At 36.1% G+C, this 72,089-nt stretch overlaps 2 non-coding genes across 2 annotated transcripts; one reads left to right on the top strand and one right to left on the bottom strand.

Annotated features, from left to right (window-relative positions):
• The first annotated feature begins 29,882 nt into the window (after nucleotides 1–29,882).
• Nucleotides 29,883–29,989, top strand: LOC131822313 (U6 spliceosomal RNA). The gene has a single exon (XR_009350191.1). It is a non-coding gene; the product is annotated as a U6 spliceosomal RNA (small nuclear RNA).
• A 25,760-nt stretch (nucleotides 29,990–55,749) lies between these two features.
• Nucleotides 55,750–55,856, bottom strand: LOC131822312 (U6 spliceosomal RNA). The gene has a single exon (XR_009350190.1). It is a non-coding gene; the product is annotated as a U6 spliceosomal RNA (small nuclear RNA).
• Nucleotides 55,857–72,089: the final 16,233 nt, after the last annotated feature.

The following is a 72,089-nucleotide window of genomic DNA, read 5'->3' as shown; positions in this document are numbered from 1 at the left end:
ACTTTCTGCCTAGAGATGACCTAATAGTGGGTCTGGCATTGTTTGTTTGTTTGTTTTTGAAAATACTTTCCTGGGCGTTATTCAGAAAATGCAGAGTTTGGCAATCTATATAAATTAAGGATGATCTTTTTGAATGTTTGTCTTTCACTACATCAAATTAACATAATTGGACAGAAATTTCACTAAATTAAGCATTGTTAGGAAACGTGTAAATTGGAGCTGCTCAAATTAGTTGCTCTTTGAACTATGTGCTGTTGGTTCAGGATTAGATAAGGAGTTTGAAGGAAAACCTAAATCATTGCTTTCTTTTTTGAGAGAGTCTTAGCATATTTTCTTAAAATTAGCTGAAATAAACAATGTGTTTAGTCGCAAAGTGATTTGCATTTTTGCACAAACTCCCTATCTCCTTGAGAGTTATAACAAATATTACATGAAACATCATTGATCTTTACTTTGTTACACTGCTGTAAAGCACATTCAGATTTGCCAGTTAAAAGTGTTAGTGTTGAGATGAAATGTCGTGCCTTTTACTTCACTTCCATGCAAATGAACACAGTAATTTATTAAGACACAATGAAGAAAAAAAATTGACAATGAGTTCCAGATTTTAAAAATCACTTGCCATTCAGTCCAAATTGTGAGTTTGATCGGTTACCGAACACTTTATAATGCACCCCTGGTAATTTTACAGAGATTATTTTTTTCTTACCAATTCTTGATTATTCTGTCCAGCAATGCAGAGAAAGCTAACTAATTTAAAATAAACTTCCGTTAATTTTGATTGTTATAAACTTAAAATTGATTAATTTCCATATACAGAGTTTAAAATGTTCACAATTTATATTAAATATATATTCTTTATATACCTTGGAAAAATTATACTGAAAATTGAAATTAAAATGATGTTGCATATAGCTGCAAGAAGCCACCTGTCCCATTTCATCTTACTATATAAGTTGTGTCAGGTAATTTATAAAATACCTACTGCATAACAAATCTATTTTGTGTTGGAATGGGTAGTAATGTTTCTTCTTCTTTTTTTTTTTTGTAATGTTTCTTCTTATTTCTAAATAAGTGTTGGTCTATGAGTGCATCTGCAACTGTATTTTTCCTAAGTGGCTTCATGGTCTTGAACTGAAGAAGCTCAGAACATTAAACATCAAAATGATATATTTTGACATAATTACACATCAAAGAAATGCAATTAAAATGACATTGAGATATCACTACACACTTATAAGAATGGCTAAAATAAAATATAATGACAAGACCAAAAGAAAAAAAATATACCATTTGATGATACACAATGGCAAGTTGTACCATAACTTAACCATCTCAGACTAGTGTAGTGTTAAATTTGGTTTTCTAAGCAATGTTTTGGGTCACTTACCACTTTTCAAGGATAAAAAGTGCTATCATTTTACTTAAAACTGTGAAATTTGGTCAGATTTAAATTTCAATTTATGTTAAAACATTCTGTAAACTGTGTTAAACTTTGACATTTGTTCCCTCTGTTCAGTGAATAACACTATATCATATTCTGAAAAATACCCTAATTTTCATTTTGAAAAATATCCTTTTTTCCTCTTTTGGTAATTATTAATATGAATGAATATTAGAATTTGATATGGTTCCATATGACCATAAATACTTTATTGTATATTATCAAATTTAATAATGAATATAATATACTTCTTTGGACTATTTTTAAAGACCAGTCTACTCTTAAAAAAAAAAAAAAATGGAGACGCACTTCTTTAGTTCACACAAATTTCATTTTATTATATATAACTTCAGATAAATTTCAACAAATCATAATTTATTAAAATTATGTCTACTTAAAAATCTCATAGAAGAGTAAAACCATCTAAAATAAAAATAAACACACACAACACACAAATCACCCATGTATTGGCAAATCACAATTGCTGTAACAATACATTAGGCATTCCACAGTTAAGGGCTATCAAAATTTCCATCAGTGACAAAAAGATCTGTATCCAAATGGACTTATTTTCCAGAATCTAAGAAAAAGTCTTCTAGGGTTTATTTAAAGATAAATATTTGAACAAATACTTCTTAAATTTAGGAAATTCAGAACATAAGGATTAAAGAATATTTGCAGTGCAGACTATATACAATCCTTCCTTCAAATATGCCTTTGAGTACATAATTCTGTTTTCTCTATCTAAATTGAGCTGTCCTCCAAGGAAGTTTTCTAAAATGTGTGTCTCTGTGTGATAAATGTTCTAAGACCTAACATGCTTCATTGTATTTTTACTGTGCTCTCAAATGTAATCAATAATTTGGCTTGATGTATAATATCTAGTTTCAAATATCTTTTCCATCTATACAAACACCCAGCTGTCTCCTTTATATGCTATTACTCTTGAGAATTCTGCTGTCAGTATTATTCTTGTACATTTTAGGTGATCTTTTTTTCTCTTGGGCATCATTTATGCTCTTCTCTGTTTTTGATATTCTTAAAACCCACCATAATATATATGAGTGGTTTTTTGTGTGTGTGGTTTTTGTTTTGTTTTGTTTCTGATTTCTCATGGTTGGCATTCTTTTAAGTCTGGTATCTTTCATCTTTCTTTAATTCTCCAAAATTTATCTCAGTACTTATTTAAATATTTTCTTTATTTTTTTTCTCTTCTGCTGCATTTGGGCAGAAGTCATTAATATGTTTGTTTGTTTGTTTGTTTGTCCCAACTCATTTATTCATTTTACATTTATTGTATTCTTTATTTCAACAATTTTCACTTAATTTATATTCACAGTATAGTATCTTTCTTTTCTTTGTATATGTATATCATTATTATATCATATACTTTTAAGCTATTTTTTAAAAGTACAGTTATTCTTTTTTTTAAGATTTTATTTATTTATTTATTTGACAGAGAGAGAGATCACAAGTAGAGGGAGAGGCAGGCAGAGAGAGAGAGAGAGAGAGAGAAAGAGAGAGAGAGAGAAGCAGACTCCCTGCTGAGCAGAGAGCCTGATGCAGGACTTGATCCCAGGACCCTGAGATCATGACCTGAGCTGAAGGCAGTGGCTTAATCCACTGAGCCACCTAGGCACCCCTAAGCTATTTTTTTTAATTCCTGTTCCAATAACACTTGGATTGCCATATCAAGTTAACCACATCATCTTTTTTAGGTAAGTGTTTGTGCTTTTTATGTGCATAGTTATTTTGGTCTATGAGTTCAGCTCCTCTTAGGATCATCAAATCTCTGTAAAGTCTGGGTATGCTAGGATTTTCTAAGCAACAATAAAATACATTGAAACCTGGTAGCTTAATTATAATAATGTTTTCTTTCTCAATCATTCACAATAGCATTACATTCTGAGTAGCTTCCTTCTATTTTGCAGCTATAGTGTTTGGAAAAACTTGAATTGTGATATCACTGTGATAATGTGAATTAGTCAAGGTTTTTCAGAGAATCAGGAAGAGAAAAAAAGGAAGATATTCTCCAGGGCCAACTCTAGAAGTGACTCTTAAAACATCTGTCCAAATCCAATTGAACAAAACTCAGCAATGCCATCTCCAATGAAATACAAAGAAGATTATATATAGTTCTGGGTACACACATCTCATTTGACCCAATGATGTGCATCAATGAAAGACTGAAGGCCAATCACCACTCCATGGAAGAATTTAAAAATAAATTTACTAATGAGGCGAAGAATTCAGAATCACAAATACTTCAGAACTAATAATAACTGCCTTCACTTGATGTTATTCTATAAGGTAAATCCTACGATCAAGTTTCAATTTTAAATTCTTACAATTTTAAATTCTTAAATCCTTATGAAGAAGCATCATTTGGAGGGAGCAGTTTTCATAATTTATCATCCATCAGCCTTTTTTAAAAGATTTTATTTATTTATTGGACACACACACACACACACACAGAGAGAGAGAGAGAGAGAGAGAGAGAGATCACAAGTAAGCAGAGAGGCAGGCAAGCGGGGAGGGAAGCAGGCTTCCTTTTGAGCAGAGCCCAATGTGGGGCTGGATCCCAGGACCCTGAGACCATGACTTGAGATGAAGGCAGAGGCTTAACCCATTACCCACGTGATGAGAGAGCCACTCAGGTGCCCCTCATCCATCAGCCTTAATTGTTTGGAGGAAAATGTGTGGAGGAATAATGCCTTAGGGAGCCAATCTCTCTAAAGAATTTTCAAGTCTTTACCCCTTCAAGGTTTTTGCATAGTTCTGATAGCCTCTAAACATCCAGCTGATTTCTACAGTGACAGGCCTGTTAAAACCTGTCCTCAAACCAGGAATAGAGCTTGAAACATACCAGTCAAGAGCAACTTTGAGTCTTTTAAGGAATTTATCATCATTTCTTTGTTTTTGGTTAATATCTGAAATAGTTCTATATTACACTTGCATAATTTCTCCAGAGCTGACTTTGAAGGAGGCATTCAGTTCCAGCTAGTTCCATATTTTGGCAAGAACTATAATTCTATATAAAAAAACATATTTTAGGGCGCCTGGGTGGCTCAGTGGGTTAAAATCTCTGCCTTCAGCTCAGGTCATGATTCCAGGTTCCTGGGATTGAGTCCCACAATGGGCTCTCTTCTCAGCAGGGAGCCTGCTTCCATTCCTCTCTCTCTGCCTGCCTTTCTGCCTACCTGTGATCTCTGTCAAATAAATAAATAAAATTTAAAAAAACATATTTTATACCCGTTATTCATGTTTATTAACTAAGATATCACAATACAAATAATACAAACAGTTGCTCTTTATTAATACCTTCAACAAAGATAAAAAAAAATATGTCGTATTTTCTCCAAAAATTTTATATCATCTGATAGGTCAGATTTATATAAAATTACATTTAAAGTTTTAAAAATATCAGCAAATATTTTCATTTAAGTGCAAATTTGAAAAATATCTACCTTTCCAAACACGACTTTTTATCCTATTTTTTTTAATTTTGTCGACAACTGATAAAATGTTTAGAGAGACTATAAATGTTAGATCGAAAAAATGATTAATAGATGTAGGTTCAAATTATTATTTCCATTAAAAATGATTTAGTCTTTGATGAACATCTGTTTGGTAATATGTTGTATCCAGATATAGTAAATTAATGACATATATAAAATTATAGGGAAATGACACCTTCTGTTCCATTCTGAGTAGAGCTTTTTTTTTTTTTTTTTTATACTTTTTTTATTTTTTATAAACATATATTTTTATCCCCAGGGGTACAGGTCTGTGAATCACCAGGTTTACACACTTCACAGCACTGAGTAGAGCTTTTAAAATACTATTTGTCACAACCTGTCATCTTGTCATTATGTAGCATTATGTAGCATTTAAAAAATGTATACTCTTCACTTCGAAGTCTTTTAGAAATCTAAAATATGACTTTCTATGGTTTGTGTTTCCATATTCCTTTATTGCCAGTTTGAACAAATCCACATGCTTTGATTCAAAGGTAATAAATTCCTCTTATTTGGAAAAGTGATGATTATTTTTGTTCTCTCACCCTTAGCAGGTGGTTTCATTTTAGAACACTTCAGAGTTATAATTTCATGCTTATTAAAAACATTTATTATGATCTACATAGATGAATGAAACTTTTATTTTATTAAATTATTTGCCAAAAAATCTGTTATTTTTAAAAATGTATTTCCTTTGAAGGGTTATTTTAGAGCGTTCAGAGAGGATCTAGGAGTGTGGCATTATGCAATTTTTAAGTAGGTATGAAATGGTTATTTATATGATTGTTTCTTTAAGGCTTATGTATATTGTCCATTATATGCTATAAAATATTTTGAAAGTAAATTTAAGGTATGTTTTACATAGTTTACTTTTTGGAAAAAAATATTGAAATGACTTATGAAATTCAGTACACTCTCAACATTAATTTATTCTGAAATTTACCAATTGTCTATTGAACCTATTATATGGCAGATATTACTTCAGACTACACTGGTAAATGAAATACTTGGCTTTGTAGAACTTTTATTTTAATGGGTGAGACAATTAAAAGCTATAAACCTTAATAAAAATTGCATAGTGCATTCAAAAATGATGAGTACAATGGGGAAAAAGAAAAATTAGATCAGGGTGAGAAAAATCAAGGTTGCTAGGCAGGGGATTGGGAGTTAAAAATTTTAATAGGAAGATCAGGGTAGTTACAATGAAGCTGACAATTGAACAAAGGTATGGAAAGGTGATGAATTTGCCCAGAACTATCAGCAATAAGGTCACTCCAGACAAAGGAATTGGCTACCTTGAAGGCCATAAGGTTGGATCATGCCTGGCATATCTGAGGAATAGCAAGGAGACCACAGTGAGTGACTGAAGAGTAGCAGGGACAGAGGTTAAATGAGTGGCTAGATCATGTAAAAGCTTAGAAGTCATTGTAAAACTCTGGCTTTTATATTTGGAAACTTACTGTGTGATAGATTTTCTGCTAATAACTGAGAGTTCAAATGTCCATAAAATTTCAAGGATTCTTATTCTAGTAAGACAGAATAAAGAAAAAGAGCTCATATTTTCACATGGTGTAACAAATGCTCGGAGATCCAAGTGTAGGAAGCTATGGGAGCACAGAAGAAGGCACTAAAATCACACCAATATATTTGATGACTGTGACTATATATAAATTTGTATTTTCTAGATTTTTTATAGTCATGGAATCACACAGTATATACTATTCATTGCCTGACTTTTCTTTTCTCAGCATCATTACTTTGAGAACCTCCAATTGTAAATAGTTCATTTTGATGTTGAATAGTAATCTCTTTAATGAATATATCATAATTTGTCTTTGCTCTATTGATGGACATTGATGAACATTTCCACTGTTTTCAATTCTTAAAAATAAAGCTGCTATGAAATTCATATACAAGTCCTTGTATGAACATAGGGTTTGTTTCTCTTGGTTAAATGCCTAGAAGTAAAATGGTTATTTGTGTAACTGCAACATATTTTGCATTTAAAAAAAATTTTCAAACTATTTTCCAAAGTGGTTGTATCATGATATATGCCAACAACAGTTTAAATTTTTTGTTGCTTCTCAATCTAGCTCAGACGAAGTACAATTAGCCTTTATAATTTTAGCCATTCTAATAGATATGTAAGCATGTCTCATTATGATTTTAATTTGTATTTCTTTAATGTCTAAATGTTGACAAATTTGTCATGTGCTTATAAGCCATCCATATACTTTTGGTGACATGTCTCTTCAATTATCTTCTTCACATGTAAAATTGGATACTCTGTTTGGTTAATTAGTAAGGTTTTTAAATATTTATTCATTTTTTAATAATCTGAGTAGATGTCCATTATCAGATATATAATTTGCAAATCCCTTCTCCATCTTTACGGTTTCTCAATGGAACTTTGATAGCTGTGTCTTTCAAGAAATATGCTACTTCTTTCCTGGTACACGGAGGTATGACTAGAACATTATCAATGTTGACCTTTGCAAAGAAAATCATGGCTTAAGATATATGTAGTCTGCGGTTGTTGGGAGTGTTCTGTAATATCAAGCATATCTAGTTAGTTGATAATTTTGCTCAAGTCTTATATATCTTACCAATTTGATGACCATTTGTCTATAAAATCTTAAAATAAAGGTGTTGAAAGTTTTTTCCATTTCTCTTCTAAGGTAGGAGTTATGATTTTTGTTCTTAGTTTTTCCCTATATATCCCCAAATCTGTTATTAAGTATTAAAAGTCAAGAATTATTATACACCCCGATGAATTCATCCTTTTACTCTTCTGTAATTTTGACTTGATCTTTATGTCTGACAATGAAATTTGCTTTAAAATCACTTTTCATTATCTTGATATAACCACCAAAGTTACAGTGTGATTAGTGTTAATATAGCATATTTTTTTCTTTTACTTTTTAAAGCACTTCTATATTTAATCCTGACAAAGAAACAAAACAGCTTTTTAACTCTGGAAGCAACTTTCTAAATTATCTTTTTTTTTAAAATGAAGCAGTAGCAATTTTTGTTAAGGGACCTAAACTGAAAGTAGGTTTAGAACTTAATTTATTTATTTATTTAGTAAAAGATTTTATTTTGTTTATTTGACAGCAGGAGAGAGAGAGAGAGAGAGAGAGAGAGAGAGGAAGCGCACAAGCAGGGGGAATCACGTGCAAAGGGAGAGGAAGAAGCAAGCTCCTTGGGGTGCAAGTAGTCCCATGCAGGGCTGGATCCCTTTACACTGGGATCATGACCTCAGCCAAAGGCAAACATCTGCTTAAACAACTGAGTCATCCAGGCACCCCTAGAAAATTTAAAAAAAAAAAAGACTTTTTAAAAACATTTTTTCTTTCTTTTTTTTAAAAATATTTTATTTATTTGACAGACAGAGAGACAGGAAGAGGAACTATAAGCAGGGCAGAGGGAAAGGGAGAAGCAGGTTTCCAACTGAGCAGAGAGCCTAATGTGGGGCTCCATCCCAGGACCCTGGGATCGTGACCTGAAAAGAAGGGACACTTATGGAGGAAGCCACCCAGACACCTCTTTTCTTTGTTTTTAATATATGGCAATGGATGCTTCCCAGCCACGAGGAGCATATTACCCATTGATTAAATCTTTGATAACAACCTATTCAAAAAGGTGTGTAAATATATACTTACTCAGATTTATACACTTTGTGTTTTCTTCATAGTTTGGGACTGGACCCCATGGTCACAACACTGCTTCCAGTCTTTGCCTTCCCATCTTTTGATACCAGGTACTTGGTCAGCAAAGGAAATTAGTATCGAAATTAATAAGCCCTTGGCACCATATCTCTGGAGCAGGGGTTGCTCTTAGCCAAGGCCCAGAGCAGTTGACCTCCCCTCGCTAGTGCTATAGCCCCAAGGACTAGGACCCTGCCACCAGAACTCAGTCTTACATGTTATGTTAAGCAGACAAAACCAAAACAGGAGAGCTCCGACAGCTTTCACTGGCATGACTCACCCCCACTCCCTCGACGTCCAGGCAGTACCAGATGACAGGGAGGGGCCTTGGTCCAACATATGGGAGGGAAGGAAGTAGCCACGAGCAAGTACCTGCCTCTCTGTTCCTTTCTTTCATGAGCAGGTTGTAAGGAGGAGGAAGAGGAAAGGGAAGAGAGGTGAAATTCAAGGGGTTAAGGCGTCAGGTAGGCAGCTGGCTCCTGCCAGTAGGAAAAGGACAAATGAGAAGGCAGTGAGTCTTGCATGGAGGGTGGGGGGTAAGGGTTACGGCTTATGACGGAATCTGGACAGGAGTAATAGGGATACTAGTCATTTGAGTCGACCATTGGCAAGCTGGGCTGGGTGTCAGGGCAGATAGGCCTCCCTGGACAACGGCTCATGAGAGAAGGTGGAATTCTTCCCTGAGGATCAGGTGGAGCTTTGGGTGTTGGGAAAGCATAGACAATATTGTTCCAGGGCCAAGGACAGGTCCAGGTACTCCTGGTTGGAGGTCAAGGCCACAGGATGATCCAGGTCTTCTACCAGCAGCTTGAAGGTACCACATGCCAGCCACCCCTCATTATTGTGTATAACTCTCTGGTGCAGTTATTGGCTTATCCATCAAATGACTCCTTCAGCAGCTTGAAAACCACCTCCACAGGTACTCCAGGATATGGGAGGCTTCCAGAGTGAAGATTTCGCACAAGATCACACCAAAAGACCAGACGTCACTCTGGTGGATGTAGATCTGGTCAAACATGGCCTTAGGGACCATCCACTTCACAGGCAGTCCACTTTTGGTTGTCTTTTTATAGTAATTGATGTGGTGATATCTCTGGCAAGGCTGAAGTCTGAGATCTTCATCATGTTGTCCTTTGTCACCAGCACTTCCCTGGTGGCCAGGTCTTGGTGTATGCACTTCTTGGAGGCAAGGTACTCCGTGCCTCAGGCTACCTGATAGGCACAGGATACCAGGTCCTTGGAGGAGAGTTGCTCTGCTGCATTGTGGCTGATATTGTAACAGTACTCCAGGTCAGGAGGCCTCTGGGTCTGCAGGTACTCCTGTATGTTGTCTTTGGAGGCATACTCCATGATAGTGTACAAAGGACCATCCTGTGTGCAGGACTCAGCAGGTTGATGGTGTCCTTGTGCTTTCCAATCATCTTCATCTTCTCCATTTCTGAGATTAGGTTTGACAGGTCTTTCTCTGTTGCATCTGACTTCAACATCTTCACAGACACTTTAGTCAAATGGTTGGATTTGTCCTTGTCCAGCCCAATGGCCTCCTCCAACACCACCTGCCCAAAGTAGGCCTGTCTTAGGGGTCTGCCTAAACTGCCTACAACCAGCCTGTCTAAAGGCAGTTATGAACTCTAGATTATCCTCAAAAACATTAAACCACAAGCTAAAAATTCTCTTCACTAGGTCTCTGTCACAGGTCTAATTTTCTTATCTTTCATCATTTATCTTTTTCCTAATTCTTATTTTCAGTATAGTTTATTTTGCTTCCAGGTGTTTCCCCTGTTTTCTGTATGCTGTTTCATAGGGAAGAATTATCCTGTCATAAAATTATTTCTTGAGAATTCATTACGTCTCTCAGTTAGAATGGGTTCTTTTATGGTATTGATTCATTTGAGTTTTCTCAAAATGGGAAGAATTTTCAAAATGGTGTTTTCCTCAAGGTTCAGAGTATGTCTTAGCCTCATCTTTACTCTTTTTGAAATTCACTTTTCAAATTCTTGTCCCTCTTTTTATCTTTTTAAATTAAAATGTTTTATTTTTACTATTTTTTTATTTGAGTATAGTTGATATTCAGTGTTACATTGGTTTCAGGTTTTCAATATCTCCATATATTATTCTATGATCACTACAAATATAGCCACCATCTGTCACCATATAACACTATTATAATATCATTGACTATATTTTCTACACTGTCCCATATCTCTTTTTAAAATCTCTGATTTTTATGTTTTCTGTTATTCCAATTTTCGACCATCATTTTACTTGGTTCCTTTAATAAAATATGCCTGATTACACAGTCTTGGCTGAAAACGATAGCATTGGATTTATAGTAGTCTTTTCTTCTTCTTCTTCTTCTTCTTCTTCTTCTTCTTCTTCTTCTTCTTCTTCTTCTTCTTTTTAAATTAACATATAATGTGTTATTAGCCCCAAGGGTACAGGTCTGTGAATCGTCAGGTTTACACACTTCACAGCACTCACCACAGCACATACCCTCCTCAATGTTCATAACCCCACCACCCTCTCCCTACCCTCCTCACCACCCCGGCAACTCTCAATTTGTTTTATGAGAATAAGAGTCTCTTATGGTTTGTCTCCCTCCCGATCCCATCTTGTTTCATTTACTCTTTTCCTGTCCCCCAAACCCCCCACATTGCACCTCCATTTCCTCATATCAGAGAGATCATATGATAGTGTCTTTCTCTGATTGACTTATGTTGCTAAGCATAATACCCTCTAGATTTCATTTCTTTTGATGGCTGCATAGTATTCCATTGTATGTATATATATATATATATATATATATATATATATATATATTGTATATATATATAACATATATATATACAATATATATATATACCATTCATTTGTTGATGGACATCTATATTACAAAAATAATATATCAGAGTAAGTATATTGATAGCTTTGAAGGTATGCTCTGGTTGGGCACTGTTTACTACTTAAAGGGGAATCAAATATGTGATGCTTATGGTGTGACTATATTAAAATTCAACAAGTTCAGAAGCATACGACGAGTAGAATAAAGATAAAAGATGACCCTTACTTATCCTAAATATAGACAATGGTATATATGTGCTAGTTGGGGAGAGAATCCAGTCAGTAGATGGAGGATGTGGTAGTGGAAAAAAAAAAGACACAACGTTTTGGTTGAAACTTTAGCACTATATTTAACAAAGTGAAATTGTGTGTTAATAGCCTTCAATAAAATCCCCCAAATATTTTCAATTCATTGAAGATTATTTAGGAAAATCTTGAAAAATACAACTTGATAAGGATTCCAATAAAAGATTCATAAGCAATACAAGTTTCAGAATTTTCGGTATATTTTCCCTAAAAAGCCATTTCATTTAAATTAAAAAGAATTCTATTTTCCTGCCACTTAAATAAGAGGAAATTATTGGGTTTTGTAATAAGTCAATAGAATAAATTAACATATCTTTAGAAAACAGACATGCACACTAATTTAAAAATAATAGTGCTTAATCTGTTCAGCAAACATTTGTAAAATTCCTTGCCGACAGCTAGCTCTGGAGTTCTGCTAGGTGAGTAAGGCCATGTATGTTACTGCTCAGAGTACTGACGCAAAGCAATTGTCCCCTTCACATCCATTTTTTGCTGTTGATATGTCATGCTATGTTGTTTAGAGATACATAGATGGCCCTACATGAAGGCCTTTTTTTTGTGTGTATATGGGTGACTGTGATTTAACTTTCAAATAAGATGGCTCCTGATTTACAATGATGCAACTTATGATATATTTTGCAATGATGTGAAAGTGAAAGTGATTCAGTAGAAACTGTACTTTGAATTTTGAATTTGGGTCTTTTTATGGGCCAGTGGCATGTGGTATGGTGCCGTCTTGTGATGCTGGGCAGGGGCAGTGAGCCACAGCTCCCAGTCAGCTAGAAGATTACAGGGGTGAACACCTGATATACTTACAACCATTCTATATATAAACATTCTTCTTTTCTTAAGTGTAATATTTAATAAATTGCATGTGATATTTGATACCTTGTTATAAAGTAGGCTTTGCTTAAGATGATTTTGCCCAAATGCAGGGAAATGTAAGTGTTCTGAGTATGTTTAAATAAGGTTAAGGTAAGCTATGATATTTCATAGTTTAGGGGTATTAAAAGCATTTTCAATTTTTTACGTGTTTCTCTGTACATAGCCCCCTTGTAAGCTGAGGAACATCTCTATATGAATATGTAGCCTTGGTATGGCTTACATATTATTGGCATGAAGCATCTAGAACAGTACATGTGCCATATAATTGTCTACAACATCAAACAAGTTTCTTGAAAACTTGTGCCAAGGGGGTTATATCTTTAAGGATTCTTATTTCAGAAGGGTTCTCTCTTTTCAGAAGTTAAGTGAAAATCTGACCAAACTAAACATTTTTCCGTTTCCCTTAGTGAGCAAAGAGTGCTAAAATCTATCTGCCATTTTCAACACTGTACTCAACGATTGTAATTCTAATTTAAGAACAGATTATTTATATCAAAACCACATGTTGGCCTAATCTTATACAATATTCATAAATCTCACTCAGAGCCTTGGATACTTTTATTTGTTGAGTCTATATGGTACTACGGACATTCATCTTTTTTGACCTCATAGCTTCATGTATGTCTATACTTTTGAAAATATATGCATCATAGTTCCATTGTAAAATGTCTATGCTATCAAAATGTGCTATGCTATCAAAATGGTAATAAGAACATACAAATGACCTGATGTAATGAACTGGACCAGATTGCCAGATATCACATTTCATACCAGAAAGATGCAGTGGTAAGTTTTAAAATGGCCAGCTATACTTCGAATGAATTATAACTCATTTAACTTCTTTCTTTGTGTACAGTATTATACATTAGTCAGTGTTATAGTAAATAAGTACTTTGGACAGATGTAAATATGCTGTAATGAAAAATGTTTTTCTTCTTTCTTTTAGTCCTTTTAACTTGTAAAACTAGCCACAAATACCATGCCTCCCCCAAAATAATTTGCAATCCAAATTTATCTCTAAATGAATTTATTGCACAGAAAAAAATATATATATACACATTTACAGTAGACATGTTCAAAAATAGTTACACAACAGCGGGGCCCTAAATGTAAGCAGTATAGTTGTTTTGTTTTTTTCTTTAAAAAAAAAAAGAGGTTATGTGAAATATTGGAATTTTATTTCCAGGCCTAGTATTTCAAGAAAGTTAACTACACTTATGGTGTCAACAGCCTCTTGTTGGCAGTATGATTTTATTGGCTCCATGGAATAACAGCAAGAATTTACTATTGCTTCTTTCTTTTATGACACACACAGAAAAAAAAATTGACACATTTACTCAAGACCAACCAGAATCATTTTAACCTATCAAAATTGATGGGAGGCCTTCACTGCCAAAGTCACTGCTGGCTTTTCACAACTCATTGCAGACAATCTGCTACTCCCATTCTAATAAAGGAGAGAAGAGTCATAATCAGGGAAGAAAGCTAGATTAATACTTGTAATTATCATTGAATTATTTAGCCTGCTCTAGGATTATTATTATTAGAGTCATTTGATAATTTTCTCTCATTTTATTAAACACAACTGTGAGTAATTACCCTACCTAATATTTCTCTGTATTGGCTGACTAGCTAGCAAACATTCATGAAAATATCCATTAGCCACACATATAAAATGCAGCATTATGATGCTGTTGAATCAGAACATACCACTACCTGAATCTGTAGCTCTTTGAGGATTTGCAAATCAACTAATTATATTTTTCTTGGATTCTTCCCATACAATTAGAAAATTTATAATAGAGTCCATGAACATTATTAGTTTTACCATTTTAAACCAGCAATCACACTTTGATTTTTACAACAAAAGCAGAAATATAAACACACACATTTGGATCAGTTTTCTGTTAGTCTGTCCGGACTTCAAAATCCTATTCCTCAACATAATGCACACCAAAGTTCTGGATTAAACAAGAAATTAGATGGCACCTGAACACTTGGTTTAATATTCTCTAAAGGACTATGCAACTTATTTCTTACATTATGACATTGTTTTACAAATATCCACACTTTTTAATGTTAATATTTTAATCATGATTAAAAAATCAAACATAAAAATTTCTACTTTTTGCTTTTGCCCCCTCCATTTGGAACTTATTTATAGCCTGATAATTCAAAGGTCTCCATGTTTATGAAAATCTGGACAGAAATAGCTCTAAGATCCCATTCAGAACTTGATATTAATCTAAGTCTTTTGGCTCCATTTATCCTGAGAGCAAAGAGTAGGACAAAGGATTTGAGTACTGTTAGTTTATCTGGGGGATTATCCAAGGTAGAAAAGAATGGGAAAGTGAGACAGTGAAGAAGCAACTTTGTCAAAAAGGTACATTGTTGATATAATTGTTGTGGATAGAAAATGAAGGCTTGCTTTTACTGAAAGTTCCTGAGAAACTTCTTTAAGTTGTCCTCATGAAGACCTGAAAACTGACAATTTTATCTATGGTTCTTATTTCCACTTCACTGAGAGCTGTCCTCGGAGGACATTAATTCTCCTACACTTTTGGGTTGTGTTGGAGACATTCTAAAATGAGAGAGAGAACATGAGATGCTATCCGTGTTACATAACTGTGATTTCCCATGGAACTATCCACCACAGGTGTGGCTATAATCAGGTGTTGGGCCTTGATATCAGAGGTATTTGAGGCAGTATCATTTTAGGTTAATCACTATATCTGAAATTTCCAAAAACTTAAACTGATGAAAATTTGATTATAAATCTACAAATATAACAATAAATCTACTGTATTCAAATTATTTTCATAGAAATTCACAGAAAAGCATCAATTGATTAATATTTAAATGTTACAAAATACTGAACTGAAAGAGTTTGGTCATATAACAACGTGTAAGAAGTAGAACTTAGGTTTAGGTTAGAACTCAGGATGCATTTGAGACTCAGTTAAGAAATTGAATGGAGGGACGCCTGGGTGCCTCAGTGGGTTAAGCCGCTGTCTTCCACTCAGGTCATGATCCCAGGGTCCTGGGATCGAGCCCCAAATCGGGCTCTCTGCTCAGCAGGGAGCCTGCTTCCTCCTCTCTCTCTGCCTGCCTCTTTGCCTGCTTGTCATCTCTCTGTGTCAAATAAATAAAAAAAATCTTAAAAAAAAAGAAATTGAATGGATGTCTGACTATCTTATAGGTTTGCTAAAAATCAGTGACTTTGTGTTCACTTGTGGCTATGCAGGAATTTTTAACTTTCTCTAAGAAGCTATTAGATTTGATTATATAATGGCAGTAAAGGATGGGGAAAAGCAAAGTACAAACCCCATAAAGACAAAGACACAGAGTATGAGAAACGAGTAATAGATAAGAAGAATCAATGCATTTGAGGAAAATGGGAATTGAAATACACAATGATTGTTGATTTTTTCAGATGGAGAAAACAAATCTAGCTTGCAAGAAGGAAATAACAGAAGACATGTTGTGATGTGATACAGAATCCTGGAAAAGGCAGTAACGTGGAATAAAGGAGTAGGGAGAGCATATCAGGTAATTTGGATAGGAAGGAGTTAGGAGATAATTGCTTGATAAATTTTATATGGCCCACTTAAATGCACAGATTTCTCTTCTTTAATTTATATGGAGAACAGGGCGTCCTTTCTCTTCCCTTTCAGAGCACCAGAGGTGTACTCTTTCAGACTGAAAACCTGAAAAGCTCAGGACTCAGTTGCTTAAGCACAGCTGAGAGAACATATTTCAATTAAGATTTACATTTTGCTTTATGTAGTAGACTGTCAAAAGTGGTTTAACCATAGTTTTTCATTTAACAAGAGGACTACAGAGAGTGTTTTCGGGTGTTGGTTCAGAGTCTTAAGAAAGTCCAGTGAACTATCTTAAAGGTTTTCATGGCTTTTTATTCACGGTTGCAAAAATTGCTGTTGGAGTTCTCACTATTAAGCCCACATTTCTGGCAGAAAGATAGAGGTAAAAGAGAATGATATCTTGTAAGACTGATACTTTGTCATATGGTTACAATGTAACTAGAAAAGAGACAATAAAATATTTGATGTTGTTTTAAGTTTCCTGTTGTCAGTCCCTCAGTGCTTTCTGATATTAAAGGAAAAAGTAGATGGATATTGACCTGGCAACTATCAACACCTGTCAGTCTCTCTTGGATAACCAATATCTCTATAATCTCTTCTTCCCAGTAAAAAAAATATATATATTCATAACCCACACTGTGCCATCTCAAGTTACTGCACCAAGATAAAATTACAATGATTTTCAGTCATTCCAAATGGACAGAATACCCTTCCTTATGATATCATGTCTTATAAGATGGATATTGCTACCAATATACCCAGATGTGACTGTGGAAGATACAGGAAAAAAATAATAATCTTTATACATTCCTTGGGTTGACCCTGTTTACACAGATGCATTACTATTAGAAAAGGTTGGTTTGGGACATTGGAATGAATTTACTTAATGGGTCTGTATGTAATTGGGTTGGAGGAAATTTTTAATTTCTACAAAAATTATTAGAATTCTACCTTATTCTCTTTTGTTAATTTTCACATGTTAACAAAGCCAACGTTTTTGTCTAGCAGACAAGATCTTAAATCCTAACAAAACTCAATTTTTTCCTTTTTTTTAAAGTTTGAGAGCCTCATGTTCTCTCATGCTGCTTTAAATACAACTCAAAAAAAGGGAGCTAAATGGGGCAGTAAGACCAGACTTTTTATTTTATTTTATTTATCTTATTTTTAATTAAAAAGTTAAAGATTGTATTTATTTATTTGAGAGAGAGAGAGAGCATGAGTGGGGCAGGGGGAGGTAGCTGCAGAGAGAGACTGAGAAGTATACTCCCTAATGAGCAGGAAGCCCAATATGGGGCTTGATCCCAGGATCCTGACTGAGATCATGACCAGAGACAAAGGCAGGTACATGTGCAAAATCCCTTTTTTCTGGGAAACAATACTTTACAAGAGATGTTTGAAAAAGTACTGGGGAATCAACTTTAATCGGAGATACAAAAATTTAATTGACTTTTGTAAAGCTACAGGGATCCAAATGATGGGAATCCCAGCCCGTTTAGGTTGTGGACCACAGAGTATTCTTCTCTGTAATATTTTATTTTCTTCCATGTCTACTAACTCCAGTCCAAGTTCACTGATCTCATTTTAGATAGTGCAAAACCTGGCAAAGAATACCAAACAAGTGCCCAATATTCTACATTTATTATATCATTTCTAACATATAGAAGTGTGTTATCAAGGCTGGTTCTGTGAATGAACATAGTTATGCTAAAGTGTGTTTTTTTCTCCAAGAAATTAAATGCATGATTATCACACAATTATAAAATACTTGTGTCAAGAATTTTTATTCAAAAATTAATAAGAGAAGCAGATATTAAAACTAGTTCACATGGTACTTTGGGATATAAGTAGAGTTGTGTAGCAGAAGTGCTCTGGGCCCATAATTTGGGTTATAGAATTTATGTTTTCTAATGAAAAATCATTAACTTGCATTATTGTTAACAAGAATCTTGTGCATTACCATCAGTTTTCTATATTATAACCTGTTGCTCTACAGTTTGTAAATAACTTTGTCAATAGCAAGCTAATAAACGGTGTGACTCCAAAGGATTGAGATAATCTCCAGAGTTTCTGCTACATAATGCCCAGGACTCCATTGAAAGGACACCTAAGAATTAATTTTGCCCAAAAATTTGATCATTGTTTTCACTGTCCTTACCTATTTTCCAAACCTAGTCCTTTTGATCACCTTTCACTCTGTGGACAACCCTGTATTTGATTGACTTGTTAATTCTGGGAATGTTTTGCAGATTAATTTGCTTGCCAGAGGTGGTTCCTCTAATTGATGTCTAAGAACCCTAATTAGTTAAGAATACTTTTTTTTTAACATTTTCATTGCTATTTGTTATTATTATTATTGCTAATATCTCTATTATAAATAATTCACAATGGCATCTATCTGACAAAAGACAAAGAGCTGGCTACTAGTAGAAAAAGTACATTTGACTCTGTCAGTGAAAATGGTAAAGGGATTTGAGAAAATAAGGCAAAGCACTGGAATCATGTGTTAAAACTTGAAATATTATAGACACATTTACTTAATTTCTAATACTGTTGTTGCTTATAATTAAATAAGATGTTTTCCATGAACCACGCATTACAGCAAATATGTTGTTTATACAGATTAAATTTTCATCAAAATGGATGCCTGGGTGGCTCAGTTGGTTAAGCAGCTGCCTTTGGCTCAGGTCATGATCCCAGCGTCCTGGGATTGAGTCCCGCATCGGGCTCCTTGCTCGGCCGGGAGCCTGCTTCTCCCTCTGCCTCTGCCTGCCATTCTGTCTGCCTGTGCTTGCGCTCTCGCCCACTCCCTCTGATAAATAATTTAAATCTTAAAATAAATAAATAAATAAATAAATAAATAAATAAATTCTCATAAAAAAATTGTAAGTGTATTTTATTGTAGGATCATGATCAGCATTTTGCAGATGAGAAAAATGAAATTTGGAAATGTCTCTTCAAATCCCTCATACAATATCTGGCCTAGATAGAAGGATATACTATCACAATTGAGGAAGATAATTGAGATTACTTAAAATGATAAACTTTATTGTTTAGGGTTTTTTAAAAGTTTGCCACAGATTCAGATTCTTTTAAAATATGTATCTATTTTGTGTACAGAGAATGAACTGAGAAGTAAAAAGAAAGTGATATATCAGTGCTACCAACTAATGGCTATACTATCATCACCTTATTTATGAACAATGAAACAGCGTGCAATATTTAAATCAATTTAAATAAATTCCTATTCATTTTATATATTTATAAATTTAAATAAATTCTTATTTATTTATTATTAAAGAAATTCCTCTAACAAACAGTATATGTTGAAGGTTCCTAGCAGAAAAGTGTTGTACTTCATGGAAGTAATCAGAAAATATGATCTAAAATTCTGCTTTCAAGGGCGCCTGGGTGGCTCAGTGGGTTAAAATTCTGCTTTCAAGAAGCTATAACAGTAAGTACTGAGCTTTAGCTATTATATGCTATGGATGAATAACTGAAATCTACATTTGAAACTAATGGTACACTATATGTTAACTAATTGAATTTTTAAAAGATAGTAGAAAAAATACCACTATTTCATAAAACAATATTCCCAACAGGCTCTTTTGCTTTAAAATACTCACTTTGTAATGAGGGTCATTACTTTTGTCTAGCCAATTCTTACATCACTGTTTATCCCTTCTCTGCTTTATTCCTTCCCAGTATCAATAAAGGCTCACTTGGGGTACCTAGAAGCCATGAGAAAGCTTGTAATAGATCTGGCTGGCTTTCACCAGCAATTTGACCACCATGTGCACAGGGAAGTCTATTGATAAAGGCTTTATTGCAATAAATTGCAAATACATGGATGATTTTTAATTCTCTTTCTTGAGGTCTTGTTTCATGATAATAAATTTAGGGTGGCTTATTGGAATGGATGTTATTAACATATTTTCATAGTTCTAAGTACATAGAATTGTAAAATAGATTAATGAATGTGGCATTACTGACAACTGTCCTCATTTTGAAATCAAATTACAGTGTACTGAGCTGAGGAGGCAAAGCAGATTTGGGATTATGAGTGAACTAATTGAAAAAAGTCTTAGGGGTGTGATCAGACTATTGGGTAATTCAGTAGAAAAATGTCAACTGATTGAGATTCTGTGTTCCCTGATTTCAGAGAGAAGTTAAGATAAATAAGTAACACGAGGAGACTAGGAAGCCAAACATAAGTGAAAATTTTGTGCCAGGGTGTGTATACATCTGTTTATCTTCTTGCTTTACCATTAAGGTTGTTCCTAGAGGAGAGTTTAAATATGTGTTGGAGCTAATCTCTGTGGATTACACAAGAAACCACATCCTACAGCTCTCCCTGAAACACCCCTTATGATTTCAATGTAACTTGGTTTTTGCATTTTTAGAAATAACAAAATACTTTGCAAACTCATCTACTTTATTATTTCTACAAGTTACCACCACAAGTGAGTCAGCTGGCTCCACATTTTAACACAGTGACAGTCACAGAGGAATGGAGGAATGAGTCGAGTTATCAATATATGTGCTTTTAAGAAGTATGACAGGGTAGCAGCTATTTCCAGGAACCAAAACATGGGTCAGCAGCTGTGCAGGAAAAGTGGTGGAATAAATGACTCATTTCAGAGTTCTATAACATATTAGTTCTATAATGTATCTTCAGCACCCAATTACCCGCTTTGATCTAAAGATAAGGATTTACAGTTAAGGTCCCATTTATGATTTGACTGGTAGGGTCTGAAGAATTTTTACTATTCTTTTGACTATTACTTGAAACCTATAGTAGTACTTGGGATATGTGTTGTGTAATCTGTGAACATGTGCTAATTTTAGATTAGATAATTCCTGTCTCAAACCCCTGTTAATTTGTTTGTTTTTGATTACTTGTTAGTGGTTTCAGTAAATGGATATATCTGAACAATAGCAAAGCCACTATTAAAATAAGTTATTATTATATAGAGCATGGAATTGCACATTCCTCCTTTGAATCCGACAGAGTTTCACCATATCCTTAACAATTTGGGGAAAACATGCTATTATTTTTCTTTATAAAATTTCTCCTGTTAGGCTGTGATGATTGTCATCAGCAGTAACTCCTCTGAAGGCTTTGTCAAAAGAGTTGAAAAAATTGGAAAGGTGTGAAGGTAGCTGTTTGCTGAATATAAAGAGAAGAGCATTGAAGTACAATTCACATTCTTACTTCTCTTTCTATGCTTTCAGATGTTTGACATTTGAAAATTTTGCTTCTAGAAGAGATGCCCTATATAATTCTTTTTTTAAATTTTTTTATTTTTTATAAACATATATTTTTATCCCACGGGGTACATGTCAAGGAATCGCCAGGTTTACACACTTCAAAGAAACCCTAAGCCCAGCAGGAGAAGAGAAATCGTAATGATCAGAGCAGAAATCAATGAAATAGAAACCAAAAAAACAATAGAGCAAATCAACGAAACGAGGAGCTGGTTCTTTGAAAGAATTAATAAAGTTGATAAGCCCCTGGCCAGACTTATCAAAAAGAAAAGAGAAAGGACTCGAATAAATAAAATCATGAATGAAAGAGGATAGATCACAACTAACACCAAAGAAATACAAACTATTATAATAGCACACTATGAGCAACTCTATGCCAACAAATTTGACAAACTGGAAGAAATGGATGCATTCCTAGAAACATATAAACTACCACAACTGAACCAGGAAGAAATAGAAATCCTGAACTGACCCATAACCAGTACGGAGATTAAAACAGTCATTAAAAATCTCCAAACAAACAAAAGCCCAGGGCCAGACGGCTTCCCAGGGGAATTCTACCAATCATTTAAAGAAGAAATAATTCCTATTCTCCTGAAACTGTTCCAAAAAATAGAAATGGAAGGAAAACTTCCAAACTCATTTTATGAGGCCAGCATCACCTTGATCACCAAACCAGACAAGGATCCCATCAAAAAAGAGAGCTATAGACCAATATCCTTGATGGACACAGATGCAAAAATTCTCACCAAAATACTAGCCAATCGGATTCAACAGTACATTAAAAGGATTATTCACCACGACCAAGTGGGATTTATTCCAGGGCTGCAAGGTTGGTTCAACATCCGCAAATCAGTCAATGTGATACAACACATCAATAAAAGAAAGAACCAGAACCATATGATACTCTCAATAGATGCTGAAAAAGCATTTGACAAAGTACAGCACCCCTTCCTGATCAAAACTCTTCAAAGTGTAGGGATAGAGGGCACATACCTCAATATCATCAAAGCCATCTACGAAAAACCCACTGCAAATATCATTCTCAATGGAGAAAAGGTGAAAGCTTTTCCACTAAGGTCAGGAACACACCAGGGATGTCCATTATCACCACTGCTATTCAACATAGTACTAGAAGTCCTAGCCTCAGCAATCAGACAACAAAAGGAAATTAAAGGCATTCAAATCAGCAAAGAAGAAGTCAAATTATCATTCTTTGCAGATGATATGATACTATATGTGGAAAACCCAAAAGACTCCACTCCAAAACTGCTAGAACTTGACAGGAATTCAGTAAAGTGTCAGGATATAAAATCAATGCAAAGAAATCAGTTGCATTTCTCTACACCAACAACAAGACAGAAGAAAGAGAAATTAAGAAGTCCATCCCATTTACAATTGCACCCCAAACCATAAGATACCTAGGAATAAACCTAACCAAAGAGGCTAAGAATCTATACTCAGAAAACTATAACGTACTCATGAAAGAAATTGAGGAAGACACAAAGAAATGGAAAAATGTTCCATGCTCCTGGATTGGAAGAATAAATATTTTGAAACTGTCTATGCTACCTAAAGCAAGCCCTATATAATTCTTACTTTAAGGAACAAGTTGCTTTTATAATTTTTAAATTATTCTACCATTCAAGTATTTTCATTTAAATTAAATTCAATATCATTTAAAAAATAATCAAAAGTGCAGCCAGTATTCAATTCCTGGGCTAAATAATTTTAGAAAGCTTTGTGTTATTGAACCTACAGAGTTTTTCTGTAGTTTTAACTCTTTCTTTCTGTGATTTTTCCCATTAGTCACGTAAGTGACTGCAATATAACAGACATTGAGGATAAAGAAGTACTGAATAGAACAAACCTTGGCCTCATGAAGTTGAGAATCTAGCAAGGGAGTCAAACAATTCAATCATTCAGAGACAATTTATTGAGTGCCTGGCCTAAGATGAGCACAACAAAACCCCAGCTCAGAGGAATCATTTTAATGGGAGAGATAGATAATAGGTAAGCCAACTTAAAAAAAATTGTACTGGTTTTTCTTTAATAGTGATGCATATTTGAACTAAATAAGCACATTTTAAAAAGAGCAGTGATTGAGAAGAAGAGGTTTTTTAACTGAGTGGTCCGAAAAGGACTCCCTTAAAAAGTCTGTTTTGAACAGATTTCTGAATAATATCAGCTATGAAGCTGTGTAAAGATCTCAGGGGTGGGTGATTTTTCCAGTCAAAAAACTGTAAAGGCTCCAAAGTCACAATACAGCTGTAAGTTTCTCTAATAAAGTAACTTCTGACAAAGGATGAGTAGAAATAACTAACCCAGGTTTGAAAGAAAAGGGACAGACTTTCTATGGAATTAATATTTAATTAAAGCTCTAAAGGACAAAAATACACTAGAGCAAAATCCTGGTGATGCTGATATACCTAATGAAAGATCATAAACAAGGTGTGGGTAGCAAAGAGTGTGTGGGAATGTTGGTAAGAACAGTGGGGAAGAGTCATCCCTGAACATGTTCTTAAATGAAGCAATTCTTGTGTTGTTTTAAAAGGTAAATTGGAGTTTGTCTAAGTGATTAGAGAAGGATGCCTCAGCTTATGGAACTTCGAAGCCATAAAGATGTGATAAACTACTGCAGATATTTTCATGTATATTTGTTGTTGCTTCTAGTACTGGTGATCTAAAAACTCCTACTTAAGACAACTAAAAATCCAGACAAAATAGCTTTTAAAGTTAAAAATATCAGAATGATTATAAAAATAAGTGAGGGATTACTGGGCCAATATACGAAATACAATGAGAGCCTAGAGATATATGCCCTGAAGCCATTTTAGCTATGAGAGCATTTGAAACTGCTAAAACACACTGAGCTGTGTTTTTAATAGACTCTTGATACTAGAGAAACAAAATTCAAAATCCAGCAACAATCAAGTTTGAGGACTTTGGTACAACCCAAATTTAAGTTGAGATCCCCAAAGCACAAGGAGAAGCAGAAATAAGACTATAGCCTGCCTTGCCTTCTGTGTAAACTGAGAAAGTCAGTCACTGAATTTGGAGTATGATTGTCTTGTAGAGTCTCAGATATAATAGAAAATCCTGCCAAGGAGGACCATACCATTATTATAGCTCTTAATTATCCCTACTCAATAAGAGTTTCAAATATAATGTCTTGAACATAGCAAAATGTAACAAAGCACGCAAAGAAAAACCATTAACAAGATTTGATAGACAAAATGGGATTAAGTATGATATTAAAATGATCAATAAAGATTGTAAAATGGCTTGATTACTCTGCTCAAAGAAATGAGAGGGGAAGCAAATTGAACAAAAAACTGACACTAAAAATGATATTGAGAAAGATTTTATAAATGAACCAAATGGATACTCTAGAACTTTAAAGATATGACAGCTAATTTAAGATACCACAGGGGTGCCTGGGTGGCTCACTTAATTAAACCTCCAATTCTTTTCCTTTTATTTAACACCTTAATTTTATTTTATTTCTTTCATTTTGGCTCAGGTCATGATGTCAGGGTTGTGAAATAGAGCCCAGAGTTGGGCTCTGTGCTGAGCCTGGAGCCTGCTTAAGATTCTTTTCTCTTCTTTTTCTATCCCTCCCTGCACTCTTGCTCGCTCGCTCTCTCTTGCTTGCTAATAAATAAATAAATATATAAATATATAGATAATAGACAAAGCAAAATAAAAGCAGATTATGGAAATAAATATAAAGATTTTGAAATGAAAACAAGTTCAAAATAAAATAGAGAAGACCTACACAGCTAAAAGTTCATTCAAAAATCTACTATTAAAGAATTCAGTATGACACAATGTTAAGATATCAAAAGATTTGAGCATGTACTTTACAGAAAGGGTAATCCAAATGGCCACTCATATATAAAAACTGTTTATCTTTATTATGAATCTGGAATTAAATTAAAATTAAAATTAAATTAAAACCTAGAATGGCATACTATTACACACTTACCATATTGGGCAACAGTAAAAATGTCTTGCAAGAATGTGAAAGAATGACAGTGCCCATAATAAAAACATTTGAGGTAAGTTGTACAATATTTAGAAAACTTAACAATAAAAATAAAAAAAAATTGGTCCATTCCTAGAAACACAACATGGAACTAAATGAATATTTTCACCAGGATATGCAAACAGATGATTATAGTTATTTCATTCATAACAGCAGATCAGCAGTGGTATATTTGCACAATGTTACATTAAATAAGAGAGAATATTAACAACCTGGGAGGAGGGGCTAGGTTGTTATCATAAAGAGATCTTCTATGGTGCTGATTATGTTCTATTTCTCAAAATCTTTAAGTTAAAAAAGTTTTCCAGTTTATATCTAGATAGATAGAGAGATAGATAGATAGATGATAGATAGACAGATATCCCAGAAGCTGCAATGCTAGGCTAGGACCAGGCTTTAAAGGGCTTTTCTATACTCTACTAAATACTTTAAACCTTTCATTATATCATAGCTCAGTGTTCAAATCTCCATTGGTTTCCTCAGTTTCCTAATATTTCTCTTAAGGTGACCTGATCTAGACTTTTGATCACCTTTGTCTAAATATTTCTATTTTAACAAAGTCCTTTTTAACACTCAGAGACTGAAACTTAGAAAAATACTCTGTTATCTCACTAGAGTGGAAAATATATAGTTACCCATTAACTAATGATATCCATGTCTACATTAGATCCATGACATTTTTAATTCTTGGGAGCTTTTGGTTAAATGAATTTTTTAAGCTTCCTTTAAATGAAGCTTTAAGCCACCACCACATGAATAAAATTGAAGAACTAAATGAAAACAAGCCAAGTATTTACAGAGTAATAGAATGTGCAGTGGAAAGAGTACAATTCTGAAATCATAAAGCCTAAATTAGTGTGATGCATCTTTACTAGCCATGTAATCATAAACCAGTTATCTAAATTGTGTTTCCTCGGTTTTTTCACCCATGAAATGGTGATGATAATACTTATTATGCAGAGTTGTTGTGTGGCTGTAATGAAGCATGGAGCATGAGAGTCTCATATTCCATGCTAAAATGATAGCTATTTTTATACTTATAATAATTCTAATAATAGTAATTAAATTGTTCAAAATGATAATATTCATTTATATTGAGGCATTGTATTGACTATTCATAGACACATTTACCAAAATAAATTTCATTTTACTTTACCCCCCCTGAGGATATATATTTTCTAATTCAATATGAATCTCATTATGAATAATAATTATCATGATAAATATGCTGATTTTTCTTCTATTTATTTTTAGGGAAGTATCCTAAACTGTTGAACATAAAGAAACTTAAGCAAGTCTGTCTTATTCAAAATTTGCATGCTGCTTTCTTATGAAACTAGATTATAGAGTTGTATGAAATAAATTCATGCAGTTAAGATATTTATGTTTGGAAAACTGGGTGGTCAGTTTAGTATCTCAAAAGAAGATTTTAAATTTAAACCTTAAAAATGAGCTCTTTCAGCCTTATTTATAGACCATCCTTCATGCTTCATAAGTATTCCTTCATTGTAAACTAAGTAATAGTTTTTGTCACAGTGTATATAACTAAAATGGATTTTATATTCTATTATTTCAGAGTTAGTTGCAGTTTCTACTTCCTTACTTCCTTTTTTGAAAAATAGATTAATTCTACAAAAAGTTTTTTCCAGCTTTATTGAAAAATAATCGACATATTATAATTTGTAAATTTAAGAAATGATTTCTTATAACATTGCAAACTTTTAACATTGTGTAAATTTTGTACAATTTGATAAATTGGTATACATCTGTATTGCAATATAATCTACATAAAAATGTTAATACATCTACTATCTCATATAGTTGCCACTGTTTTTATGCATGTATCGTAAGGAATTTTAAGATCTACTCTCTTAGCAACTTTTATGTATATAGTACAGTAGAGATAAACTTCAGAGTTCTTGTGGGTTTTGTTCCAGACCACCTCAATAAAGAGATTATCTCAATAAACTAAGTCAAATTATTATTGTTTTTTTGGTTTCCCAGTGCATATAAAAAAATAAACACTATACTGTACTGTTCAAAAGCATTATGTCTTTAAAGAAAAACAATGTATATACCTTAAGTAAACTAGTTCTGAGTTTTTAGTGGGTCGTAATTACTGATCACAGATCACCATAACAAATACAATAATAATGAAAAAACTTGAAATATTGCAAGAATTACCAACATGTGACAGAGAGACACAAAATGAACAAATGTTGTTAGAAAAATGGAGGCAGCAGACCTTTTTTATACAAGAATCCTATAAAATTTCAACTTGTAAGAATGTGATATATGCAAAGTTTAATAAAGGGAAGCACAATAAAAAAGTATGTATATATTATTAACTATGATCATCATGCTGTACATTAGATCCCCAGAACTTTTTCATATTATAGTTGCAAGTTTGTACCCTTTGACCACCTTACTCCACCCCAGGTTCACCCCTTGTCAACTCAACTCTAAGTTTCTATTAGTTTGCCTTTTCTTCAGATTCTGTATGTAAGGGATATCATAATACATAAATTTAAAAAATATATAAAATCTTTGAAATATTTCACTTAGTATAATACCTTCAAGATCCATCCATGCTGTTGTAAATGGCAGTATTTCTTAATTTTTCATGGTTAAGTAGTAGTATTCCATAGTATATATTTACCATACTTATTTTATTCATTCATCCATTAATGGATACTGAAGCTATTTCCATCTCTTGCTTAGAGTTAATAATTTTATAATGAACATAAGAGTGCAGATATGTCTTCGAATAGTGACTCCGTTTCCTTTAGATATATACCTAGAAGTGGGATTACTGAATCATATGGTAATTTTACTTTTAATAATATGAATCATCTCCATACTGTTTTCCATACAAATTTATATCCCTATCACAGTGCATAAGTTCCCCATTTTCCCCAATATTTAACAAAATTTTTAGTTTTAATTTTTTGGTAGTATATATTCTAATAGGTAGTAATATCTTGCTGTGTTTTCCAGAAGTAAACAACAACAACAACAACATAATGACTTTGCCCTGAGTTTTTACATTGAGCACTTTTTAATGCTCCTGTTGGTCATTTATATAACTTTTTGAAAAAAAAAGTCTATTGAGATCCTTTTGCTATTTTTTAAATTATATATTTTTTTCTATTTGTATCTGTTGGTTATTAACCTCTTTTCAGATATAAGATTTGTAAGTATTTTCTTCCATTCTGTGGATTGTGTTTTTATTCTCTCTCTCTCTGTCTCTCTTTTTCGGCAATTCAGAAACTTTAGTTTGATGTAATACCATTTATTTATTTTTGGTTTTTTACTTGTGTTTTTGGTCTGGTATCCAAAAAACTATTGGCAAGACCAATGTCAAGGAGAATTTTTCCTATATTTTCCTTTAGGAAATTTAGTTTCATGCATCACATTTAAGTCTTTAATCTATTTCAAGTTAAGATTTATGAGTGATATAAGGCTCCAGTTTCATACTGTTTTATGTGACTATTCAGTTTTAAATATCATCTATTGAACAGACTATCCTTACCCATTACATATGTTGGCCCCTGTCAAATATTAGGTGACTGCATGAAAGGATTTATTTCTGGACTCTCAATTCTGTTCTACTTGTTTATTGGTCTGTTTTTATGCCAGTATACTTTATTGTTTTGAGCTTGAGGGCTTTGTAGTATAATTTCAAATCAAGAAGTGTAATTTCTCTTCTTCATTCTTTCTCAGAACTGCTTTGATTATTTGTTGTCTTTTATGGTCTCATATAAATTTTAGGATTCTTTACTTACTTCTGTCAAAAAATAATATTGGATTTTTTTTTAAAGATTTTTTATTTATTTATTTGACAGAGAGAGATGACAAGCAGGCAGAGAGGCAGGCAGAGAGAGAGGAGGAAGCAGGCTCCCTGCTGAGCAGAGAGCCTGATGCAGGGCACGATCCCAGGACCCTGGGATCATGACCTGAGCCGAAGGCAGCGGCTTAACCCACTGAGCCACCCAGGCGCCCCTAACTTTGGATTTTTGATAGGAATAGAATTTACAGATGGTTTCCGGTAGTATGGACTTTTTAACAATGTTAATTCTTACCGTTCATAAATATGGGCTATCTTTCCATTTGTATCTCCTTCAATTTCTTTATCAATGTCATAGTTTATGGGGTACAGATCTTTCATCTTCTTAGTTAAAACTTTTCCTAAGTATTTTATTATTTTTGATGCTATTGTGAATTAGATTGTTTTTCATCATTAGAGTGTAAAAATGCTCCTGTCTTGTGCTTACTTTGGCAGCACATATACTAAAATTGGAATGATGCAGAGAAGATTAGCGTGATCACTGAACAAGGATGACATGAAAAACTGGGAAGCATTCCACATTAAAAACAAAACAAAACAAAACAAAATTCTTGTCTTTTATATATTGATCTTGTATTTGGCAGCTTTACTAAATTTGTTTATTCAAATATTTTTGTGACGTTTTTAGGATTTTTTTACATGTAAGTTCATGTTATCCAAAAAAGGAAAATTTTATTTCTCCTTTTTTTTTTTGGAGTCTTTTATTTCTTTGTGCTCCTTGTTTCTCTGGCTAGGACATCCAGTACTATGTCAAATGAGAGTAGTGAAAGTGGACACACTTGTCTTGTTTCTGATCTTTAAGGTGAAAACTTTCAAACTTTTTTGATTGAATATGAGATTAGCTCTGGGCTTGCAAAATGTGTTTTTTAATTGATTTTTTAAAATTTTTTATAAACATATAATGTGTTTTTATCCCTAGGAGTACAGGTCTGTGAATCACCAGGTTTACACATTTCACAGCACTCACCATAGCACATACCGTCCCCAATGTCCATACCCCCACCCTCCTCTCCCAACACACCTCCCCCCAGCAACCCTCAGTCTGTTTTGTGAGATTCAGTGTTTTATGGTTTGTGTCCCTCCCAATCCCATCTTCTTTTATTTTTCTTTTCGTACCCCCCAAACTGCCTATGTTGCATCTCCACTTCATCGTATCAGGGAGATCATATGATAGTTGTCTTTCTCAGATTGGTTTATTTCGCCAAGCATAATACCCTCTAGTTCCATCCACGTCATCACAAATAGCAAGATTTCATTTCTTTTGATGGCTGCATAGTATTCCATTGTACATATATACCACATCTTATTTATTGATTCATCTGTGGAAGGACGCTTAGGTTCTTTCCATAGTTTAACTATTGTGGACATTGCTGCTATAAACATTTGGGTGCATGTCCCCCTTCAGAATGCCACGTTTGTATATTTAGGGTATATACCCAGTAATACAATCACTGGGTCATAGGGTAGTTCTATTTTCAGCTTTTTGAGGAACCTCCACGCTGTTTTCCAGAGTGGTTGCACCAGCTTGCATTCCCACGTACAGTGTAGGAGGGTTCCCCTTTCTCCACATCCTCGCCAGCATCTGCCATTGACTGACTTGTTCATTTTAGCCATTCTGAAAGGTGTGAGGTGGTATCTTATTGTGGTTTTGATTAGTATTTCCCTGATGCCGAGTGATGTGGAGCATATTTTCATGTGTCTGTTGGCCATTTGGATTTATTCTTTGCAGAAATGTCTGTTCATGTCTTCTGTCCATTTCTTCATTGGATTATTTGTTCTGAGGGTGCTGAGTTTGATAAGCTCTTTATAGATTTGGGATACTGGCCAAATCCACGGAATATGTGGTTTTCATTGTATTGATGTGTATTCTTTCTGTACCCAGTTTGGTGAGTATTTTTATTATGAAAGGGTGTTGAATTTTGCCAAATGCCTTTTCTGCATATATTGAATTGATCATATGAGATTTCATTGATCATTCTATTAATATAATGCATCACATTTACTGATATGTGCTGGTGAATTCAGTTTTGTAGCATTTTGTAGAGAATTTTTACATTTTTTATTTATCAGGGATATGATCCAGTAGTTCTTTTTGTTGCTGATTTGTAAAGTGCCTCGGAGTATTTCAACCACTTCAACTTTTGGGAAGGGTTTTACAAGTGTTTGTATTATTTCTTCTTAAAATGTTTGGTAGAATTCACTGTGGACATCATCTGATTCTGGACTTTTATTTGTTAGAAGGTTTTTATTACGGATTCAATCTCCTTATTCCTAATTGGTCTGTTCACATTTTTTATGTCCTTATGATTCAGTCTTGATAGGTTGTATGTGCCTAGGAATTTGTCCATTTCCTCTAGGCTTTTGATTTGCTGGCATTTAACTGTCTGTTATCTTTTATATTTCTGTGGTATCTGTTATAATGTCTCCTTTTACATTTCTGATTTTATTGAGTCTTCTCTCTTTTTTCTGAGTTAGTCTAGCTGTCTTTTTTTATTTATCATTACCAAGTCTAATTTTATTTACCATTTTAAAAAACTTTCTAATTTTGTAATTCTATATTTCATTTATTTCTGCCCTAATTTTTATTTTTTTCATTGCTTTTGCTGCTTTTAAGTTTACTTTGTTCTTTCTGTACTTTTTTGAGCTGTTATATTGTTCTTTATTTGAAATCTTTTTTTAATACATTTATAGCTATAAAATTTCCTTTTATAACTGCTTTGCTGCTTCTCATAATTTTTTGGTATATATTTTTTTATTTTCCTCAAGATGTATTTTTATTCCCACTTTGTCTTCTTTTTTTGATTTTTTGTTTGTTTAAAAATGTGTATGTCTGTGTATTTTTAAATTTTCCAAATTTCCTTCTGTATTGATTTCTAGCTTCATATTATTTTGGCTGGAAATATACTCGATATGCTTTCGATATTATTGATTTTGGGGGGACTCTTGTTTTGTGGTTTAAAATGTGATCTATCCTAGACAATTTTCCACGTGTGTTTGAGAAGAATATTTATTATGATATTATTGGATGGAATATCCTGTAAATATGTTAGGTTCATTTGACATAGTTCTTGTTTTTTTGTTTTGTTTTGTTTTGTTTGTTTGTTTGTTCGAGAGAGAGCAGGGCAGAGAGAATGAGCAAGGGGTAAGGGCAGAGACAGAGGGAGAAGATCCCCTCCTGAGCAGGGAGCCCAATGTGGGATTCTATCTCAGGATCCTTGGATCACGACCTGAGCCAAAGGCAAAGGCTTAACTGACTGAGCCACCCAGTTGTCCATGCATAGTGTTTAAATTCACTATTTTCTTACTGATTTTCTGTCTGAATGATCTATCCATATGTAAGAGTGGGGTATTATTGTCCCCAGATACTATTGTATTGCTATTTATTTCTCCTTTTTGTTTTGTTAGTATTTGTTTTATATATTTATGTGGCTCAATATTAGGTACATGATATTTACAATTACTGTATGGATGAATTGATGGCACTTTTCTTATTGTATAATGACTGTGGTGATTTTTAGCTTATATAAACCCTATTTTGTCTGTTATAGTTATTGCTACCCTTGTTTTCTTTTGTTATCATTAGCTTGGAATATCTTTTTCCATCCCTTTACTCTCTGCCCATGTGTGTCCTTAAAGCTATAGTGATTCTTTTATATGCAACATATTGTTGGATCTTGTGTTTTTTGTTTGTTTTTTAAATCTATTCTAGCCTTTCTATGATTTCCAACTGGATGATTCCATTCACTTACAGTTAAAGTAATTATTGATAGGTAAAGACTTAACTATTGCCTTTGATTCTTTTTATATTTCCTGATTTATTTAAATTTTAGTTAATATATAGTGTAATATTAGTTTCAGGAGTAGAATTTAGTAATTTGTCATTTACATATAACATTCAATGCTCATCACAAGTGACCTCCTAATAATTTTTACTGACTTAGCCCATTCCCCTGCCCATCTCCGCTCCAGAAACAATCAGTTTGTTACTTATGGTTAAGTGTATTATGGCTTGCCTTCCCTCCCTTTTTTTTTTTTAAATTTTTTTCTTTCCCCAGTGTTTATCTGTTTTGTTTTTCTGTTAATTGTTTGCTCTTTTGTAGATACTCTGCTCTTTATTTCCTGTATTGTTCTCTTTGTAATCTGATGACTTTTTGTGGCAGTATGTTTTAACTTCATTATCAAAATCTTTTGTGTATCTACTACATATTTTTTTATATTATATTATATTATTATAAATAAAATATGTTAGTTATAACATTCCATTATATGTTGAAAACAACTGAACTTCAATAGTGTACAGAAAATTTATACTTCTATAACAAGAGGTTATTGATGTTTTTACATTTAGATCATTTTTATATTGTACTTTTAATAACATATGATTGCATTTATAGTTATTTTTAATAAGCTTGTTTTTTATCTTTTAAACTAGACTAGTAAATGATTTTTATATCACCATTACAATATTGGAGAATCTGGATTTGACTATACATTTACCTTTAGCAATAAATAAGGAGCCATCCATGCATCCATGTTGCCATCTTGATGATATCACCGTCCCCAAATCTTCAGTAAGTGTTACTTTATATTTATCATTTTTTTAAGATTTTCTTTATTTGACAGAGAGAGAGAGAGCTCAAGTTGGCAGAGTGGCAGGCAGAGGAAGATCTAGAGGCAGGCTTATTACCCAGCAGTGAGCCTGATGCAGGTCTTAATCCCAGGACCCTGGGATCACGACCTGAGCCAAAGGCAGCTGCTGAACCGATTGAGTCACCCAGGGTCCCCTAAATTTTACTTTAGTTAATATATGACCATTTTTTATTTCTACTAATAGACACATCAATTTTATTGCTTTTAATATTAAGGTCTTCTCTTTAACATCATTATCATCTATTCATCTATTTCTTTTTCATTTTAAAAGTGTTGTTTACATTTGTGGTGGTAAGTATGTAATTCATGTATGTGGTGGTATGTAAGTAATTCAAATATGAATTTTAAACTCTAGATCATATGCTCCATTGTGGCAGATATTTGTCTTATTCATCCCACCCACAAAAAATTAGTACTCAATAGGTCTTTGTTGATTGAATGAATGAATTAAGTGTTCTGACACTAGAATAGCTGACCAAACCAGAGATCAAGGAGAAAATATAATGATAGTCAAATGGATGAACCTGAGATAAAAAGACATTTCAGCTTCGTTAGTTTGATATACACTCTGGATAATATTCCAACTTTGCATGGATTTTTGGAAAGCAAACAACTCCTCTCCTAAATAATAAATGTATTGTGGCTCCTGGGTGCCTCAGTGGGTTAAGCCGCAGCCTTCGGCTCAGGTCATGATCTCAGAGTCCTGGGATCGAGTCCTGCATCGGGCTCTCTGCTCAGTGGAGAGCCTGCTTCCCCTATCTCTCTGCCTGCCTCACCATCTACTTGTGATTTCTCTCTGTCAAATAAATAAATAAAATCTTTAAAAAAAATAATAAATGTATTAATTGCCTTCCTTATGAGTCCTGACAGCAGTCAGCTTTGTGGGTTTCTGATTCCATTCCAAGAGGTAGAATGTCTGTTTGATTTATGTCATAAGCAACAGTGTCATGAGGAAAGACTTGTAGGATAAAATTTCTTAAAGATGGGAACACAGATGGCTGCCTATGGACTGTGAGGTGGGTGTTAATGAAAATGCATTGAGCAGTCAGGGAAGGGCAGCTCACAACCATAGGAAAGGTGCCTGTGTTTTTGTTTTGTTTTGTTTTGTTTTACAAACAGATACCATTTCCCCTCCCCATGGAAATTTTCAAATTTACTTTTCTCTAACAACCACAAATACTTGGGACATTATGAACACAATATGGGCCTTAAAGGATAAAAATAAACAAAAATTTAAGTAAATGTTAAGTGTTTATCATTATTTCAGCCATGTTTTTCTATGTTTAACTTCTCAAAGAAATTACAGAGTCTGGTTTCTAAATATTATACCAGGCTGTATTAAACCAATGCAAAGGGTTTTATGGAATTTTCTATAACACCATCTAGATTTTCTACATTGGCTGTCACTCCTGAAAATTCTCAGTTTATAAATGTGCATGAATTGAAACAGCATATATTTACATTATAGTAAATATTCACTGGTTATTTACCTGGTTTATTACTGTATTTTGATCCTTTCTAATTGTTCACTTTCTTCCATATTTCCCCCTTATTTCTACAAATGTCAATCCATCACATGTTATGTAAAGTGAAACAAAGAGGAACAGCTGTTAGTAGAAAGGATTAATAGGTGATTTGATGTTATTCTGTGAGATATTAAGTAATAGGCAAGGTCTTTCCATATCATCATTTTAATATATTTCAGTAATACAACATAGTTTTTATGCTTTAATTAAAATATCTCTGTGAGATATTAATAGGCAAGGTATTTCCATATCATCATTTTAATATATTTCAGTAATACAACATAGTTTTTATGCTTTAATTAAACCTTCATTAAGTCTTTATATATATATATATATTTCCAAACTCACAAGTCCGCCCTTCATGTCCCATTCAAAACCCACTCATTTTATGGAATAACTATTTTATCTTCCCAGTACAATCTTCATTTAACTTATTGCTCTGGTGTGCTCCGTTGGCAGCACATATATTAACTTATTGTTCTGGGTATACAAAAGGATAGGAATAGAATATTTTGTAATATGATATTTTGTCCTGTCTGCACTACAGAGTCTGTGTAAGCATTCTTAGATCAGAGACCTAGGAGGAGGTCCAAATTGAAGAAAAACAAACAAAAAAAAGAAAATGTTCTCAGCCCTTTCTTGTAGTTTCATTTGCAGGAACCACAAAAGCAAAGATATTAAAAAATTTTTTTCTTATATTTTAAAATTAAGTTTAAAATTTTTATTGGATTATGCTCCCTTAAACTCATCTGATACCATGAATAGAAAACCCAAGCAATCCACCAAACATTCTTTCATGATGTTGCCTTTAAACATGTTGCCTTTAAAATTTTTACAGTGTAGTCTCATCTGTAGAGTACATGAGCCTTGATTCAAAAATGTCATCAAAGACTGTGGTGACACTTGTCTTGCCACCCGCCCGCTGTTCCTGCCATGCCAGGCTCTCCTGCTTCACGACCGTTTCCCGACAGCAAGGCCAAGGGCTCCTTCTCTCCTCCCAGGACGGTGTGCTGTGCCTTCCCCAGATATGCTACTGGGGAGTGCAGTCACAGACGTGTCCCTTTCCTTAAGGCTCTTTCCACGGGCTTAACCACGTTTCTCTCCCAGGCAGAGGGAATGCCCGGGCTAAGAGGATTTCGCTCCATACGGGTTTCTCCCACCATGCTTCGGAGACTATGTTCAGGCAAGCAGCATCAGCATCCCACAGAACCAACACTGTTTTCCCAGCGAATGCTGTGCTTTCCCAGAGGGGATGCAGGATCAAAGAGGCTTTTGCTCTATGCGGGTTTCTCCCACTGTGCTGTGAATACAAGGTTAAGGTAAGCAGCAACAGCAGCCCGCAGAACCGACTCTGATTTCGCAGAGCCTGCTATGCACGCGCAGAGGCTTTGGGCTTGGCGCGATCCGCACTTTGCCACTCCTTTCTCAGGAAGGCTTTGGGCGTTCGCTCTGTCGCATCAGGGAAGAAGAGCTGCGGGAGAGCTGGTGCCTCTTGGGCCTTGCTTTCGCGGGCTCTATGTTCGCACCCTGGGTTCAACCTGCCAGGCCGAACTAAGCAGACACAGCCACAACCTGCAGCAGCGTGCGTGGCCTAGGATGGCACTCTATGCACACTACCATCTCCCGGTGTATGCAACGCTTGGCCTTTTGCTCTGGTGCTCAGGCGGACTCGGGGACTAGGCCAGTGCCTTCCCCACAGGAGAGAAGAGGCGACAGGATCCCTGCACACCGCCAGTGCCCTGGGATGGGGAGCTGTGCGGGACTTACCTCACTCTTTCCCCGGACACCCCGTGCCTCCGCGAACGCTTCCACATCCTGGAGGAAGATGGCATCTGACGGCCCGTTCATTCAGGGATCTACTTCTGCGAGTTCAGGGTAGGGGCCTGGTGGCAAGCACATGTCTGAACCAGGGACTGGTGGCCAAGGAGCGACTTGCCCCTTGGGCCCAGAGGCTCAGGACAGGCATGCCTTCTGCCCAGACTCCTTCCTCAGAGTGGAGCACATGCCCCTGCCCTAGTCATTCCCTCCACTCTCCTTAGCAGCCAGGCTTCCGTCTCTCTGCACAGGGCGCGGGTGACACTTGTCTTGCCACTGCCCGCTGTTCCTGACAGACCGGCTCTGCTGTATGGAGACCGTTTCCGAAAACAAGGCCAACGGCTCCTTCTCTTCTCCCGGGGCAGCGTGCTGCACCTCCCCAGTCATGCTCCTGGGGAGCGCAGTGACAGACGTGTCCCTGTTTCCTTAAGGGTCTTTCCACAGGAGCAACCACGCTTCTCTCTCAGGCAGATGGGATACCCGGGCAAAGAAGATTTCGCTCCATGCGGGTTTATTACACGGTGCTGTGGAGACTAGCTCAGGCGAGTAGCAGCAGCATCCCACAGACCCGACTCTGATTTCCCAAAGAATGCTGTGCTGAGGCGGACTCGCGGACTAGGCCAGTGCTTTCTCCACAGGAGAGGAGAGCTGACAGGATCTCGACACACCGCCCGTGCACTCGGTTGAGGAGCAGTGACGGACTGACCCCACTCCTTCCACGGACACCGCGTGTTCCGCGAACGCTTCCACTTCCTGGTGGAAGAAGACATCTGACGGCCCGTTCTTTCAGGGAGCTACTTCTGCGAGTTCAGGGTACGCGCCTGGTGTCAAGCACATGTCTGCACCAGGGACAGGTGGCCAAGGAGCTGCTTTCGCCTTGGGCTCAGGGGCCCAGGACAGGCAGGCCTTCTGCCCAGACTTCTGCCTCACAGTGGAGCACGAACCCCTGCCCTAGTCGTCCCCTCCTGCCTCCTTAACAGCCAGGCATACCTCTCTCTGCACAGGGAGTGGGTGACACTTGTCTTGTAACTGCCCACTTTTCCTGACAGGACCGGCTCTCCTACTTGGAGACCGTTTCCGAAAACAAGGCCCACGGCTCCTACTCTTCTCCCGGGGAAGCGTGCTGCACCTCCCCAGTTATGCTCCTGGGAAGCGTAGTGACAGACGTGTCCCTTTCCTTAAGGCTCTTTCCACAGGCATAACCACGCTTCTCTCTCAGGCAGAGGTTATCCCCGGGCAAAGAAGATTTTGCTCCTTGCGGGTTTATTACACCGTGCTGTGGAGACTAGCTCAGGTAAGCAGCAGCAGCATCCCACAGACCCGACTCTGATTTCCCAAAGAATGCGGTGCTTTCCCAGAGGGGATGCCTGGGCAAAGAGGCTTTTGCTGTATGCGGGTTTCTCCCACCGTGCTGCGAATACTAGGCTATGGCAAGCAGCAAGAGCAGCCCACAGAACCGACTCTGATTTCCCAGCGACTGCTATGCTTTCACAGTACTATTCAGCTTGGCGCAAACCGCACTTCGCTGCTGCTTCCTTAGCAAGAATTCAGTCGCGTCAGGGAAGAAGAGCTGCAGGAGAGCTGGTGCCTCTTAAGCCTTGCTTTCCCGGGCTCCATGTTCACGTCCTGGGTTCACCCTGCCAAGCCAAAATAAGCAGACACAGCCTCGACCCTGCAGCAGCATGTGTGGCCTAGGATGGCACACTGCTCACAATGCCATCTCCTGGTGTAGGCAAGGTCTGCCCTTTTGCTCTGGCGTTCATGTGGACAGGGGACTAGGCCAGTGCCTTCCCGAGCCGAGAAGAGATGCGACAGGATCGATGTACACCGCCCGTGTCCTGGGATGGTGAGTAATGGGTAACTGTCCCTCCTTCCCCGGTACACCCGCTGCCTCCGCCAACGCTGCGACATCCTGAAGGAAGACGGCTTCTCACTCTCCGTTCCTCCAGGAGCTGTTTCTGCGAGTTCAGGACCAGGCGCCTGGTTGCAAGCCCATTTCTGCCTTATGGACCGGTGGCCGACGTGGCCCAGAGGCACAGGACAGGCCTGCCTTCTGCCAGACTCCTTCCTTAGAGTGGAGCACACACGTCTGCTCTAGTCATTCACTCATGTCTTCTTAGCAGCCAGGCTTCCTTCTCTCCATACAGGGAGCGGGTGATACCTGTCTTGCCACCCGCCTGCTGATCCTGACAGTGCCGACTCTCTCCTGCTTCGCGACCTTTTCCCGACTATAAGGCCAAGGGCTCCTTCTCTTCTCCCGAGGCGTCATGCTGCACCTTCCCAAGACAAGCTCCTGGGGAGTGCAGTGACAGATGTGTCCCTTTCCTTAAGGCTGTTTCCTCAGGCGCAACCAAGCTTCTCTTTCAGACAGAAGGGATCCCCGAGCAAAGAGGATTTCGCTCCATGAGGGTTTATTACAACGTGCTATGGAGAATGCTGTGCTTTTCGCAGCACGGTGGGAGAAACCCGCATAGAGCGAAAGCATCTTTGCCCGGGCATCCCCTCTGGGAAAGCACAGCATTCTTTGAGAAATCAGAGTCGGGTATGTGGGATGCTGCTACTGCTTGCCTGAGCTGGTCTCGACAGCACGGTGTAATAAACCCGTATGGAGCGAAATCCTCTTTGTCCCGGCATCCCCTCTGCCTGAGAGAGAAGCGTGGTTGCGCCTTTAGAAAGAGCCTTAAGGAAAGGGACACGTCTGTCACTGCGCTCCCCAGGAGCGTGTCTGGGGAAGGTGCAGAAGGCTGCACCGGGACAAGAGAAGGAGCCGTTGGTGATATTGTCCGGAAACGGTCGAGAAGCAGGAGAGCCGGACCTGTGAGGAACAGCGTGTCGGTGGAAAGACAAGTTTCACCCGCTACCTGTGCGGAGAGATGTGAGCCTGGCTGCTAAGGTGACACGAGAGGACGACTAGGGCAGGAGCGCGTGCTCCACTCTGAAGAAGGAGTCTCCGCAGAAGGGAGGCCTGTCCTGGGCCCCTGGGCCCAAGGGGACAGCAGCTCCTTGGCCACCTGTCCCTGGTGCAGACATGTGCTTGCCACCAGGCGCCTATGCTGAACTCGCAGTTGTAGCTCCCTGAAAGAAAGGACCATCAGAAGCCGTTCTCTCCATGATGTGGAAGCTTTCGTATGGCACGTGTTGTCCGGAGGAGTGAGGACAGTCCACCACTGCTCCCCATCCCAGGGCACGGCGGTCTGTAGGGATCCTGTCGCCTCTCCTCTACTGTGAGGAAGGCACTGGACTAGTCCCCCAGTCCACCTGAGCACCAGAGCAAATTGCCAAACCTCGCCTACGCCAGGAGATGGTAGTGTGCATAGAGTGCCATGCTAGGCCACGCACGCTGCTGCAGGGTTGTGCCTCTGTTTGCTTAGTTCGGTTTGGCAGTTTGAACCGACGACTCCAAAATGGAACCCTGGAAAGCAAAGCCAAAGAGGAATTAGCTCTCCCGCAGCACTTCTTCCCTGACGCGACAGAGGGAAAACCCAAAGCCTAGCTGAGGAAGCGGCGGCGAAGTGCTGTTGGCTCCAAGCCTAAAGCCTCTCGAAAGCACAGCATTTGCTGAGAAATCAGAGTCAGTTCTGCTGGCTGCTGTTGCTGCTTGCCTTAGCCTAGTATTCGCAGCACGGTGGGAGAAACCCTCGTAGAGCGAAAGCCTCTTTGCCCGGGCATCCCCTCTGGGAAAGCACAGCATTCTTTGGGAAATCAGAGTCGGGGCTGTGGGATGCGGCTGCTGCTTGCCTGAGCTAATCTCCACAGCACGATGTAATAAACCCGCATGGAGAGAAATCCTCGTTGCCCCGTCATTCTCTTTGCCTGAGAGACACTTTGGCTGCGAAGGAGACACGAGAGAACGAGAAGGGCAGGGGCGCGTGCTCCACTCTGAAGGAGTCTGGGCAGAAGACATGCCTGTCCTGGGCCCCTGGGCCAAAGGGGACAGCAGCTCTTTGGCCACCTGACGATAGGGCAGACGTGGGCTTGCCACCAGGCGCCCAGCCCTGAACTCGCAGAAACAGCTCCTGGAGGAACGGGCAGGATGTAGCAGCATTGGCAGAGGCAGCGAGTGTCCCGGGGAAGAGGGACAGTTACCCATTACTCCCCATTCCAGGGCGCGGCGGTGTGCAATGATCGTGTCGCATCTCCTCTCGGCTGGAAAGGCACTGGCCTAGTCCCAGTCCACCTGAAAACCACAGCAAAAGGGCTGGTCTTGCCTACGGCGGGAGATGAAATTGTGAGCAGAGTGCCATCCTAGGCCACACACGCTGCTGCAGGGTCGAGGCTGTGTCTGCTTATTTCGGCTTGGCAGGGTGAACCCAGGACTAGAACATGGAGCCCAGAAAAGCAAGGCCCAAGAGGCACCAGCTCTGCCGCAGCTCTTTATCCCTGACGCGACAGAGCGAACGACCAAAGCCTTGCTGAGGAAGCCGCAGAGAAGTACCATTCTCGCCAAGCTGAACACCTCTGCGATAGCATAGCAGTCACTGGGAAATCAGAGTCGGTTCTGTGGGCTGCTCTTGCTGGGTGCCTTGGCAGCAAGGTGGGATAAACCCGCATACAGCGAAAGCCTCTTTGCCAGGGCATCCCCTCTGGAAAAGCACAGGATTCTTTAGGAAATCAGAATCGGGTCTGTGGGATGCGGCTGCTCCTTGCCTGAGCGTGTCTCCACAGCTCAGTGTTACATACCCGCATGGAGCGAAATCGGCTTTGCCCGGGCATCCCCTCTGCCTGAGGGAGATGCTTGGTTGCGCCTGTGGGAAGAGCCTTAAGGAAAGGGACTCGTCTGTCACTGCGCTCCCCAGCAGCATGTCTGGGGAAGGTGCAGCACGCTGCCCCGGAGAAGAGAAGGAGTCGTTGGCCCTGTTTTCAGAAACAGTCTCCACGCAGGAGAGCAGGTCCTGTCAGGAACAGCGGGCGGTGGCAAGACAAGTGTCACCCTCGCCCTGCGCGGAGAGACGGAAGCCTGGCTGGTCGGTGGTAAGACAAGTGTCACCCTCTCTCTGTGTGGAGAGACGGAAACATGGCTGAGAAGGAGACCCGAGGGGACGACTAGGGCAGGGGCGCGTGCTCCACTGTGAGGAAGGAGTCTGGGCAGAAGGCATGCCTGTCCTGGGCCCCTGAGCCCAAGGGGAAAGCAGCTCCTTGGCCACATGTCCCTGGTTCAGACATGTGCTTGCCACCAGGACCATAACCTGAACACACAGAAGTAGCTCCCTAAAGGAACGGGTCGTCAGATAAGATCTTCCTCCAGGATGTGGAAGCATTCGCGGTGTCCGGGCTGGCTGGGGAAGGAGTGAGATAAGTCCCCCACAGCTCTCCATCCCAGTGCACAGGCAGTGTGCAGGGATCCTGTCGCCTCTCCTCTCCTGTGGGGAAGGCACTGGCCTAGTCCCCTAGTCCGCCTGAGCACCAGAGCAAAAGGCCAAGTGTTGCCTATACCGGGAGATGGTAGTGTGCATAGAGTGCCATCCTAGGCCACGCATGCTGCTGCAGGTTGTGGCTATGTCTGCTTAGTTCGGCCTGGCAGGTTGAACCCAGGGCGCCAACATAGAGCCAATGAAAGCAAGGCCCAAGAGGCACCAGCTCTCCCCCAGATTTTCTTCCCTGATGCGAAAGAGCGAACACCCAAAGCCTTCCTGAGGAAGCAGCGGCGAAGTGCGGTTCGCGCCAAGCCCAAAGCCTCTGCGTGCGCAAGGCAGTCTCTCTGAAATCAGAGTCGGTTCTGCGGGCTGCTGTTGCTGCTTGCCTAAACCTAGTGTTCACAGCACAGTGGGAGAAACCCGCATAGAGCAAATGCCTCTTTGTTCCTGCATCCCCTCTGCGAAAGCACAGCATTCACTGGGAAATCAGTGTCGGTTCTGGGGGATGCTGATGCTGCTTGCCTGAACATAGTCTCTGGAGCATCGTGGGAGAAACCTGTATGGAGCGAAATCATCTTAGCCCGGGCATCCCCTCTGCCTGGGAGTGAAGCGTGGTTAAGCCCGTGGAAAGAGCCTTAAGGAAAGGGACACGTCTGTGACTGCACTCCCCACTAGCATGTCTGGGGAAGGCACAGCACGCCGCCCCGGGAGAAGAGAAGGAGCCATTGGCTTTGCAGTCGGGAAACAGTTGTGAAGCAGGAGAGCCTGGCATGGCAGGAACAGGGGGCGGATGGCAAGGCAAGTGTCACCACAGTCCTTGATGACACTTTTGAGTCAAGGCTCATCTACTCTACAGATGAGACTACTCTGTAAACTTTGTAAAGGCAACATGTTTAAAGGCAACATCATGAAAGAATGTTTGGTGGATTGCTTTGGTTTTCTATTCATGGTATCAGATGAGTTTAAGGGAGCATAATCCAATAAAAAATTTAAACTTAATTTTAAAATATAAGAAAAAAATTTTTTAATATCTTTGCTTTTGTGGTTCCTGCAAATGAAACTGCAAGAAATGGCTGAGAACATTTTCTTTTTTTCTGTTTGTTTTTCTTCAATTTGGACCTCCTCCTTAGATCTCTGAACTAAGAATGCTTACACAGACTCTGTAGTGCAGAAAGGAAAAAATATCATATTATAAAATATTCTATTCCTATCCTTTTGTATACCCAGAGCAATAACTTAATATATGTGCTGACAAAGGAGCACACCAGAGCAATAAGTTAAATGAAGATTGTATGGGGAAGACAAAACAATTATTCCATAAATTGAGTGGGTTTTGAATGGGACATGAAGGGCGGATTTGTGAGTTAGGAAAAAAAAAAATATATATAAAGACTTAATGAAGGTTTAATTAAAGCATAACAACTATGCTGTATTACTGAAATATATTAAAATGATGATATGGAAATACCTTGACTATTACTTAATATCTCACAGAGTAACATCAAATCACCTATTAATCCTTTCTACTAACAGCTGTTCTTCTGTTTCACTTTACATAACATGTGATGGATTGACATTTGTAGAAATAAGGGGGAAACATGGAAGAAAGTGAACAATTAGAAAGGATCAAAATACAGTAATAAACCAGGTAAATAACAAGTGAATATTTACTATAATGTAAATATATGCTGCCTCAATGCATGCACATTTATAAACTGAGAATTTTCAGGAGTGACAGCCAATGTAGAAAATCTAGATGGTGTTATAGAAAATTCCATAAAACCCTTTGTATTAGTTTAACAGCTTGGTATAATATTTAGAAACCAGACTGTGTAATTTCTTTGAGAAGTTAAACATAGAAAAACATGGCTGAAATAATGATAAACACTTAACATTTACTTAAATTTTTGTTTATTTTTATCCTTTAAAGCCCATATTGTGTTCATAATGTCCCAAGTATTTGTGGTTGTTAGAGAAAAGTAAATTTGAAAATTTCCATGGGGAGGGGAAATGGTATCTGTTTGTAAAACAAAACAAAACAAAACAAAACAAAGACACAGGGCACCTTTCCTATGGTTGTGAGCTGCCCTTCCCTTACTGCTCAATGCATTTTCATTAAAACCCACCTCACAGTCCATAGGCAGCCATCTGTGTTCACATCTTTAAGAAATTTTATCCTACAAGTCTTTCCTCATGACACTGTTGCCTATGACATAAATCAAACAGACATTCAACCTCTTGGAATGGAATCAGAAACCCACAAAGCTGACTGCTGTCAGGACTCATAAGGAAGGCAATTAATACATTTATTATTTAGGAGAGGAGTTGTTTGCTTTCCAAAAATCCATGCAGAGTTGGAATGTTATCCAGAGTGTATATCAAAGTAACGAAGCTAAAATGTCTTTTTATCTCAGGTTCACCCATTTGACAATCATTATATTTTCTCCTTGATCTCTGGTTTGGTCAGCTATGCTAGTGTCAGAACACTTAATTCATTCATTCAATCAACAAAGACCTATTGAGTACTAATTTTTTGTGGGTGGGATGAATAAGACAAATATCTGCCACAATGGAGCATATGATCTAGAGTTTAAAATTCATATTTGAATTACTTACATACCACCACATACATGAATTACATACTTACCACCACAAATGTAAACAACACTTTTAAAATTGAAAAAGAATTAGATGATTAGATGATAATGATGTTAAGGAGAAGACCTTAATATTAAAAGAAATAAAATTGATGTGTCTATTAGTAGAAATAAAAAATGGTCATATATCAACTAAAGTAAAATTTAGGGGTCCCTGGGTGACTCAATCGGTTCAGCAGCTGCCTTTGGCTCAGGTTGTGATCCCAGGGTCCTGGGATTAAGACCTGCATCGGGCTCACTGCTGGGTAATAAGCCTGCCTCTCGATCTTCCTCTGCATGCCACTCTGCCAACTTGAGCTCTCTCTCTCTCTCTCTGTCAAATAAACAAAATCTTTAAAAATAGATATCTATAAAGTAACACTTACTGAAGATTTGGGGACGGTGATGTAATCAAGATGACATCATGGATGCATGGATGGCTCCTTATTTATTGCTAAAGGTAAATGTATAGTCAAAATCAGATTCTCCAATACTGTAATGGTGATATAGAAATCATTTACTAATCTAGTTTAAAAGTTAAAAAACAAGCTTATTAAAAATATCTATAACTGCAATCATTTTTTATTAAAAGTACAATATAAAAATGATCAAAATGTAAAAACATCAATAACCTCTTGTTATAGAAGTATAAATTTTCTGTACACTATTGAAGTTCAGTTGTTTTCAACATATAATGGAATGTTATAACTAACATATTTTATATAACCTTAATGGTAAATATAAAAAAATATGTAGTAGATACACAAAAGATTTTGATAAAGAAGTTAAAACGTACTGCCACAAAAAGTCATCAGATTACAAAGAGAACAATACAGGAAATAAAAAGCAGAGCATCTACAAAAGAGCAAACAATTAACAGAGAAACAAAAGAGATAAGCACTCGGGAAAGAAAAAAATTTAAAAAAAGGGAGGGGAAGACAAGCCATAATACACTTAACTATAAGTAACAAACTGATTGTTTCTGGAGGGGAGATGGGCAGGGGAATGGGCTAAGTCAGTAATAATTATTAGGAGGTCACTTGTGATGAGCATTGAATGTTATATGTAAATGGCAAATTACTAAATTCTACTCCTGAAACTAATATTACACTATATATTAACTAAAATTTAAATAAATCAGGAAATATAAAAAGAATCAAAGGCAATAGTTAAGTCTTTATGTATAAATAATTACTTTAACTGTAAGTGAATGGAATCATCCAGTTGGAAATCATAGAAAGGCTAGAATAGATTTAAAAAACAAACAAAAAACACAAGATCCAACAATATGTTGCATATAAAAGAATCACTATAGCTTTAAGGACACACATGGGCAGAGAGTAAAGGGATGGAAAAAGATATTCCAAGCTAATGATAACAAAAGAAAACAAGGGTAGCAATAACTATAACAGACAAAATAGGGTTTATATAAGCTAAAAATCACCACAGTCATTATACAATAAGAAAAGTGTCATCAATTCATCCATACAGTAACTGTAAATATCATGTACCTAATATTGAGCCCCATAAATATATAAAACAAATACTAACAAAACAAAAAGGAGAAATAAATAGCAATACAATAGTATCTGGGGACAATAATACCCCACTCTTACATATGGATAGATCATCCAGACAGAAAATCAATAAGAAAATAGTGAATTTAAACACTGCCTGGACACCTGGGTGGCTCAGTCAGTTAAGCCTTTGCCTTTGGCTCAGGTCGTGATCCCAGGGTCCTGAGATAGAATCCCACATTGGGCTCCCAGTTCAGGAGGGAATCTTCTCCCTCTGTCTCTGCCCTTACCCCTTGCTCATTCTCTCCGCCCTGCTCTCTCTCAACCAAACAAACAAACAAAACAAAACAAACAAACAAACAAGAACTATGTCAAATGAAACTAATATATTTACAGGATATTCCATCCAATAGTATCATAATAAATATTCTTCTCAAACACACGTGGAAAATTGTCTAGGATAGATCACATTTTAAACCACAAAACAAGAGTCCCCCCAAAATCAATAATATCGAAAGCATATCGAGTATATTTCCAGCCAAAATAATATGAAGCTAGAAATCAATACAGAAGGAAATTTGGAAAATTTAAAAATACACAGACATACACATTTTTAAACAAACAAAAAATCAAAAAAAGAAGACAAAGTGGGAATAAAAATACATCTTGAGGAAAATAAAAAAATATATACCAAAAAATTATGAGAAGCAGCAAAGCAGTTATAAAAGGAAATTTTATAGCTATAAATGTATTAAAAAAAGATTTCAAATAAAGAACAATATAACAGCTCAAAAAAAGTACAGAAAGAACAAAGTAAACTTAAAAGCAGCAAAAGCAATGAAAAAAATAAAAATTAGGGCAGAAATAAATGAAATATAGAATTACAAAATTAGAAAGTTTTTTAAAATGGTAAATAAAATTAGACTTGGTAATGATAAATAAAAAAAGACAGCTAGACTAACTCAGAAAAAAGAGAGAAGACTCAATAAAATCAGAAATGTAAAAGGAGACATTATAACAGATACCACAGAAATATAAAAGATAACAGACAGTTAAATGCCAGCAAATCAAAAGCCTAGAGGAAATGGACAAATTCCTAGGCACATACAACCTATCAAGACTGAATCATAAGGACATAAAAAATGTGAACAGACCAATTAGGAATAAGGAGATTGAATCCGTAATAAAAACCTTCTAACAAATAAAAGTCCAGAATCAGATGATGTCCACAGTGAATTCTACCAAACATTTTAAGAAGAAATAATACAAACACTTGTAAAACCCTTCCCAAAAGTTGAAGTGGTTGAAATACTCCGAGGCACTTTACAAATCAGCAACAAAAAGAACTACTGGATCATATCCCTGATAAATAAAAAATGTAAAAATTCTCTACAAAATGCTACAAAACTGAATTCACCAGCACATATCAGTAAATGTGATGCATTATATTAATAGAATGATCAATGAAATCTCATATGATCAATTCAATATATGCAGAAAAGGCATTTGGCAAAATTCAACACCCTTTCATAATAAAAATACTCACCAAACTGGGTACAGAAAGAATACACATCAATACAATGAAAACCACATATTCCGTGGAAGGATTCAAATTGGCCGAGAAGTAGCAGGCTGAGACGACATCAGGTAGCAGGAGATCAGTAGATAGCTTATCTAACCATTGCAAACACCTACAAGTCCAATGGGAGATCAAAGAGAAGGAGAGCAACAATTCTAGAAAGAGAAAATTGATCACTTTCTGAAAGGTAGAACCGGCGGAAAAGTGAACCCAAAGAAAGGGAAGGTAGACTGCGGGGGGAGGGACCAGCTCCCGGCAAGCTGTGGAGCAATGGAGCACAAAATCAGGACTTTTTAAATTTGATCCACTGAAGGATATCACCCCAGAGGCTAAATCAGAGTGAAGCCCAAGTGGGGTCAGCATAGCCCCAGGTCCCTCAGGGTCACAGAAGGACCAGGGGTATCTGAATGTCACAGAATTCACAGGTATTAGAGTGGGGAAGCCGGCTACAGAGACAAAGCTGAGGAGTGAGCTCTCAACCCAGGGTTACTTTGAACCAGGAATAGGCAGGGTGAGCTTGGAACATGGCCAAGGGCCAGGGAGACAGGAGTAATTGAGCCCTTTTCTGCAAGCACGGCCAGAGGCCAGGGAGATGAGAATGACCAAGGACATTTCTCCAAGTGCGAATGACAGAGTGCTTTTCTCCAAGCATGGCCAGAGGCCGGGAAGATGGGTGTGATTAAGCACTTTTCTTTGAGGGTGCATTGAGGAGTGGGGCCCTGAGTTGTCCACTCCTCTGGGCCGGATTGTGAGACCGCCATTATCATTCCATCATCCAGAACTCTACGGAAAGCCTTCAGGGAACAAAAGTTCACGGATTACTTAGCCCTACCCTAGGTAAGGGCAGGATAAACCCATTCGGGCAAAGACACTTGAGAATCAATACAAAAGGCTCCTTCCCCAGAAGACCAACAAGAAACCCAGCCAAGATCAACTTCACTTACTAAGGAGAACAGTGGAATTCCAGAGGAGGAGAAAGCAAAACAAGGAATTCATGGCTTTCTCCCAATGATTCTTTAGTCTTGCAGTTATATATTTTTTCTTTTTTCTTCTGCTACTTTTTTTTAACTTTTACCCATTTGTCTTTCAATGATTTTTTAACGAGTTTATTTTTTAAATAGCTTACAAAAAAATAAACTATTTTGAACCTTCATTACTATAGTCATATTTTATCCTCCATTGTATCTAACTATATATTTTTTTACACATAGGGTTTTTTCTTCTAAATAATTTGGGGTATAACTTCTCCTAATAGATCAAAATATACCCTAAATCTAGCTCCAAGATTGTTCTAGTGTCCAGCCTGAGCAAATTCTCTCCAGTTTATTTTTCTTTATAGTCCCAACCAACTTGCTCTATCAACTTATTTTTTAGAAGTTAATTTTTTTAACTCATTTTTATAGGTTCATTCCATCCCATCATTGTGCCTACCCTTATATGTTTTTCATCCTTTAAAATCCTGGGAGGTAGTTTCTTCTAAGAGACCAAAATACTCCCAAAATTAAGTGAATGACCCTGTTCTAGTCACAAGTCTAGTATATATATAATTTTTTTTCTTTGGTAATATTTTTTCCTTGTTTTCTTTTTTTTTAACCTTTTTTTTCCCTAGAACTTCTTTTTTATCCCCTTTCGTTCTCCCACAACTTGGGGTCTCTTCCAATTTGGTTAAAGAACATTTTCCTGGGGTCTTTGCCACCCTTTTAGCATTTTATTTGCTCCTTTATATATTCTTATCTGCTCAAAATGACAAGGTGGTAAAACTCATCACAAGAAAAAGAACAAGAGGCAGTACCAAAGGCTAGGGACCTAATCAAAACAGACATTGGTAATATGACAGAACTAGAGTTCAGAATGACAACTCTCAGGGTTCTATCTGGGCTCGAAAACGGCATGGAAGATATTAGAGAAACCCTCTCCAGAGAGATAAAAGCCCTTTCTAGAGAAATAAAAGAACTAAAATCTAACCAAGTTGAAATCAAAAGAGCTATTAATGAGGTGCAATAAAAAATGGAAGTTCTTACTGCTAGGATAAATGAGGCAAAAGAATTAGTGATACAGAAGACCAAATGATGGAGAATAAAAAGCTGAGCAAAAGAGAGACAAACAAATACTGGACCATGAGGAGAGAATTTGAGAGATAAGTGAGACCATAAGACGACAAAACATTAGAATAATTGGGATGCCAGAAGAAGAAGAAAGAGAGAGGGGAGCAGAAGGTATATTGGAGAGAATTTTTGTAGAGAATTTCCCTAATATGGCAAAGGGAACAAACATCAAAATCCAGGAGATGCAAAGAATGACCCTCAAAATCAATAAAAATAGGTCCACACCCCGTAACCTGATAGTAAAATTTACAACTGTTAACGACAAAGAGAAAACCCTGAAAGCAGCCTGGGAGAAGAACTGTACAACAGTAAAAACATTTGATTGGCAGCAGACATATCCACAGAGACCTGGCAGGCCAGAAAGACCTGGCATGATAACTTCAGAGTGTTAAGTGAGTAAAACATGCAGCCAAGAATACTATATACAGCTAGGCTATCATTGAAAATAGAAGGAGAGATTAAAAAGCTACCAGGACAAACAAAAGCTGAAAGAATTTGCAAACACCAAACCAACTCTAAAGGAAATATTGAAAGGAGTCCTCTAAGCAAAGAGAGAGCCTAAAAGTAGTAGATCAGAAAGGAACAGAAACAATATACAGTAACAGTCATATTATAGGCAATACAATGCCACTAAATTCATATCTCTCAATAGTTACCCTGAATGTAAATGGCCTAAAGGCACCAATCAAAAGACACAGGGTATCAGAATGGATAAAAAGCAAAACCCGTCAATATGCTGCCCAAGAAACTCATCATAGACCCGAAGACACCCCCAGATTTAAAGAGAGGGGGTGGAAAACAATGTACCATGCTAATGGCCATCAGAAGAAAGCTGGGGTATCAATCCTTATATCAGATCAATTAGATTTTAAGCCAAAGACTATAATAAGAGATGAGGAAGGACACATTATCATACTCAAAGGGTCTGTCCAACAAGAAGACCTAACAATTTTAAATATCTATGTCCTTAACATGGGAGCAGCCAACTAAATAAACCAATTAATAACAAAATCAAAGAAACACATCGACAATAATAAAATAATAGTAGGGGAATTTAACACTCCCCTCATTGAAATGGACAGATCATCCAAGCAACAGATCAACAAGGAAAAAGGCCTTAAATGACACACTGGACAAGATGGACATCACAGGTATATTCAACACATTCCATCCCAAAATAACAGATACACATTCTTCTCTAGTGCACATGGAACATTCTCCAGAATAGACCACATCCTGGGTCATGAATCAGATCTCAACCATTATCAAAAGATTGGGATCATCCCCTGCATATTCTCAGACCACAATGCTCTGAAACTAGAACTCAATCACAAGAGGAAATTTGGAAAGAACACAAATACATGGAGACTAAACCGCATCCTTCTAAAAAATGAATTGGTCAACCAGGAAATTAAAGAAGAATTGAAAAAATTCATGGAAACAAATGATAATGAAAACAAAAGTGTTCAAAATCTGTGGGATACAGCAAAGGCAGTCCTGAGAGGAAAATATAAAGCTGTACAAGCCTTTCTCAAGAAATAAGAAAGATCTCAAATACACAACATAACCCTACTCCTAAAGGAGTTGCATAAAGAACAACAAAGAAAGCCTAAACCCAGCAGGAGAAGAGGAATAATAAAGATCATGGCAGAAATCAATGAAATAGAAACAAAAAAAAAACCACCAACAACAACAACAAAAAAAAAAACAATAGGACAAATCAACAAAACTAGGAGGTGGTTCTTTGAAAGAATTAATAATATTGATAAACCCCTTTCCAGACTTATCAAAAAGAAAAGAGAAAGGACTCAAATAAATAAAATCATGATTGAAAGAAGATAGATCACAACCAACATCAAAGAAATACAAACACTTATAAGAACATACTATGAGCAACTCTACGCCAACAAATTCAACAATCTGGAAGAAATAGGTACATTCCTAGAGACATATAAACTACCACAACTGAACCAGGAAGAAATAGAAAACCTGAACAGACACATAACCAGTACGGAGATTGAAACAGTCATCAAAAATCTCCAAACAAACAAAAGCCCCGGGCCAGATGGCTTCCCAGGGGAATTCTACCAAACATTTAAAGAAGAATTAATTCCTATTCTCCTGAAACTGTTCCCAAAAAATAGAAATGGAAGGAAAATTTCCAAACTCTTTTTTTCTGAGGCCAGCATCACCTTGAACCCAAAACCAGACAAGGATCCCATCAAAAAAGAGAACTACAGACCAATATCCTTGATGAACACAGATGCAAAAATTCTCACCAAAATACTAGCCAATCGGATTCAATAGTACATTAAATGGATTATTCACCACGACCAAGTGGGAATTATTCCAGGGCTACAAGGTTGGTTCAACTTCTGCAAATCAATCAATGTGATACAACACATTAATAAAAGAAAGAACAAGAGCCATCTGATACTCTCCATAGATGCTGAAAAAGCATTTGACAAAGTGCAGTATCCCTTCCTGATTAAAACTCTTCAAAGTGTAGGGATAGAAGGCACATATTATCAATATTATCAAAGCCATCTATGAAAAACCCACTGTAAATACCATTCTCAATGGAGAAAAACTGAATACTTTTCCGCTGAGGTCAGGAACACAGCAGGGATGTCCGTTATCATGACACTGCTATTCAAAATCGTACTAGAAGTCCTAGCCTCAGCAATCAGACAACAAAAAGAAATTAAAGGCATGGAAATTTTGCCAAATTGGCAAAAGAGAATTCAAACTATCACTGTTTGCAGATGATATGATACTGTATGTGGAAAACTTAAATGACTCCACTCAAAATCTGCTCTAACTTGTATAGGAATTCTGTAAAGTGTCAGGATATAAAATCAATGCACAGAAATTGGTTGCATTTTTTTTATACCAATAAGACAGAAGAAATAGAAATTAAGGAGTGAATCCCATTTACAGTTGCACCCAAAACCCTAAGATACCTAGGTATAAACCTAACCAAAGAGACAAAGAATCTATACTCAGAAAACTCTAAAGCACTCATGAAAAAAATCGAAGAAGACACAAAGAAATGGAAAAATGTTCCATGCTCCTGTATTGGAAGAACAAATATTGTGAAAATGTCTATGCTACCTAAAGCAATCTACACATTTAATGCAATCCCTATCAAAATCCCATCCTTTTTTTTTTTTTAAAGAAATGGGGCAAATAATCCTAAAATTTATATGGAACCAGAAAATATCTCGAGTAGCCAGAGGAATATTGAAAAAGAAAGCCAAGGTTGTTGGCATCACAATTCCAGACTTCAAGCTCTATTACAAAGTTGTCATCATCAAGATAGTAGGGAACTGTCACAAAAACAGACATAGATCAATGTAACAGAATAGAGAGCCCAGAAATACACCCTCAACTCTATGGTCAACTAATCTTCAACAAAACAGGAAGGAATGTCCAATGGAGAAAAGACAGCCTCTTCAACAAAAGGTGTTGGGAAAATGGAACAGCCACATGCAGAAAAATGAAATTGGACCATTTCCTTACACCATACATGAAAATAGACTGGAAATGGATGAAGAAGCATAATGTGAGAAAGGAATCCATCAAAATCCTTGAGGAGAGAACAGGTAGCAACCTCTTTGACCTCAGCAGCAGCAACTTCTTCCTAGGAACATCGCCAAAGGCAAGGGTAGCAAGGGCAAAAATGAACTATTGGGATTTCATCAGATCAAAAAGCTTTTGCACAGCAAAGGAAACAGTTAACAAAGCCAAAAGATAACTGTCAGAATGGGAGAAGATATTTACAAATGACATACCAGATAAAGGGCCAGTATCCCAAATCTATAAAGAGCTTATCAAACTCAGCACCCTCAGAACAAATAATCCAATGAAGAAATGGACAGAAGACATGAACAGACATTTCTGCAAAGAATAAATCCAAATGGCCAACAGACACATGAAAATATGCTCCACATCACTCGGCATCAGGGAAATACTAATCAAAACCACAATAAGATACCACCTCACACCTTTCAGAATGGCTAAAATGAACAAGTCAGTCAATGGCAGATGCTGGCGAGGATGTGGAGAAAGGGGAACCCTCCTACACTGTACGTGGGAATGCAAGCTGGTGCAACCACTCTGGAAAACAGCGTGGAGGTTCCTCAAAAAGCTGAAAATAGAACTACCCTATGACCCAGTGATTGTATTACTGGGTATATACCCTAAATATACAAACGTGGCATTCTGAAGGGGGACATGCACCCAAATGTTTATAGCAGCAATGTCCACAATAGTTAAACTATGGAAAGAACCTAAGCGTCCTTCCACAGATGAATCAATAAATAAGATGTGGTATATATGTACAATGGAATACTATGCAGCCAGCAAAAGAAATGAAATCTTGCTATTTGTGATGACGTGGATGGAACTAGAGGGTATTATGCTTGGCGAAATAAACCAATCTGAGAAAGACAACTATCATATGATCTCCCTGATACGATGAAGTGGAGATGCAACATAGGCAGTTTGGGGGGTACGAAAAGAAAAATAAAAGAAGATGGGATTGGGAGGGACACAAACCATAAAACACTGAATCTCACAAAACAGACTGAGGGCTGCTGGGGGGAGGTGTGTTGGGAGAGGAGGGTGGGGGTATGGACATTGGGGAGGGTATGTGCTATGGTGAGTGCTGTGAAATGTGTAAACCTGGTGATTCACAGACCTGTACTCCTAGGGATAAAAACACATTATATGTTTATAAAAAATTTTAAAAAATCAATTAAAAAACACATTTTGCAAGCCCAGAGCTAATCTCATATTCAATCAAAAAAGTTTGAAAGTTTTCACCTTAAAGATCAGAAACAAGACAAGTGTGTCCACTTTCACTACTCTCATTTGACATAGTACTGGATGTCCTAGCCAGAGAAACAAGGAGCACAAAGAAATAAAAGACTCCAAAAAAAAAAAAGGAGAAATAAAATTTTCCTTTTTTGGATAACATGAACTTACATGTAAAAAAATCCTAAAAACGTCACAAAAATATTTGAATAAACAAATTTAGTAAAGCTGCCAAATACAAGATCAATATATAAAAGACAAGAATTTTGTTTTGTTTTGTTTTGTTTTTAATGTGGAATGCTTCCCAGTTTTTCATGTCATCCTTGTTCAGTGATCACGCTAATCTTCTCTGCATCATTCCAATTTTAGTATATGTGCTGCCAAAGTAAGCACAAGACAGGAGCATTTTTACACTCTAATGATGAAAAACAATCTAATTCACAATAGCATCAAAAATAATAAAATACTTAGGAAAAGTTTTAACTAAGAAGATGAAAGATCTGTACCCCATAAACTATGACATTGATAAAGAAATTGAAGGAGATACAAATGGAAAGATAGCCCATATTTATGAACGGTAAGAATTAACATTGTTAAAATGTCCATACTACCGGAAACCATCTGTAAATTCTATTCCTATCAAAAATCCAAAGTTAGGGGCGCCTGGGTGGCTCAGTGGGTTAAGCCGCTGCCTTCGGCTCAGGTCATGATCCCAGGGTCCTGGGATCGTGCCCTGCATCAGGCTCTCTGCTCAGCAGGGAGCCTGCTTCCTCCTCTCTCTCTGCCTGCCTCTCTGCCTGCTTGTCATCTCTCTCTGTCAAATAAATAAATAAAAAATCTTTTTAAAAAAATCCAATATTATTTTTTGACAGAAGTAAGTAAAGAATCCTAAAATTTATATGAGACCATAAAAGACAACAAATAATCAAAGCAGTTCTGAGAAAGAATGAAGAAGAGAAATTACACTTCTTGATTTGAAATTATACTACAAAGCCCTCAAGCTCAAAACAATAAAGTATACTGGCATAAAAACAGACCAATAAACAAGTAGAACAGAATTGAGAGTCCAGAAATAAATCCTTTCATGCAGTCACCTAATATTTGACAGGGGCCAACATATGTAATGGGTAAGGATAGTCTGTTCAATGGATGATATTTAAAACTGAATAGTCACATAAAACAGTATGAAACTGGAGCCTTATATCACTCATAAACCTTAACTTGAAATAGATTAAAGACTTAAATGTGATGCATGAAACTAAATTTCCTAAAGGAAAATATAGGAAAAATTCTCCTTGACATTGGTCTTGCCAATAGTTTTTTGGATACCAGACCAAAAACACAAGTAAAAAACCAAAAATAAATAAATGGTATTACATCAAACTAAAGTTTCTGAATTGCCGAAAAAGAGAGACAGAGAGAGAGAGAATAAAAACACAATCCACAGAATGGAAGAAAATACTTAGAAATCTTATATCTGAAAAGAGGTTAATAACCAACAGATACAAATAGAAAAAAATATATAATTTAAAAAATAGCAAAAGGATCTCAATAGACTTTTTTTTTCAAAAAGTTATATAAATGACCAACAGGAGCATTAAAAAGTGCTCAATGTAAAAACTCAGGGCAAAGTCATTATGTTGTTGTTGTTGTTGTTTACTTCTGGAAAACACAGCAAGATATTACTACCTATTAGAATATATACTACCAAAAAATTAAAACTAAAAATTTTGTTAAATATTGGGGAAAATGGGGAACTTATGCACTGTGATAGGGATATAAATTTGTATGGAAAACAGTATGGAGATGATTCATATTATTAAAAGTAAAATTACCATATGATTCAGTAATCCCACTTCTAGGTATATATCTAAAGGAAACGGAGTCACTATTCGAAGACATATCTGCACTCTTATGTTCATTATAAAATTATTAACTCTAAGCAAGAGATGGAAATAGCTTCAGTATCCATTAATGGATGAATGAATAAAATAAGTATGGTAAATATATACTATGGAATACTACTACTTAACCATGAAAAATTAAGAAATACTGCCATTTACAACAGCATGGATGGATCTTGAAGGTATTATACTAAGTGAAATATTTCAAAGATTTTATATATTTTTTAAATTTATGTATTATGATATCCCTTACATACAGAATCTGAAGAAAAGGCAAACTAATAGAAACTTAGAGTTGAGTTGACAAGGGGTGAACCTGGGGTGGAGTAAGGTGGTCAAAGGGTACAAACTTGCAACTATAATATGAAAAAGTTCTGGGGATCTAATGTACAGCATGATGATCATAGTTAATAATATATACATACTTTTTTATTGTGCTTCCCTTTATTAAACTTTGCATATATCACATTCTTACAAGTTGAAATTTTATAGGATTCTTGTATAAAAAAGGTCTGCTGCCTCCATTTTTCTAACAACATTTGTTCATTTTGTGTCTCTCTGTCACATGTTGGTAATTCTTGCAATATTTCAAGTTTTTTCATTATTATTGTATTTGTTATGGTGATCTGTGATCAGTAATTACGACCCACTAAAAACTCAGAACTAGTTTACTTAAGGTATATACATTGTTTTTCTTTAAAGACATAATGCTTTTGAACAGTACAGTATAGTGTTTATTTTTTTATATGCACTGGGAAACCAAAAAAACAATAATAATTTGACTTAGTTTATTGAGATAATCTCTTTATTGAGGTGGTCTGGAACAAAACCCACAAGAACTCTGAAGTTTATCTCTACTGTACTATATACATAAAAGTTGCTAAGAGAGTAGATCTTAAAATTCCTTACGATACATGCATAAAAACAGTGGCAACTATATGAGATAGTAGATGTATTAACATTTTTATGTAGATTATATTGCAATACAGATGTATACCAATTTATCAAATTGTACAAAATTTACACAATGTTAAAAGTTTGCAATGTTATAAGAAATCATTTCTTAAATTTACAAATTATAATATGTCGATTATTTTTCAATAAAGCTGGAAAAAACTTTTTGTAGAATTAATCTATTTTTCAAAAAAGGAAGTAAGGAAGTAGAAACTGCAACTAACTCTGAAATAATAGAATATAAAATCCATTTTAGTTATATACACTGTGACAAAAACTATTACTTAGTTTACAATGAAGGAATACTTATGAAGCATGAAGGATGGTCTATAAATAAGGCTGAAAGAGCTCATTTTTAAGGTTTAAATTTAAAATCTTCTTTTGAGATACTAAACTGACCACCCAGTTTTCCAAACATAAATATCTTAACTGCATGAATTTATTTCATACAACTCTATAATCTAGTTTCATAAGAAAGCAGCATGCAAATTTTGAATAAGACAGACTTGCTTAAGTTTCTTTATGTTCAACAGTTTAGGATACTTCCCTAAAAATAAATAGAAGAAAAATCAGCATATTTATCATGATAATTATTATTCATAATGAGATTCATATTGAATTAGAAAATATATATCCTCAGGGGGGGTAAAGTAAAATGAAATTTATTTTGGTAAATGTGTCTATGAATAGTCAATACAATGCCTCAATATAAATGAATATTATCATTTTGAACAATTTAATTACTATTATTAGAATTATTATAAGTATAAAAATAGCTATCATTTTAGCATGGAATATGAGACTCTCATGCTCCATGCTTCATTACAGCCACACAACAACTCTGCATAATAAGTATTATCATCACCATTTCATGGGTGAAAAAACCGAGGAAACACAATTTAGATAACTGGTTTATGATTACATGGCTAGTAAAGATGCATCACACTAATTTAGGCTTTATGATTTCAGAATTGTACTCTTTCCACTGCACATTCTATTACTCTGTAAATACTTGGCTTGTTTTCATTTAGTTCTTCAATTTTATTCATGTGGTGGTGGCTTAAAGCTTCATTTAAAGGAAGCTTAAAAAATTCATTTAACCAAAAGCTCCCAAGAATTAAAAATGTCATGGATCTAATGTAGACATGGATATCATTAGTTAATGGGTAACTATATATTTTCCACTCTAGTGAGATAACAGAGTATTTTTCTAAGTTTCAGTCTCTGAGTGTTAAAAAGGACTTTGTTAAAATAGAAATATTTAGACAAAGGTGATCAAAAGTCTAGATCAGGTCACCTTAAGAGAAATATTAGGAAACTGAGGAAACCAATGGAGATTTGAACACTGAGCTATGATATAATGAAAGGTTTAAAGTATTTAGTAGAGTATAGAAAAGCCCTTTAAAGCCTGGTCCTAGCCTAGCATTGCAGCTTCTGGGATATCTGTCTATCTATCATCTATCTATCTATCTCTCTATCTATCTAGATATAAACTGGAAAACTTTTTTAACTTAAAGATTTTGAGAAATAGAACATAATCAGCACCATAGAAGATCTCTTTATGATAACAACCTAGCCCCTCCTCCCAGGTTGTTAATATTCTCTCTTATTTAATGTAACATTGTGCAAATATACCACTGCTGATCTGCTGTTATGAATGAAATAACTATAATCATCTGTTTGCATATCCTGGTGAAAATATTCATTTAGTTCCATGTTGTGTTTCTAGGAATGGACCAATTTTTTTTTATTTTTATTGTTAAGTTTTCTAAATATTGTACAACTTACCTCAAATGTTTTTATTATGGGCACTGTCATTCTTTCACATTCTTGCAAGACATTTTTACTGTTGCCCAATATGGTAAGTGTGTAATAGTATGCCATTCTAGGTTTTAATTTAATTTTAATTTTAATTTAATTCCAGATTCATAATAAAGATAAACAGTTTTTATATATGAGTGGCCATTTGGATTACCCTTTCTGTAAAGTACATGCTCAAATCTTTTGATATCTTAACATTGTGTCATACTGAATTCTTTAATAGTAGATTTTTGAATGAACTTTTAGCTGTGTAGGTCTTCTCTATTTTATTTTGAACTTGTTTTCATTTCAAAATCTTTATATTTATTTCCATAATCTGCTTTTATTTTGCTTTGTCTATTATCTATATATTTATATATTTATTTATTTATTAGCAAGCAAGAGAGAGCGAGCGAGCAAGAGTGCAGGGAGGGATAGAAAAAGAAGAGAAAAGAATCTTAAGCAGGCTCCAGGCTCAGCACAGAGCCCAACTCTGGGCTCTATTTCACAACCCTGACATCATGACCTGAGCCAAAATGAAAGAAATAAAATAAAATTAAGGTGTTAAATAAAAGGAAAAGAATTGGAGGTTTAATTAAGTGAGCCACCCAGGCACCCCTGTGGTATCTTAAATTAGCTGTCATATCTTTAAAGTTCTAGAGTATCCATTTGGTTCATTTATAAAATCTTTCTCAATATCATTTTTAGTGTCAGTTTTTTGTTCAATTTGCTTCCCCTCTCATTTCTTTGAGCAGAGTAATCAAGCCATTTTACAATCTTTATTGATCATTTTAATATCATACTTAATCCCATTTTGTCTATCAAATCTTGTTAATGGTTTTTCTTTGCGTGCTTTGTTACATTTTGCTATGTTCAAGACATTATATTTGAAACTCTTATTGAGTAGGGATAATTAAGAGCTATAATAATGGTATGGTCCTCCTTGGCAGGATTTTCTATTATATCTGAGACTCTACAAGACAATCATACTCCAAATTCAGTGACTGACTTTCTCAGTTTACACAGAAGGCAAGGCAGGCTATAGTCTTATTTCTGCTTCTCCTTGTGCTTTGGGGATCTCAACTTAAATTTGGGTTGTACCAAAGTCCTCAAACTTGATTGTTGCTGGATTTTGAATTTTGTTTCTCTAGTATCAAGAGTCTATTAAAAACACAGCTCAGTGTGTTTTAGCAGTTTCAAATGCTCTCATAGCTAAAATGGCTTCAGGGCATATATCTCTAGGCTCTCATTGTATTTCGTATATTGGCCCAGTAATCCCTCACTTATTTTTATAATCATTCTGATATTTTTAACTTTAAAAGCTATTTTGTCTGGATTTTTAGTTGTCTTAAGTAGGAGTTTTTAGATCACCAGTACTAGAAGCAACAACAAATATACATGAAAATATCTGCAGTAGTTTATCACATCTTTATGGCTTCGAAGTTCCATAAGCTGAGGCATCCTTCTCTAATCACTTAGACAAACTCCAATTTACCTTTTAAAACAACACAAGAATTGCTTCATTTAAGAACATGTTCAGGGATGACTCTTCCCCACTGTTCTTACCAACATTCCCACACACTCTTTGCTACCCACACCTTGTTTATGATCTTTCATTAGGTATATCAGCATCACCAGGATTTTGCTCTAGTGTATTTTTGTCCTTTAGAGCTTTAATTAAATATTAATTCCATAGAAAGTCTGTCCCTTTTCTTTCAAACCTGGGTTAGTTATTTCTTCTCATCCTTTGTCAGAAGTTACTTTATTAGAGAAACTTACAGCTGTATTGTGACTTTGGAGCCTTTACAGTTTTTTGACTGGAAAAATCACCCACCCCTGAGATCTTTACACAGCTTCATAGCTGATATTATTCAGAAATCTGTTCAAAACAGACTTTTTAAGGGAGTCCTTTTCGGACCACTCAGTTAAAAAACCTCTTCTTCTCAATCACTGCTCTTTTTAAAATGTGCTTATTTAGTTCAAATATACATCACTATTAAAGAAAAACCAGTACAATTTTTTTTAAGTTGGCTTACCTATTATCTATCTCTCCCATTAAAATGATTCCTCTGAGCTGGGGTTTTGTTGTGCTCATCTTAGGCCAGGCACTCAATAAATTGTCTCTGAATGATTGAATTGTTTGACTCCCTTGCTAGATTCTCAACTTCATGAGGCCAAGGTTTGTTCTATTCAGTACTTCTTTATCCTCAATGTCTGTTATATTGCAGTCACTTACGTGACTAATGGGAAAAATCACAGAAAGAAAGAGTTAAAACTACAGAAAAACCCTGTAGGTTCAATAACACAAAGCTTTCTAAAATTATTTAGCCCAGGAATTGAATACTGGCTGCACTTTTGATTATTTTTTAAATGATATTGAATTTAATTTAAATGAAAATACTTGAATGGTAGAATAATTTAAAAATTATAAAAGCAACTTGTTCCTTAAAGTAAGAATTATATAGGGCTTGCTTTAGGTAGCATAGACAGTTTCAAAATATTTATTCTTCCAATCCAGGAGCATGGAACATTTTTCCATTTCTTTGTGTCTTCCTCAATTTCTTTCATGAGTCCGTTATAGTTTTCTGAGTATAGATTCTTAGCCTCTTTGGTTAGGTTTATTCCTAGGTATCTTATGGTTTGGGGTGCAATTGTAAATGGGATGGACTTCTTAATTTCTCTTTCTTCTGTCTTGTTGTTGGTGTAGAGAAATGCAACTGATTTCTGTGCATTGATTTTATATCCTGACACTTTACTGAATTCCTGTCAAGTTCTAGCAGTTTTGGAGTGGAGTCTTTTGGGTTTTCCACATATAGTATCATATCATCTGCAAAGAATGATAATTTGACTTCTTCTTTGCTGATTTGAATGCCTTTAATTTCCTTTTGTTGTCTGATTGCTGAGGCTAGGACTTCTAGTACTATGTTGAATAGCAGTGGTGATAATGGACATCCCTGGTGTGTTCCTGACCTTAGTGGAAAAGCTTTCACCTTTTCTCCATTGAGAATGATATTTGCAGTGGGTTTTCCGTAGATGGCTTTGATGATATTGAGGTATGTGCCTCTATCCCTACACTTTGAAGAGTTTTGATCAGGAAGGGGTGCTGTACTTTGTCAAATGCTTTTTCAGCATCTATTGAGAGTATCATATGGTTCTGGTTCTTTCTTTTATTGATGTGTTGTATCACATTGACTGATTTGCGGATGTTGAACCAACCTTGCAGCCCTGGAATAAATCCCACTTGGTCGTGGTGAATAATCCTTTAAATGTACTGTTGAATCCGATTGGCTAGTATTTTGGTGAGAATTTTCGCATCTGTGTCCATCAAGGATATTGGTCTATAGCTCTCTTTTTTGATGGGATCCTTTTCTGGTTTGGGGATCAAGGTGATGCTGGCCTCATAAAATGAGTTTGGATGTTTTCCTTCCATTTCTATTTTTTGGAACAGTTTCAGGAGAATAGGAATTAGTTCTTCTTTAAATGATTGGTAGAATTCCCCTGGGAAGCCGTCTGGCCCTGGGCTTTTGTTTGTTTGGAGATTTTTAATGACTGTTTTAATCTCCGTACTGGTTATGGGTCAGTTCAGGATTTCTATTTCTTCCTGGTTCAGTTGTGGTAGTTTATATGTTTCTAGGAATGCATCCATTTCTTCCAGTTTGTCAAATTTGTTGGCATAGAGTTGCTTATAGTGTGTTCTTATAATAGTTTGTATTTCTTTGGTGTTAGTTGTGATCTATCCTCTTTCATTCATGATTTTATTTATTCGAGTCCTTTCTCTTTTCTTTTTGATAAGTCTGGCCAGGGGCTTATCAACTTTATTAATTCTTTCAAAGAACCAGCTCCTCGTTTCGTTGATTTGCTCTATTGTTTTTTTGGTTTCTATTTCATTGATTTCTGCTCTGATCTTTATGATTTCTCTTCTCCTGCTGGGCTTAGGGTTTCTTTGAAGTGTGTAAACCTGGCGATTCCTAGACATGTACCCCGTGGGATAAAAATATATGTTTATAAAAAATAAAAAATTTTAAAAAAAGAATTATATAGGGCATCTCTTCTAGAAGCAAAATTTTCAAATGTCAAACATCTGAAAGCATAGAAAGAGAAGTAAGAATGTGAATTGTACTTCAATGCTCTTCTCTTTATATTCAGCAAACAGCTACCTTCACACCTTTCCAATTTTTTCAACTCTTTTGACAAAGCCTTCAGAGGAGTTACTGCTGATGACAATCATCACAGCCTAACAGGAGAAATTTTATAAAGAAAAATAATAGCATGTTTTCCCCAAATTGTTAAGGATATGGTGAAACTCTGTCGGATTCAAAGGAGGAATGTGCAATTCCATGCTCTATATAATAATAACTTATTTTAATAGTGGCTTTGCTATTGTTCAGATATATCCATTTACTGAAACCACTAACAAGTAATCAAAAACAAACAAATTAACAGGGGTTTGAGACAGGAATTATCTAATCTAAAATTAGCACATGTTCACAGATTACACAACACATATCCCAAGTACTACTATAGGTTTCAAGTAATAGTCAAAAGAATAGTAAAAATTCTTCAGACCCTACCAGTCAAATCATAAATGGGACCTTAACTGTAAATCCTTATCTTTAGATCAAAGCGGGTAATTGGGTGCTGAAGATACATTATAGAACTAATATGTTATAGAACTCTGAAATGAGTCATTTATTCCACCACTTTTCCTGCACAGCTGCTGACCCATGTTTTGGTTCCTGGAAATAGCTGCTACCCTGTCATACTTCTTAAAAGCACATATATTGATAACTCGACTCATTCCTCCATTCCTCTGTGACTGTCACTGTGTTAAAATGTGGAGCCAGCTGACTCACTTGTGGTGGTAACTTGTAGAAATAATAAAGTAGATGAGTTTGCAAAGTATTTTGTTATTTCTAAAAATGCAAAAACCAAGTTACATTGAAATCATAAGGGGTGTTTCAGGGAGAGCTGTAGGATGTGGTTTCTTGTGTAATCCACAGAGATTAGCTCCAACACATATTTAAACTCTCCTCTAGGAACAACCTTAATGGTAAAGCAAGAAGATAAACAGATGTATACACACCCTGGCACAAAATTTTCACTTATGTTTGGCTTCCTAGTCTCCTCGTGTTACTTATTTATCTTAACTTCTCTCTGAAATCAGGGAACACAGAATCTCAATCAGTTGACATTTTTCTACTGAATTACCCAATAGTCTGATCACACCCCTAAGACTTTTTTCAATTAGTTCACTCATAATCCCAAATCTGCTTTGCCTCCTCAGCTCAGTACACTGTAATTTGATTTCAAAATGAGGACAGTTGTCAGTAATGCCACATTCATTAATCTATTTTACAATTCTATGTACTTAGAACTATGAAAATATGTTAATAACATCCATTCCAATAAGCCACCCTAAATTTATTATCATGAAACAAGACCTCAAGAAAGAGAATTAAAAATCATCCATGTATTTGCAATTTATTGCAATAAAGCCTTTATCAATAGACTTCCCTGTGCACATGGTGGTCAAATTGCTGGTGAAAGCCAGCCAGATCTATTACAAGCTTTCTCATGGCTTCTAGGTACCCCAAGTGAGCCTTTATTGATACTGGGAAGGAATAAAGCAGAGAAGGGATAAACAGTGATGTAAGAATTGGCTAGACAAAAGTAATGACCCTCATTACAAAGTGAGTATTTTAAAGCAAAAGAGCCTGTTGGGAATATTGTTTTATGAAATAGTGGTATTTTTTCTACTATCTTTTAAAAATTCAATTAGTTAACATATAGTGTACCATTAGTTTCAAATGTAGATTTCAGTTATTCATCCATAGCATATAATAGCTAAAGCTCAGTACTTACTGTTATAGCTTCTTGAAAGCAGAATTTTAACCCACTGAGCCACCCAGGCGCCCTTGAAAGCAGAATTTTAGATCATATTTTCTGATTACTTCCATGAAGTACAACACTTTTCTGCTAGGAACCTTCAACATATACTGTTTGTTAGAGGAATTTCTTTAATAATAAATAAATAAGAATTTATTTAAATTTATAAATATATAAAATGAATAGGAATTTATTTAAATTGATTTAAATATTGCACGCTGTTTCATTGTTCATAAATAAGGTGATGATAGTATAGCCATTAGTTGGTAGCACTGATATATCACTTTCTTTTTACTTCTCAGTTCATTCTCTGTACACAAAATAGATACATATTTTAAAAGAATCTGAATCTGTGGCAAACTTTTAAAAAACCCTAAACAATAAAGTTTATCATTTTAAGTAATCTCAATTATCTTCCTCAATTGTGATAGTATATCCTTCTATCTAGGCCAGATATTGTATGAGGGATTTGAAGAGACATTTCCAAATTTCATTTTTCTCATCTGCAAAATGCTGATCATGATCCTACAATAAAATACACTTACAATTTTTTTATGAGAATTTATTTATTTATTTATTTATTTATTTATTTATTTTAAGATTTAAATTATTTATCAGAGGGAGTGGGCGAGAGCGCAAGCACAGGCAGACAGAATGGCAGGCAGAGGCAGAGGGAGAAGCAGGCTCCCGGCCGAGCAAGGAGCCCGATGCGGGACTCAATCCCAGGACGCTGGGATCATGACCTGAGCCAAAGGCAGCTGCTTAACCAACTGAGCCACCCAGGCATCCATTTTGATGAAAATTTAATCTGTATAAACAACATATTTGCTGTAATGCGTGGTTCATGGAAAACATCTTATTTAATTATAAGCAACAACAGTATTAGAAATTAAGTAAATGTGTCTATAATATTTCAAGTTTTAACACATGATTCCAGTGCTTTGCCTTATTTTCTCAAATCCCTTTACCATTTTCACTGACAGAGTCAAATGTACTTTTTCTACTAGTAGCCAGCTCTTTGTCTTTTGTCAGATAGATGCCATTGTGAATTATTTATAATAGAGATATTAGCAATAATAATAATAACAAATAGCAATGAAAATGTTAAAAAAAAAAGTATTCTTAACTAATTAGGGTTCTTAGACATCAATTAGAGGAACCACCTCTGGCAAGCAAATTAATCTGCAAAACATTCCCAGAATTAACAAGTCAATCAGATACAGGGTTGTCCACAGAGTGAAAGGTGATCAAAAGGACTAGGTTTGGAAAATAGGTAAGGACAGTGAAAACAATGATCAAATTTTTGGGCAAAATTAATTCTTAGGTGTCCTTTCAATGGAGTCCTGGGCATTATGTAGCAGAAACTCTGGAGATTATCTCAATCCTTTGGAGTCACACCGTTTATTAGCTTGCTATTGACAAAGTTATTTACAAACTGTAGAGCAACAGGTTATAATATAGAAAACTGATGGTAATGCACAAGATTCTTGTTAACAATAATGCAAGTTAATGATTTTTCATTAGAAAACATAAATTCTATAACCCAAATTATGGGCCCAGAGCACTTCTGCTACACAACTCTACTTATATCCCAAAGTACCATGTGAACTAGTTTTAATATCTGCTTCTCTTATTAATTTTTGAATAAAAATTCTTGACACAAGTATTTTATAATTGTGTGATAATCATGCATTTAATTTCTTGGAGAAAAAAACACACTTTAGCATAACTATGTTCATTCACAGAACCAGCCTTGATAACACACTTCTATATGTTAGAAATGATATAATAAATGTAGAATATTGGGCACTTGTTTGGTATTCTTTGCCAGGTTTTGCACTATCTAAAATGAGATCAGTGAACTTGGACTGGAGTTAGTAGACATGGAAGAAAATAAAATATTACAGAGAAGAATACTCTGTGGTCCACAACCTAAACGGGCTGGGATTCCCATCATTTGGATCCCTGTAGCTTTACAAAAGTCAATTAAATTTTTGTATCTCCGATTAAAGTTGATTCCCCAGTACTTTTTCAAACATCTCTTGTAAAGTATTGTTTCCCAGAAAAAAGGGATTTTGCACATGTACCTGCCTTTGTCTCTGGTCATGATCTCAGTCAGGATCCTGGGATCAAGCCCCATATTGGGCTTCCTGCTCATTAGGGAGTATACTTCTCAGTCTCTCTCTGCAGCTACCTCCCCCTGCCCCACTCATGCTCTCTCTCTCTCTCAAATAAATAAATACAATCTTTAACTTTTTAATTAAAAATAAGATAAATAAAATAAAATAAAAAGTCTGGTCTTACTGCCCCATTTAGCTCCCTTTTTTTGAGTTGTATTTAAAGCAGCATGAGAGAACATGAGGCTCTCAAACTTTAAAAAAAAGGAAAAAATTGAGTTTTGTTAGGATTTAAGATCTTGTCTGCTAGACAAAAACGTTGGCTTTGTTAACATGTGAAAATTAACAAAAGAGAATAAGGTAGAATTCTAATAATTTTTGTAGAAATTAAAAATTTCCTCCAACCCAATTACATACAGACCCATTAAGTAAATTCATTCCAATGTCCCAAACCAACCTTTTCTAATAGTAATGCATCTGTGTAAACAGGGTCAACCCAAGGAATGTATAAAGATTATTATTTTTTTCCTGTATCTTCCACAGTCACATCTGGGTATATTGGTAGCAATATCCATCTTATAAGACATGATATCATAAGGAAGGGTATTCTGTCCATTTGGAATGACTGAAAATCATTGTAATTTTATCTTGGTGCAGTAACTTGAGATGGCACAGTGTGGGTTATGAATATATATATTTTTTTTACTGGGAAGAAGAGATTATAGAGATATTGGTTATCCAAGAGAGACTGACAGGTGTTGATAGTTGCCAGGTCAATATCCATCTACTTTTTCCTTTAATATCAGAAAGCACTGAGGGACTGACAACAGGAAACTTAAAACAACATCAAATATTTTATTGTCTCTTTTCTAGTTACATTGTAACCATATGACAAAGTATCAGTCTTACAAGATATCATTCTCTTTTACCTCTATCTTTCTGCCAGAAATGTGGGCTTAATAGTGAGAACTCCAACAGCAATTTTTGCAACCGTGAATAAAAAGCCATGAAAACCTTTAAGATAGTTCACTGGACTTTCTTAAGACTCTGAACCAACACCCGAAAACACTCTCTGTAGTCCTCTTGTTAAATGAAAAACTATGGTTAAACCACTTTTGACAGTCTACTACATAAAGCAAAATGTAAATCTTAATTGAAATATGTTCTCTCAGCTGTGCTTAAGCAACTGAGTCCTGAGCTTTTCAGGTTTTCAGTCTGAAAGAGTACACCTCTGGTGCTCTGAAAGGGAAGAGAAAGGACGCCCTGTTCTCCATATAAATTAAAGAAGAGAAATCTGTGCATTTAAGTGGGCCATATAAAATTTATCAAGCAATTATCTCCTAACTCCTTCCTATCCAAATTACCTGATATGCTCTCCCTACTCCTTTATTCCACGTTACTGCCTTTTCCAGGATTCTGTATCACATCACAACATGTCTTCTGTTATTTCCTTCTTGCAAGCTAGATTTGTTTTCTCCATCTGAAAAAATCAACAATCATTGTGTATTTCAATTCCCATTTTCCTCAAATGCATTGATTCTTCTTATCTATTACTCGTTTCTCATACTCTGTGTCTTTGTCTTTATGGGGTTTGTACTTTGCTTTTCCCCATCCTTTACTGCCATTATATAATCAAATCTAATAGCTTCTTAGAGAAAGTTAAAAATTCCTGCATAGCCACAAGTGAACACAAAGTCACTGATTTTTAGCAAACCTATAAGATAGTCAGACATCCATTCAATTTCTTTTTTTTTAAGATTTTTTTTATTTATTTGACACAGAGAGATGACAAGCAGGCAAAGAGGCAGGCAGAGAGAGAGGAGGAAGCAGGCTCCCTGCTGAGCAGAGAGCCCGATTTGGGGCTCGATCCCAGGACCCTGGGATCATGACCTGAGTGGAAGACAGCGGCTTAACCCACTGAGGCACCCAGGCGTCCCTCCATTCAATTTCTTAACTGAGTCTCAAATGCATCCTGAGTTCTAACCTAAACCTAAGTTCTACTTCTTACACGTTGTTATATGACCAAACTCTTTCAGTTCAGTATTTTGTAACATTTAAATATTAATCAATTGATGCTTTTCTGTGAATTTCTATGAAAATAATTTGAATACAGTAGATTTATTGTTATATTTGTAGATTTATAATCAAATTTTCATCAGTTTAAGTTTTTGGAAATTTCAGATATAGTGATTAACCTAAAATGATACTGCCTCAAATACCTCTGATATCAAGGCCCAACACCTGATTATAGCCACACCTGTGGTGGATAGTTCCATGGGAAATCACAGTTATGTAACACGGATAGCATCTCATGTTCTCTCTCTCATTTTAGAATGTCTCCAACACAACCCAAAAGTGTAGGAGAATTAATGTCCTCCGAGGACAGCTCTCAGTGAAGTGGAAATAAGAACCATAGATAAAATTGTCAGTTTTCAGGTCTTCATGAGGACAACTTAAAGAAGTTTCTCAGGAACTTTCAGTAAAAGCAAGCCTTCATTTTCTATCCACAACAATTATATCAACAATGTACCTTTTTGACAAAGTTGCTTCTTCACTGTCTCACTTTCCCATTCTTTTCTACCTTGGATAATCCCCCAGATAAACTAACAGTACTCAAATCCTTTGTCCTACTCTTTGCTCTCAGGATAAATGGAGCCAAAAGACTTAGATTAATATCAAGTTCTGAATGGGATCTTAGAGCTATTTCTGTCCAGATTTTCATAAACATGGAGACCTTTGAATTATCAGGCTATAAATAAGTTCCAAATGGAGGGGGCAAAAGCAAAAAGTAGAAATTTTTATGTTTGATTTTTTAATCATGATTAAAATATTAACATTAAAAAGTGTGGATATTTGTAAAACAATGTCATAATGTAAGAAATAAGTTGCATAGTCCTTTAGAGAATATTAAACCAAGTGTTCAGGTGCCATCTAATTTCTTGTTTAATCCAGAACTTTGGTGTGCATTATGTTGAGGAATAGGATTTTGAAGTCCGGACAGACTAACAGAAAACTGATCCAAATGTGTGTGTTTATATTTCTGCTTTTGTTGTAAAAATCAAAGTGTGATTGCTGGTTTAAAATGGTAAAACTAATAATGTTCATGGACTCTATTATAAATTTTCTAATTGTATGGGAAGAATCCAAGAAAAATATAATTAGTTGATTTGCAAATCCTCAAAGAGCTACAGATTCAGGTAGTGGTATGTTCTGATTCAACAGCATCATAATGCTGCATTTTATATGTGTGGCTAATGGATATTTTCATGAATGTTTGCTAGCTAGTCAGCCAATACAGAGAAATATTAGGTAGGGTAATTACTCACAGTTGTGTTTAATAAAATGAGAGAAAATTATCAAATGACTCTAATAATAATAATCCTAGAGCAGGCTAAATAATTCAATGATAATTACAAGTATTAATCTAGCTTTCTTCCCTGATTATGACTCTTCTCTCCTTTATTAGAATGGGAGTAGCAGATTGTCTGCAATGAGTTGTGAAAAGCCAGCAGTGACTTTGGCAGTGAAGGCCTCCCATCAATTTTGATAGGTTAAAATGATTCTGGTTGGTCTTGAGTAAATGTGTCAATTTTTTTTTCTGTGTGTGTCATAAAAGAAAGAAGCAATAGTAAATTCTTGCTGTTATTCCATGGAGCCAATAAAATCATACTGCCAACAAGAGGCTGTTGACACCATAAGTGTAGTTAACTTTCTTGAAATACTAGGCCTGGAAATAAAATTCCAATATTTCACATAACCTCTTTTTTTTTTTAAAGAAAAAAACAAAACAACTATACTGCTTACATTTAGGGCCCCGCTGTTGTGTAACTATTTTTGAACATGTCTACTGTAAATGTGTATATATATATTTTTTTCTGTGCAATAAATTCATTTAGAGATAAATTTGGATTGCAAATTATTTTGGGGGAGGCATGGTATTTGTGGCTAGTTTTACAAGTTAAAAG

The sequence above is a fragment of the Mustela lutreola genome, chromosome X, assembly GCF_030435805.1.
Source record: "Mustela lutreola isolate mMusLut2 chromosome X, mMusLut2.pri, whole genome shotgun sequence".
In the NCBI taxonomy this organism is placed as follows: domain Eukaryota; kingdom Metazoa; phylum Chordata; class Mammalia; order Carnivora; family Mustelidae; genus Mustela; species Mustela lutreola.
This window is presented reverse-complemented; position numbering and strand designations above follow the sequence as displayed.